Source organism: Urocitellus parryii, unplaced genomic scaffold, assembly GCF_045843805.1.
Source record: "Urocitellus parryii isolate mUroPar1 unplaced genomic scaffold, mUroPar1.hap1 Scaffold_67, whole genome shotgun sequence".
Lineage (NCBI taxonomy): Eukaryota > Metazoa > Chordata > Mammalia > Rodentia > Sciuridae > Urocitellus > Urocitellus parryii.
Window position 1 is genome coordinate 1,793,805 of NW_027554122.1, and position 72,089 is coordinate 1,865,893.

At 36.4% G+C, this 72,089-nt stretch overlaps 2 pseudogenes; one reads left to right on the forward strand and one right to left on the reverse strand.

Moving 5' to 3' along the window:
- Positions 1–15,244: 15,244 nt before the first annotated feature.
- Positions 15,245–51,534, reverse strand: LOC144252916 (tRNA (32-2'-O)-methyltransferase regulator THADA-like; annotated as a pseudogene).
- LOC144252915 (ATP synthase F(0) complex subunit C2, mitochondrial pseudogene) lies at positions 38,622–38,847 on the forward strand (annotated as a pseudogene).
- Positions 51,535–72,089: the final 20,555 nt, after the last annotated feature.

A 72,089-nucleotide genomic window follows, 5' to 3' on the forward strand; every position in this document is an offset into this window, starting at 1 on the left:
ACATCAATTTCATATAAAAATTTGGCAGTTTCATCTTATTCAAGTGTGTTGGTCTAACGTTCCAGGCTGCTGTGCAAGCAGCACACCCCCATACACATGGAGAGATGCTGGATGCCTATATCCAGTGTCTGTTCTAACCAGTTGGTGCCCACGGCACACCTTTTTTTAAACATTGTGTACTTCATCCCTGCTTATTTCCCAAATGAAACCATAAATTCTTAACAGAAACCATGTCTTATAAATAAGTAGTATATTCTCCAAAATAAACACAATACCAAGCACACAGCTAACATTCAATATGTATTGGTCAGATGATTTGAAGGAATGGAAAATGTTGCATTGTGAGAAAAAATATTCATAAGTCTTATCTACACTGGAAACAAAAGTTTAAAAGATAACAAAATATTTTCAAGATCAGCAGTTTAATGTCAGGGACATTTTAAAAGGATTATTTAAAGATATTCTGTGCAGTCCATAACTGCCAAGATGTTTTATAAATGTTTTCACCAGGAGTGTGAAAGAAAAGTTTTAAAAATATTCAAGTAGTAGATGTCTTAACAGCCCAAAATAAAATGTTTGCTGAAGCTACAAGGCTGGCAGAACTCTGCTTCATTTCAAAAAGTTTCTAGGCAAAAGAAATGTTTTCCTGGAAATTACTACCTTTTATTTAGAGAACACTTGCCATGAACCCTTAGTCATTAAGTAATTTAAGGTTTCCTCACAAGCTCTTTGGAGGAAATCTATAATATGAATGAATGAAACTACCAACACCTATGTCAAAAATACACATTTGGTTAAACATATGAAACATGCCAAAGTATTTTTCTAGGTAATGTGAAATAATCTTATCTTCTTTTTGCTCCTTTTAATTTTCTATAAAACAAAATTATGAAGAAAAATACCAAATCCTTAAGTGTTTTTCTCTGTCTGTAATACATACAAATGCAAAAACTCCAGGGCTTATTTTATTCCAAATGCCAAGCAATTTTCAAACAGACAAAACATTCATTTTGTTCAATGAAAAGAAATAGTAATTTCAAAGCTATTTTTAGCAAAAACTTTTGAGTTGACTTCAAATCACCTTTCAATGAGAGAGCAACTTGGTATGGACATTTCACTCAATCATCTGCAGTAAATCACACAATGAGACCTAAGAAAACCATTCCTTCCAAGAGTTTTGTAGCAAACTAAGTCTTTATTCTTTTCAACAACAAAAGACAAAACTAAATTATACTCCAAGCACATGGTTTATACGTTTAGTCTTTTAAAAACCTACACAAAAGGATATTTGTTTTACCTGTTTAGTATTTCAGTTACTTTCAAAAAACCAGTGTAAGCCAGTTCAAATGCTCCTCTGTGCCTGGACTGTAAAAGGTGTTGTTTAAAGTAATCTCCTATTTCTTTTACCTTTAAAAAAAATTTTAAAAAATATTCAATTTATGCTTACATTTATATGTATATAAGTAATATAACTTAGAACCTACCCCTAGATGTCCATCCACTTAACACTTACTGTGTGACAGATGATGTTTTAAGCATTTTTTATTATTATCTCATTTAATCCTCATATTCCATGAAATAAGTACATTTTATAAAATATTTTTTTTTAGTTGTTAGTGGACACAATGCCTTTATTTCTATTTATTTAGTTTTATATGATGCTGAGGATTGAACCCAGTGCCTCACCCACACTAGGTGAGCATTCTACCACTGAGCCACAACCCCAGCCCCAGTACAATTATTATCTCTACTCCACAATGGGGAAACTGAAGTCCAGAAAAGGTAAGTAGCTTCCCAAGGTCACATGGCAAGTAAGTGGTGGAGCCAGGACACACAACCAGGCAGTCTGACTCCAGAGTCAGCCATCTTTAAGTGCCACACTAGAACTGCCTTCCTATGCCAGAGTCACAAACTTCACAGTGTGCTCCTGTCATTCAACACCAATATAAAATACACCAAACAACAGCACTCACATACGTAGGCCTGGATAAAATAATCATGCTTTGTATAAAAGTTTTTTTTTCCCTCTCTTACATCCATAACAAAACTTACCATTTTAACCATTTTAATTGTTAATTAAATTATTAATTAGTTATTAATTTCAATTACAATTCAGTGGCATTAAGTACATTAAGTACATTAAGTACATGTCAGAAACATGTTGTATAACCAAACATGTTGTATAACCAAACCCTCAAAATCATCCAACTATAGAATTTTTTCACCTTCCCAAACTGAAACAATACACTCAGTAAACAATAACCCCCAATAACTGCCTTCTAGTGATACACTGTTAATGGCAACATAAGATTTAGTACAAAGGATATCCTAAAAAAATCAACAGTTATCACTGTGATTCAGAATCATGGGATATGCTAGAATGCCAGCCAATCACTTTCCAACACACTTATTCCCCATGAAAAATCAAACAAATTTTAAACTGATTATTTAAAGAAAACACAACTAACGATTAGTTGTGATTGTGGCTTTGGTTCTTATCATGTTAAACTGGTTAGTTTGATTGGGCTTTATACCATTATATCTGGTGGCTACTGGATTTAGAAAATCCAGGTTTTGCAAAAAACTCAGAACCAAAGCTGTTATCAGCTATCTCTTGATCCACATCTCCACAGATCTCAGTAGAGTGGAAAGGCAAGTCATCCCAGGATGTTTTGATCTGCTTACCCTGAAACAGCCTTCATGTCAGCAGAGTGACTAGATTAGTGTTCTGCATGTATCAGAGGTGATAGGAGGCACAAGGATTAAAAAGTGACCACAGGTAGCGTCTCACTTTCCTCATCTTCACTTTAGGGATTGTAACAGAACTTACCTCATAAGTTGTTCTGTTAGAATGAATAAATTGCCAAGTTCTGAACCAGCCCATAACCTATAATCTAATTTGATTTGACATAAGCCTTCTGGGGTTCTAAACACAGGGAAAGTATCCACGCTCATAGTGTTACCTGATTATGATGACCTAAGAAGTGATGTCATTAGAGAAAGAAGACTCAGAAACGAGGCCGACAAAGATCCAGAAAAGCAGTATAAAGTTAAATTTTTAAAATTCTAACACTTTCATATCCCAAAGATTAATATATCATGTTCTTCAGTTAAAGCTTTCCTATAAACATCTAATGATTCACCTCATATCTCAATGTTACTCCTTTAATATTTTTAAAGGTCACATTATATGAGGCTAAAGGTCACAAAATAGGTCTTATTTCATCTTCAAAACAGTAATTGCAGAATATATTTTGAACAAAATTATCAAGACTTAAATCTAAATTCCATCCTCAAAATAGATCTGAAGCTCAATATCTAATCCTACAAAATGGGGACCAGAAGAAACACCAGTTAGCTAACTCATCACATCCACCATTTCTATTATTAGAGAAATAAAAGATTTCTATGGTGTTTCAAATCAGAGAAAATTAAAACAGGAAATCATAGTTTCTTTCTTTATTAGTTAATTCTGTTTCCCAAAATGTCACAGATATCAAAACATACTTCAGGAAAACATAATATTATGAAAAAATTGCTTCTTTGTGGACTCAGTAATGATTTGCAATCTCCTTAAGCAGTAATTCCACTTTCATTGCTTCCTTTATCCTAACTTCCTCCAAAGGGACCTAAACCAAAAGGCATATAATAAAGACCTTAATAGGGTTACCAGTCTTCTTAAGATTGGACATCTGCCTTAGTTAATCCTGGCCTCAGAAATCAGAATGACATTTTAAAGAAAAAGGTGAAATAGAGTCTTTCCTCATTTTATTCTGCTCTTCATCTCCCAAGAAACACACACAGATAATAACCAAGCTTATTATGAATTTTTTGCTTTTGTAGGATATATAAAACTATTGTTAATCAGAAAAAAAGTACTTCTTTGGAACCCTGCAAAATGCTTAGCAGCTTAATGGCTGGGGTAGATAAAGAAGATAAAAACAAATGTCTGTCTTTAGTAGGCTTTCAGTTTGGATTGGCAGAGGAAAAATCAATATGCAGAGAAGTACCCAGTTCTAAGAAATCAAAGATCCTTCTGCAGTAGAATTAGAAAAGGCTTCATGTCCAGACCTTGAACAGGATATACACACTTGGGTGGACCAAAATGGAAAGGCATAATTGACATGAGAAGAGGCTGGGAGGCTAGAATGAATGAATAGACATTTTTAAGCACCTGTTAGACACTGAGCTAGGTCTTTTTATCTAAATGGATGCAACATAAACAAAGCTAAGGCTAGCAGACCTGAATGAATGACCTAGAGGTTTCATGCTACAAAACAGTGGATGATGGGGATGCAAGGAAGAGATGAACCCAACTACTGGGATGGAGTAGTGAGTAATGTAGTCTATGAGCAGACATAGAAGGGCCCTCCAGACATCTCCCAGCAGATACTCAGACTGGAGAACAAATTTTATTCAAACCACTTAAAAAGTAAGAATAGAGGAAGAAAAAAAATTTTAATTAATTCTTAATTAAAAAGTTCTCTGAAAACTCCAACTCAATTGCCTTTCATTAGGTGCCACTGAGTTCCTATTTAAAGTTCATAAAAGCCTGTAATGGCACACACCTCTCATCACAGCCACTCGGGAGGCTAAGGCAGGAGGGTCTCTCAAGTTTGAGAATAGCCTCAGAAACTTAGGAAGACCTTGTCTCAAAATACAAGAAAAAAAGTGGGGAGGAGAATAGTTCAGTGGTAGAGCACACCTGGCTTAAAAAAAATCCATAAATGCCTTCTTTCTGAATGATGTATTTGCAAAATATTTTTATATAAATAGCATACATCTCAGGATTTTTAAAAAAAGAATTACGCTAAAAATGCAGAACAAATGGCAATGATTTCTTTTTTTATTATTAAATTCAAGGGGCTGGGGCTGGTGCTCAGCAGTAGAGCGCTCGCCTCACATGTGTGGGGCCCTGGGTTCGATCCTCAGCACCACATAAATTTAAAAAAAAGGTATTGTGTCCACCTACAACTAAAATAAAACTTTAAATTTTTTTTAAAAAATAAAATCAAATCAAATCAAATTCAAGTGACTGTCTTTTAATTTAGCATATCCTGCTTCTAACTTTTTTATAAACTTATTTCTGCAGGCAAATTAATATGCTTTTTGTATTTATAGCATGTAAATTGCCATAGGGAAAGACAGCTACATGCTATGTCTCCAGATATCTACAATTTATCACCAGACAAATCAGGGATGCTAAATGTTCATCTAGAATATAACACCAACAAAAGTCAAATGTAAACTCACTTTTTAAAACTTACTATTTACCTATACAATAAATATAGTAGACAAATCAAGACTCATTCCATTCATAAATACATAAACCCAAGAAGATTTAAGTACAGATGGGACACTTCTATCAAGGGAACATACAGTGGTTAAGATCTGAGACTTTGAAGCCAGGAGGGTGGTGAACTAAAGCCTACTTCACAGGATGATTGTGAGAAATAAATGAGATTAAGCATATAAGCGTTTAGTAGAGTACCTGGCACAGCAGCAATCAAGAAATGTCCATTTGGGGCTTTATTTGTATTTTAAAAAATAAGACTCAATTCAAGACAAAGTCACTTCTTATAACTTTGAGAATGTCAACAGTTGAGTTTCAAATTCCACCTTGGTTAAATGAGATGTTTTACAAAAGTTTATCCTCCAGTAAGATAATTAATGTTTTCAACTTTACATTCTCTACTACAGTGATTTCTTCAAAGCTGAAACATTGTTTTCCTGGATAACAACAAGAAAGGCCATAGTTTTCTGGAGTGCACCTATATCTTACCAGAATGTTTATTCTTTGCTTTCTAGCAAATTCTTAATCTTGAGCCATTTTAACCATTGCCCATTAGTCTGAATTTTTTTAATGAACTTGTCTTATGCCCCTTATTATCCTTCTAAGCTCTCTGAGGTCAGAAAAACCACAAATTATTATTTTTTATGTCCCCACCATACCCATATAGTAAGGTAGCCAATAAATAGGTGACTAAAAGATGTGGTTTCATGCTCAACTTCATTTCAAAACTTAAAAATGATAACTTCCAGCTAGGCAAGATGCCACATACCTATAATCCCAGCAAACTGAGTGGCTGAGGCAGGAAGATTGCAAGTTCAAGGCTAGCCTCAACAACTTTGCGAGGCCCGATGCAACTTAGTGAGACCCTGTCTCAAAATTTTAAAAATAAATTAAAAAAAGGTAACTTCCATGCAACACAATTCAAATTCTAAAAACTAATCAATCTTGGGCAAAATAAAATACAAAGGCAATTACTTTTAAATTTACAAATGCTAATAAACATATACTTCATTTGTAGTCCATTTCAAAAAATCTAAAACCATAATGAAAAACCTAGAGGGAATATATCAACCCAGTTAGCCCTGTGCATTATGCAAGTTATAACCAAATCTAAAGTAGAAGTTCTTCTGGGCTGGGGATGTGGCTCAAGTGGTAGCGTGCTCGCCTAGCATGCATGAAGCACTGGGTTTGATTCTCAGCACCACATAAAAATAAATTAAAGATATTGTATCCGTCTAAAACTAAAAAATAAATATTAAAAAATAAAATAAAAATAAAGTAGAAGTTCTTCTAATAGTTGGCAATTATTTTTATTCATATGATTTCTGTGCCAACAATTACGAGTAGAGGGAAGAGGAATGAAAAATTTCCACAAAAGCTTCTTTTTAGGAATATCAGAAAAGATATGTAAATGTATTGCTACTCCAGGTAGAGGAAGTTGTTTAAAAAAATCAGTAGGCAACAGGTATCAGATATCCCATGGAAAGAGGACCAAGAAAATGTATCAAGCAAAAGTCTGTATCAGCAAAACATCAAGCTAGAAACCTAGACACACACCAACTATCCAGGAAGCTGTGCGATAAGGCTGTGTGCACTGCCCACTCTGGAAGGGTCTCCACTTACATTCCTCAAATCTGGTTTTATCTCTGCCTCTTATACAGGGACATTATGAAAGAACCTTTCATTACATGGTTACAGTGCAGGAGGAAAGTCAGACATGCCACTGAATGAACACATTTGCCTCGTGGAACAGCGGGTGAGAGCATACTGCTTCATAAAAAGTGATCTAAGGAAAAGATCATGTGTTAAAAAGTTCAGTAGGGAATTGTCTTACTGCCTTGCTGCTTGCAAATATTTGCTTGAGTATTAGAAATAAAAAAATCAACTTAAAGAAAAATTAAATGAGCAGTTCAGAACAAAGGCAGCACTGCACCATGTGAACATGTCTATGAAGGAGAAGAATCAGGTTCCTATCCAGAGCTGCCACAAACCAGCTTTGTGATATTGGGAGAACCAGATAGCATCCAGGGGTTTCAGCTTCCTCCTGTCCAAAGGAGCTGGAGAATATCATCTCTGTGACCCTTTCCGCTCCAATAGTTTGTGACTACAACACTGAAAACTCGTAATTATAAACAAGCCTCAGTTTTTCTCTTCAAACAGCAACAAAAGCCCTCAAATTGTAATGTTACTTCCTGTTAGCCTTATTATAAGATATACTCACATATGTGGAATTTAAGTGGCCACCCCCTTAACAAAGGGCCATAAAATCAGGATGGTCTTAAGAAAACTGGGCTACAAAAAAAATCTTCCCTGTCTTCTAGCCTCAAGCCATGAAATTTCAAATTATGATAGAATTATATTACTTTTTCAAAAGTGGAGGGAATAATCAGTATGCTAGTCTATATGGAACAGCGTCCTCTATTCATTGATGTAAAAGCCGCCATAGTTGTTATTGCTGGTACTATAAAACCTAGGTTTCACATTCTCCACCATGAGGCTGGAATTCTGCCTGCAAGTCACATCACTGCCTCAATGTGTCCAGGTCTGTTGGAGTCACATTCACCTAAGGTGTTGACTCTTAAACTGGTAGTTTTGCCATCAGGCACAGCAGATCTAGCTGCAACAGGGCAACCATGCCCTTGGCAAGGTATACCTGAGGTGTGGCCAGCCATTCCAATGTAAATTACATTCTTCTCTGTCATTTATATTTTTAACTCTTAAGGTATTAAGGACATGAGAGTATTTTTAAAGAAGGAAATTTTTTTGTTTAAAAACAGTCATATAACTAATTTCTTGATGACTTTGGATTTTGATGGACCAAATACTCCTAAACTGAGACATTTCTTTAAAGTCAGCAAGATCAAGAATAAAGTTTTCCATAGAGAGAAGTATTTCAATGTTAGAACACAATTATCACGTATATTTTTGATCCCTTGTTAAGCCATTAGTTTCTTCTCAAAACTACAGTTATCACAGAACAACGCACTGGAAAAATGACTGCAGGGCATTAGAATGGAAACTAAGGTTTAACAAAAAAAAAAAGTCAGAATTCTATTTTTATTCAAGTAAATCACCATTGGAAGTACTCTATGATTTTTAAGAGCCCGTCTTTTTATTATTGTTATTGTTAGTCTGTGAGTTTTTTTACAAACATCTCTTTCATCTTAATTCAGAATTTTTACATAGTTATCCCACATAAATTCACTTACATTGCATAAAACTTTGGATGCATCAGAAAAGGTGTCAAGGCAAAATAATTTTCATAGGAAGCTCTCAGGTCTGCCTCAGTTATAGTGGAAACAAAATGTTTCCCTTAATTTATTTTTAATACACTCCAACAACCCCCCAAAAACTATATGTTTTAACTTGTCCTTGTAAAGAGAAGATGAGAAATCAAGGCACATGTTTATTTCATAGCAATATGGTAAACATCAGTGAAGTAATCATTAATCATAACTGATTCCTAAGCAAAGATGTTGGCATTGGCGCTACAGCCAGTTACCAGCAACCACTCCAAGTAACTCTAGAACATTAACACCTATTTGATTTGGAGGAGAATAAGGAACATAATGCTGCCCACAGTGTACTGTTCGCCTTTGCCTCTCTCCTTCCTGGGGCCTTGCAACATCACAGGCCATCTGTTAACCAGATGCAAGCACATGAGCCACAGAGTGTGAGAATAAAATTATTAGCATTATTTCCATGGAATGAGTCACGTGGTGATGATAGAAATAATCAGCATTAGCATACTACAATGTTTGTTTTGTTCTTGAATGTTGTAATACCCTAGGGGAAAAAAATTATCTTTATTTGAAAAAGGTTAAAAATGAAAGTATGTGTTATATATCTTTGCTGGAAAACTGTGGGAAATGGATTTGTTGAAACCATATGGAAAGGAAGAGCGAATCAATTAAAAACATAAATCTAATAAATCTAAAATATTTCCAAATGAAATGCTTGTGGTAAACTAATTTCTTGTAAACACTGCACTCAAGTCCCTTGAACAGTCCCAGATGGTGAACTAACTTTGTGGTCTTAAAATAAAAGTCAGCCAAAAAAACCAAAGTGACTACAACTTTATTATTGAAGTAGTGGGAAACATAAGATCCATAATCAACCAATATGTTACTTTGTATTCCTCTGCAAAATTTAAGAGAGTTGGAGAGTTTTACTAGAGAGTTTCAACTAAAATTTAAGTTTATGTATGTTAAATGGAGAAAGAGAATTAAAATAATAATATTGCAGTAAAAAGTGAGGTTAAAAACTATGCTTATATAAAAATATTCCTAAAATGCCATAGTTTTGAAATGTACTACAGGTCTAAAATCCTAAGTTATTGTGAACTATTTTTCAGTTGACAGCTGTAAAATTTTCTTCAAGAAAAATTCAAAAATTTTTTTAAAGTTGGATCATAAATAGAAGCTTGTGATTTACATCTTGACCAAAAATGCTACCTGCTGGAGCCTTACCTGATCCTCTGTTAATTATCCATCAGAAGATTCTGGCATAGACTGCATAGGTAGAAGCTGGCACAGTGTGCCTAAAAGTAAAGCAACTTCCTTCATACTTCTCCAACAACACACCAGCACCATCTGAGCAGTTACATCACATGTTTTTCCTTCTTTACCTTAAGGGAAAAAAAAAAACTATTGCAACACTAGACACTCGATTACTCACACCCTAGGTTTCTTAGAACAAGCTTGTTCATAATTTCCCCAAGAATAATCCATTTAAACAAACCAATTTGTTATATGTTCTATTTATTCAGGAGAAAAAAAATCTAATATTTGTCAAGCATGTGCCATGAGGAGAAATCATGCTAAGTATTTTTTAATTTGTTGTTTTCAAAATCAATTTTTTAAAAAACAAAATATTCCTTCAAAACTTAAGTCTAACTTTTGGAAATTAATGAAACAAATTCTCTTTGCCTCTTTAATATCCATAAAGTATTATATGAATGACAAATAACTACACTTCTTATTTATTTTGGCAAATATGGCTGTTTTATCAGTTGAGTAGAAAAGAACTTTATTTTCTATTTTTACATATTTATTTTTTCTTTCCTTTTGTTTTTTATTTATTAGTTCTAATCAGCTCTTTGATTCATTGTACACAAATGGAGCAGAAATTTTGCTTCTCTAGTTGTATATGCAGTAGAGTTACACCATTTATGCAATCATACATGTACCTAGGGTAATGATGTCTATCTCATTCCACTGTCTTTCCAACCCCTTTGCCCTCTCCCCTCTCCCCTTTGTCCTATCCAAAGGAAAATTCAAAGGAAAAAGCTAGGTGCATTGGTGCACACCTGTAATCCCAGAAATTTGGAAGGCTGAGGCAGGAGGCTCATAAGTTCAAGGCTCAGTAACTTAGCAAGACCATGTCTCAAATAAAAATAAAAAAGGTTGGAGTTGTAGCACAATGGTAGGGCACCCCTGGGTTTGATACCTCTAGTACTGAAGAAAAATAAATTAAAGAAAAACACAAAATCTCCTTCAAGATATATTTAAATCCCATGGTCAATAAGCTACAATTACCCTGATTGACTACCTTATTCTTGCTTTAGGAGTATTTTAGGAGTGTTTTTTGTTGTTGTTGTTGTTTTTTTTTAATAGAGAGAGAGAGAGAGAGAGAGAGAGAGAGAGAGAGAGAGAGAAAGAGAGAATTTCAATATTTATTTTTCAGTTTTCGGCGGACACAACATCTTTGTTTGTATGTAGTGCTAAGGATCGAACCCAGGCCACACGCATGCCATGCGAGCACACTACCACTTGAGCCACATCCCCAGCCCCTTTAGGAGTGTTGTAGTACTGACATTTTTAAAATCCAAAATAAACTTGTAAATTAAAAATACAAATTAACAAAATAATATTTATACTGTAATCCCATGTTTTTTTTTAAAAAAAAGTCCACTAAACTTAAATGATAAATATATATAAATAACATACTATAGGTATAAAAGAACATATACTAAACAGGAAAGTGAAAAAGGAAGTAATAACAGCTTTAATTTATTTTTAATTTGTATTTATCTCTATGTTGTATGAAACTATTACAATAAGAACATAATAATAGTTTTTGTAATTCTAAAAATATAATTGCAAAGACAATTTTGTAAAACCATATCGCCACCTACTGGAAAATGCAGAATATGTAATAAATCAAGAAACTACTGCTTCACAGTATCACAGAAAATTCAATAGTAACAACTAATGATAAAAACAAGCCGTAGAGACTGAAATTCTGGTGGCCTAGTAAAACAGAGCACCTCACATTTTGATGAATACTAAAGTTTTTTTTCCATTAAGGGCTGTTCTACTTTAAGAACTTGCACAGCAGATGAACCCCATTGCAAGGAAATGATTGCTGCCCCACTCAGATTCAAGGAGCAACACTGCTTGTACAGCACCTGGCCTGTCAAGAGTATTTTAGCACTTAAAAGCCTTCTGCTATACCACCTTGTATGCTGAACTGGAACACATCACTTTCTGGTTTTAAAAGTCTATAAAATTTATTCCTAAAACCAGATAATTTCCAAAACCATTTTTTTTAAAGAAAGACTTCATTTATTATATAAAAAAACATTCCATATATTTTACTATTACTTAATCACCTGGGGCTGCAACTAAAACTAAAAGATAAAGCTGTTACTCGGCATGCATGAGGACCTAGGTTCAATCCCCAGTACCATACAAAAAAAAAAAAAAAACAATGATTACATATCAACTTTACATATGTTACCTTTGATTTCTGCAGAAGTATCAATATTTGACACATTGATATTCAAGTCCTCCAAATCAAAACTATCACATTCTTTCAGTATTTTGGCTTGGTTGAAGTAATCGTTAGTATCTCGTGGCTGAATCTCTTTGAGAATTATTTGTAAGCGGCTTGCTGACTCTGCAAGAAAGACCTGAAACTCCAGTTCCACATCCCATGCAGATTCACTTGGGGGTACCTGCACTAAAAATTGTGTAATTTTCAGCACCTGATAATAACCTCTATTAGAAGAGACAGAGTAGGTAATGTGAAAATTATTTGTATAGAGTCTTCATGATATTTAAGTAGACTTTTTTTTTAACGGGGGTGCAGTGTTGGGTATTGAATCTGAGGCCTTGTGCATGCTAGGCAAATGCTCTACCACTGAGCCACATCCCCAGCCCCCTTTAAGTGTACTTTTAAAACATGGCAATTTGGGCTGAAGATATGATAAAAAATACAACCATAACCATCCACAAAACAAAGGCTGCCATTTCATTTACATTGCTTCTTTGTTGTCTTAAGAATCTCAAACATGGGGCTGAGGTTGTAGCTTAGCAGTAGAGCACTTGCCTAGCATGCAAGAGGTGCTGGGTTCAATACTCAGCAAAATAAAGGGAAGGTGTGCTGGGGTGTGGCTCAGTGGTAAAGCGCTTGCCTGCCCTGTGTGAGGCACTGGGTTCTATCCTCAGCACCACATAAAAGTAAATAAACAAAATAAAGATACTGTGTCCATGTACAACTAAAAATATTTTTTTAAATAATTAAATAAATGAAGGTTAAAAAAAAGAATCTCAAACATGATGCTTATCATGTGAAAGAAGTCCAATAAATTTCAATTAATTTTAAGAGGTTGTTTCCCTATCTGCAATATAATTTAAAAATATAAATGTTAAAAAAATTCTTTAAAATTAACAACCAAACAGTCTTTCATAAAAATATCATGAAGACTCCATATTTGGCTTTAAATACATCATATAATATACTGCTTTCTCAGTGTGGTTTACAGTCCTAGTATTACATTAAATTTCATTTTTACTCAATGAGCACTCACTAGATTAGAAGTAAGTTCCATGAATGCAACACTTTGTACACTGCGGAGTACCAGTGCCTAGAACAGAAACTGGTTCATGGCCAACGTTCAATAACATGGGCTGAACGAATAAATGAATGGCTAGGTAATAAGAAGTTAGCCAAGCTCTGACTTTTTTTTTAATATACACATTTTAGTTGTTGATTAACCTTTATTTTATTTATCTATTTATTTATATGTGGTGCTGAGAATCCAACCCAGGACTTCACACATATTAGGCAAGCACTCCACCACTGAGCCACAACCTCAGCCCCCAAGCTCTGACTTTTTAAAAATACCAACAGGTAATCATGCAGAATAGATGAACAAATCAAAGAACAGGTATTAGCCATACATCTATTATTTATACTTATATTTTAGGTACTGTTGGAAATATAAAGATTCAAATTGCTATCATGAAAATACAACCAATGTGTTATGCTCATTTGTCTCTTCACTGAAATTTTGTCCCAAACTTCAATAGCCATGTAAAAGTAACAGTAGCTCAAAAGATACTATACAAAGATGAGGAAAAATCAGAATAAAATTTCAAGGATCCTGTTCATTTATTCTATGGTTCTTGGGAGGTTTTTTTCCAAGAAATTCAGAATGCATGACAGATAACATGGGGAAGAAGGGAGAAAAATAAAGACAATCAAAAGATGAGACAGAATTTTTTAAAAGTCTGTGAGCCAAAGATATTTTAAAACTCCCTACACAAAGAATTTTAGCATACCCTATAGGCTCTTTCTACAATAGGTAACTGAAATATTCAAGACCTTTGATCCAGAATAATCTGGTATTTACCTGATCCAAATATCAGCTATAAGACTACATGTTTTGGGCTGGGGCTATAGCTCAGTGGCAGAATGCTTACCTAGCATGTGTGAGGCACTGGGTTCAATCCCCAGCACCACATAAAAATAAATAATTTTCAAAAGTTAAAAAACAAAGACTACTTTATTTTCATGTACAAAGAAAGAAAGCTAAAACATTAACCTAAATAAATGTGTCTTAGCATCATGAACCAACACATTATCCAACTTATTATTATTCTTTAAAAAAGCCAACATTTTCCATGTAAAACACACTGCTCCAGGCCACTTTAAATATCATCCCAAGGTATTTCATTGTATGGACAGCATGTGTTCATAATATACTCAGACTCTTCCTAATAAAAGGCTCTCATCTGCATTACAAAATGCATTCACAAACTTTAACCTGAAATATAAATTTACTTCATTTTAAATGTACACTTTATGTTTGTGCACATCTTTAATAGCCAATCTTTTTGGACTTGTTCAAGTACCCATGCATGCCACAGTAGGACCTCCCAGACACTAAGCTTGGCTCCTATCCTTTCAGTAATTGTTCATTCACTGATATATTCATAATCAATAAATATTTACTATTTTCCTTCTTCTACAGGCCTTTCTTATTTTCTCAACTTAGCTTTTATATCTCTCCAAAGGTATGATTACCAAAGAAGAGAGAAAGATGATATAATAATCAAACAACAGCACTATAGCTCTCTTTGTCTGCTGACCTGAATCAGTGTCCATGGGGATGAAGTCCTCAGGGGAGGAACTCTGAATGACCGGAGACACCACAGCAGAAAGCCTGTAGGACATGGACAGGAGTTTCTCCACCAAAAGTCTCCACTCACTCACCAACTGCAGGCTGCAGCAACAAGGACATTAGGGACACTTATATCAAAAGCAAAAAACAAATATTAATAATGGAAATTGATACATAAAAGGAGTTGAGCTTGGGATGTGGCTCAAGCGGTAGCACGCTCGCCTGGCATGTGTGCGGCCCGGGTTCGATCCTCAGCACCACATACCAACAAAGATGTTGTGTCCGCCGAGAACTAAGAAATAAATATTAAAAAAATTCTCTCTCTCTCTCTCTCTCTCTCACTCTAAAAAAAAAAGAATGTGTTTCAAAATTGTGTAATACATGAAATACTTGAAACACAAAAAAGTATAAACAGATTTATAAGTCTAATTTTCTATTCTCTTTAAGGCAGCAGACTATATTCCATTCCCAGGACACACTGATAAGAGGCGAAAGCTGGGGCCTAAGTGTGCTTCTGAGAGGAGAGGCGGCTGTGGATGTTCTTACTTTAGTGGTAACTTCTGCAGGGCTCCTGTTATACAGTGAACTCGCCCATACATTGGAAACGATGCCACTGCCTGAAGCAAGGAATTTTCAGCTTGAGCTACCTTTTCCTCAAGATTTTCCATCAAGCACTTGATAACTAGAAAAAGCAAAGAGAAAACAATACCCATTTTAAAACACATTTATAAATTTATGGATAGCAAAACAGTACCCATGAAAAAAACTCAACCTAACTTCATACTTGAACCAGAAAGAGATTTTTCAAGGTTATCTGGCTCACTGCCCATTTCTAGTTAAAGATACTAGTTAAAGAACTGAGTGTCTTCCCTAATTGCCTGGATTCATTATGCATTCACTCTGAACCTCCTCTAGCTGGGGTATCAAAGCCCAGGTCCGTGTGGCATGTGCTAATTGGTCAAGAGATAACTTTTAAAAACAGCTTTCGTGACACATATTTCACACACCATGCAATTCACACATTTAATGCATACAAGTCAATGTTTTTTAGTATATTCAGAGATATAGGCATATACCACATTCTAGAACATTTTTTTTTATCCACCCAAAGACCTTTACCTATTTGCAGTTTCTTCCTCTCTGCACCTCTATCCTTCCACTGCCCTCAGCAATCATAACCTACCTTTTGTCCCTTTAGATTTTGCTATTCTGGACATTCCACATAAGTGGAATTACACAATAAAAGGTCTTCCATAATTGGCATCTTTCACTTAGCATAACATTTTCCATGTTCACGCTGCCACATATACAAATGCTTCATTCTTTATTTCATATGGATGCATAATAGTTCACTGTATGACCATACATTTTTATTTATCCATTTATCAGTTGATAGACATGTGAATTATTTCTACTTTTTGGCTACTATAAATGATTCTGCTATGAAAATTCTTGTACAATTTTTATTTGGGCATGTTTTCATTTCTCTAGGTAAATGTCTGTTAAGGAATAAATGTTTGTGTCCCTACTCCTAACCCCCAACATACATATAGTATTTCTACTTTTATTTTAGGTACTATGGAAAATATGAAGACTTAGATTGCTATCATGATGATTCAACCAAGTGTGTTATGCTTATTTGTTGCTTCTCTGAAACAGGACAATAGATTAATAAATTGTGGTAAATCTGTATAACATATACAATGCTTTCAAAATTATGTGAAACCAAATTTATGACAATACATTGGTGGTAAATTAAAAAGAAAAACAAAATGAAAGATTAAGTAGAATAAAGAAGAGGCTTCTTCTTCTTTTTTTTTTTTTTTTTTTTTTTTAGGAGATGGGTGTCTCCCTGTGTTGCTCAAGGCAGGGATCCTCTTGCCTCAGCCTCCAGAGAAGCTGGGATCCCAGGTATGGGCCACTGCATCCAGCTAATAAACTGAGGAGTTGTTTTTTTGTTTGTTTTGGGAGGTTTTTTACTATTGTTATTTTGTTTTGTTTTGTTATTCTGAGATCAAACCTGGCCTTAGGCAGGCTAAGCACATTCTCTACCACTGAGCTCTACCTCTACCCCTCTTCTACTTCTTAAGCTGTCATCACCTAACTAGTGAACAAAATTTATGAAGCTTTTCTATTTCTATTACTTAAACCTTATTTACTCAAGTGTTCTTTGCATGTCTGAAATGAAGTTCTAATATATCTTAGGCTGGGGTTGTGGCTCAGCGGTAGAACGCTTGCCTAGCACATGCAGGGCCCTGGGTTCGATTCTCAGCACCACATAAAAATAAGCAAAACAAAACAAAATAAAGGTATCGTGTCCAACTACAACTAAAAAATAAATATTTTAAAAAATAAAAAAATAAAAAATAAAATATCTTAAAAGGCTTTCTGTGACGCATGCGCTCCCCAGCACACCCCAATTGCAGTCCTCTTCCAGGGTCTCCTTTTGGACCTAGCCTTGAAGCAACTAAAGTGGGCAAATGTCGTCTTCTATGATTCTGTCATCTCTCTGCGGACTTAAAGGCCACGTTCCCACCAGAACTACCTATACCTCCTACTTTTCTCCCACTACAGGTTTCATCATGGCCTTTTTTATCATCTTGAAAAAATAATTTGCAACTTTCTTTCTATATCTGACCTATATATGAGTTGCAAAATTTGTATCTAGCCAGGCACTGTGGCCCATGCCTATAATCCCAGCAGCTCAGCAGGCCGAGACAGGAGGGATGGCGAGCTCAAACCCAGCCTCAGAAACTCAGTAAAAATCCTGTCTCTAATGAAATATAAAAGGGGACTCAGTGGTTAAAGTGCTTAACCTGGTTCAATCCCTGGTACTAATATATATATATATATATATATATATATATATATATATATATATATATATATATATTTGTATCTATTCATATACCCACTACAATTCCAAAATAAAGATTTACTAGCATAAAATTAAGACTATAAATCCCAAACAAATATTTGCTGAAAACCACTAGATCTAACCCATTTCTGAGCCAAGATTTTAGAATAGGCTATATAAAAATATAAAAGGGAAGGGAGCATGACAGTCAATCAGAACATAAACTCCAACAGATAAGGGAACTCTGCTCTGTATAGAAATAATGAAGTTGATCTGTCTATAATGTGGTAAAATTTCTGCAGAATAAAAGAGTAGACATTCAATAGAGAAATCGGTCCTCTTTTAAAAAGTACTTTATTAGGGCTGGGATTGTGGCTCAGAGGCAGAGTGCAAAACAAAAAGAAAGACAAAAAGAGCAGGGGCTTGAGCTAGGCGGAGGCTAGGGCTGAGGCCAGAGTCAGAGCAGAACACTTAGGAGAGAATAGTTGCTAACCTCAAGTACTCTTCATTATAGAAATAATGAAGCTGATCTGTCTATAATGTGGTAAAATTTCTGCAGAATAAAAGAGCAGACATTCGATAGAGAAACAGGTCCTCTTTTAAAAAGTACTTTATTAGGGCTGGGGTTGTGGCTCAGAGGCAGAGTGCTTGCCTAGCATGTGTGAGGCACTGGGTTCGATTCTCAGCACTGCATATATATAAATGAATAAAATAAAGGTTCATCAACATATAAAAAATATTTTTTTAAATAGTACTTTATTAATGGACATTTGTATATCAATTTATTTAACAAAAATTCTCTGTTTAGAAACAAATATTATAGCTGAGTTCACTGTTTATTAACAAAAAAGGAACTGCAGGCATTTATATGCTGGTAAACTCTTAAATAAAAAAACCACAAGTAAGGCTGGGGTTGTGGCTCAGAGGCAGAGCACTTGCCTAGTATGCGTGAGGCACTGGGTTCGAGCCTTAGCAATACATAAAAATAAAATAAAGGTATTATGTCCACCTACATCTAAAAAATAAATGTTTAAAAAATTATAAAAAAAACAACATGAGTAAATGTTTAACCATGAGATAATCTAACCAATGAATGGTGAGAGAATAAGATATGGTTTTGATTAACAACAACAAAAAAGGAGCAAAAGGTCATTTCCTCAATACAAACCCATCAGTGTGTTCCTTTCCACCACGGCAGCAGATTTTTCCATCACCACATGCGTTCTGCTGGGGTGTAGCCACAGAAAGGAACCAGGGCAGAGCATCCTGCCAGATTAAAAATCTCAGCAGGTAGGAGGCTGTTATGCAGTCATAGGGTTTCATGCTTCTGCTGAGCTCCAGAGCTGCCTGGAATAAGCCTTGAAGTTTCTCAGAATCCTAGAATGAAGTACAGTCTCAGTCACTGCCATGGAAGAGTTCCAAGATTTGATGGAATAACACATAATAAAAACCACAGCCTACCATATAACTAACTCAGTATGAAGATTAATTTATTTTCTCCCTGAATGTGTTAGTTTTTCTTATAGCAATTGATGATAATTATTATTAGTTCAGAGATGAAGATGCTTAAAATGCTTTCAATTGGAAAATTCAACACTACAAGCTATCATTTATTCATTCATTTATTTATTTAGGTACAAGGGATTGAAATAAAAGGCACTCAACCACTGAGGCACATACCCAGCCCTATTTTGTATTTTATTTAGAGACAGGGTCTCATTGAGTTGCTTAGCACCTCACTTTTGCTGAGGCTGGCTTTGAACTTGTGATCCTCCTGCCTCAGCCTCTTGAGCAGCTAGGATTACAAGCATGTGCCACCATGCCCAGCAGCTATCATTTTTTAAAAACTGAAGTCTTTCTTCAGCAAAAGTGTACTTTTTCCTATAGAAATTCACTATGGCTACAGTCAAATCACCTTCGTTGTTTCTATAGAATGTAATCTTTTTCCTCACAGTTTATGTTTTACCTGGCCAAATTATATGTCTGCCCTTCTTCTCCGTCCCCTTTCCCATACACGTAGTTCAATGCAGAAAATTACAAAGCCACAGGGAGGTTATTCATTGTGAAATTCCACATATATAAGTGGGAAATGAAGTAATCAGATCAGCCTCAGAAATCTGCATCTGAACTCCCACACCTAGATCTCCTATAAATATCCACTCACATAGCCTAAAGAAGCCAAAACAAAGAGGGTTCACTGCAATAGTCATGGAAGGCCCTGGATGGACAACAGGAGTCATGGGTCCCAGTTCTAATTCAACAGCTGACAGGCCATGTGCTCACCACTCTGGAAATCAGGGGTTGAATTCTCAATACTATTCTGATTCTACTAGGATTATTCCATAATTGTCTAGTACATGGGGAAATATTTTAGAACCTCAATTTTTAGGCTTATTATAGATATTTAAAGATGTCTTATAATTTCAAAATAGTAGATATCTAATGTGCTGATTTGATTATCAGTTTAAGTTCTTTGTCATTTGATATGTTTAATTTTCTATGACCTAAACTTAAAAATAGTGGCCAGCCAGGTGTAGTAGTGCACGCCTGTAATTCTAGAAACTCAGGAAGCTGAGGCAGGAGGAGCACAGGTTTGAAGCCAGCCTGGGCAACTCAATAAAACCCTGTCTCTGAATAAATAAAAGGGCTAGGGATTAGCTCAGTGGTAGAGCACCCCTGGGTTCAGTCACCAGTACTTCCTAAAAAAAACCAACTCAAATTTAAATATATATAAAAAGTAACAATTAAGCACCTAAAACATTTTGACAACTGATAGTGTCCTTGAATGGTATTATTAGGCAATTAGTTAAAATAAACGAATAAATAGACTTTGAAATCTAAATATCTTTGCTCTACCATCTTAGATCAATCAAAATACAACATGAAGACCTAAGCTCCACAGAAAGAAGGGCAGTAAACCAAGTGAGTGGTAAAGACATATTTAGAAAGTTATGTCATCACAAATATGTATTAAATATAGGGTACTTAGTTAACATTTTTAAAAATTTTGAACACCTATTCAAATGACCAGTTTACCAACAGGCAAGCCAGACCAGAGAGAATAAGCAAAAGCCTACAGCAAGCCACATGTGGCACCAAATTTTCTGAATTTTACATTAGTGTCTTTATAACCAAGTGCGTTTTTACCAAATTAGAGATGTAGAGGCTCCCTAAAGGCCCTGCATAGCTTATCTAAGAATCAGGTCTTTTACAGATGTGCTACAATATACCTTCTTCACTCCAAGAACTCTCAAAATTTTTGCCAGAAAAGAAGCATAGCCTTATATGTGATACAAGGCTACAAGTAATGAATGGTAAGGGAGTAGGAGCTAAGAGAGGAAGAGTCTCTTATATTAAAACTCTATTGGGTACAAGAGTTAGCAAACTAAGCACCAAAGAACCTTCTGCTCACCAGGGCACCTGGAAGATCACAGGCACAGGTAGAAACTGGAGAGCAATTCCCAATTTGGATCCAAATCAGGAAAGATACCCTGAGATCTTGCAATGTCATAAAAGCCACAGAAACAAACACTGTGCTCTCTGGTATGTGCCCCTACAGAATACCACTACACCTACAAGCTGGCAAGCCCTAAATACAGCCTAAGGCCCTGACCATTCAGAGCTCAGCAACAGGCAACCTTGATCTCTACAGCACTCTAACAGAGAGCTATAGCAAAACTCTAGAGCCAGTACTCTGCTGATAACCCCAGCAGACAGCCCCAGAATGCACCTCAAGTACAAAGTAAAAAGCCTAGTGAGGGGATTCCTGAAGACCCACCCCATGCTGTACCTTCACTGCCTTCACTCTGAAGCCCATATTTGGCTCCTACTCCAAGACAGGAAGAGCAGGGGCTTGAGCTAAGCGGAGGTTAGGGCTGGGGCCAGAGTCAGAGCAGAACACTTGGGAGAGAATAGTTGCTAACCTCAAATACTCTTTTTGAGTTTCAGTCTCTGTTTAGCTATTGCTTATTGGAAGACCAGAAGCATGTTCTCTACCCTATGTACATTCAGCTTCCCAGGAACATGAAGATTAACTTAGAAAACTCAAGTTACTGTAAATGATATGTTTTGATCAAATATTACGTGGCCACGTGAACTGGGGAGACTATCATTAACTGAAATCTACTAGTAATCTTATAAATAATAAAACCTACTGCTTCCTATGCTACTCATTTGAACAAAGCAATTTAAAAAGAAAAAGAAGAAGAAGAAACCAGGCTCACTGATTTGGACTTTCTCTTTTGCAACATTTCTACCCCACAATAACAGAGACATTAATGACTGAAAGAAACAGTCAAAAGACATAAGAGGACAGACACAAAGAATCAAGATAATTCTCAGACTGTGTTATCTATGCTAAAATAGTAGATTTTCATGCCTATATCATATTTACATTTCCATAGGAAAAGTCCAAATACCTGAAATTGTACAACTGCTATTGATAATTTCATCAGAAGATCAATGCTAAAGTTTTCATGTCTTCAAAAGTACTGGTAAAACATTCTTTTAGTATTTGGAAACAATCAACATCAATATCATCGCTCAGCTGATACACTGTTTGGCCTCTATCTGAAAAAAATAGTTAAAATGAATTTAAAATTTAAATTTAAAAAAAAATTTAAAAAGTTAAAATGAATTTAAGAAAAAGGAAAACAACCTTCTGAAGTTATCAAATTTATAGAAAATTATTTCAAAAATCCACACTTCATACTTCACTCACAATACTACTTTATTTCATACTTTGCCACACTAGCATGAAGACACTTTTCCATTAATTTATTTTTTCATATGACAAAATTTAAAAAAAGTGGTTTTCCATTTAGGAAATAAGCTTTATAAAGAAATTCAAAACAATTTCATTCTTTTTCAAAAGGTATCATATAAAAGATTCCTAAGTAATTTTTAAAAAATAAATAAAACCAAAAAAATTTAGGAACATATCTTTTGAAAAATCTTCATAAAACTTCTTGATCTAGTATGCCACAATGAAATCCTTCATTCTGTATAAATAATATGCACCAATAAAACATTTTTTAAATTTTTAAAAACTTGACCTAGAATCCAAAGTCCTACTGTATTTTAGAATGAAATGACACAGAATAATGTTATTTTTATGTTTATCTTTATTTGAGGTTTATTTTAATAGGGCATATTCTACATCTTATTATTTTTATATTCACCCCCCATATTCCTGGGATAAATTCCACTTGGTCATAGTATACAATATTTTTAATACACTGTTGTGTTTAGTAGTGTTTTGCTGAGAATTTTCCTTCTGTATTCACAGGGATATTGGTCTGCAGTTTTCTTTCAGTATCTTTGTTTGGCTTTGGTATCAGGGTAAGGAGAGCCTCACAGAATAAGTTAGGAGGTGATCACTCTCTAATTTTGTGAGAGGTTAGGAGGGACTGGTGTTATAAATGTTTGGTAGAATTCACCAGGGAAGCCCCTTGGCTTGGACTTTTCTTTGCTGGCAGGGTTTTTGTTGTTGTTGTTCTTTTTAGTTACACATGACAGTAGCGTGTATTTTGACATATCATACATACATGGAGTATATCTTCCCATTCTTGTGGTTGTACATGATGTGGTCTTACTCTAGTCATGGGCTGGTAGGCTTCTGATTAACTATTTCAATCTCTTGTCATAGGTTTGTTCAAATTACTATTTCTTCCCAAGTCAGAATTTTTTATGTTTCTAGTGACCTGCTCATTCCAGGAGATTGTTCATTGTATTGACTTATTATCCTTTAATTGCTGTAAGTGTAGAAATGACCCTACTTTCTTTCTTTTCTTTTCTTTCTATTTTTTTTTTTTTTTTTGTGGTGCTGGGGATTGAGCGCAGGGCTTTGTGTATACAAGGCAAGCACTCTACTAACTGAGCTATATCCCCAGTCCAAAATGTCTCTACTTTCATTGCTGATTTTAGTTATTTGCAACTTTTTTGTTTTTTCTTAGTCCAGCCTAGCTAAAAATTTTGTCAATTTTGTTGATCTTTAAAAAAAAAAAAAAAAAAAAACAAGCTAACTTCTGGTTTTGTTGATTCTCTATTGTTTTTCTATTCTGCATTTTATCTATCTCTGTTCTAATCTTTATTATTTCCTTCCTTCTCCTTGTTTGAGGTTAAGTTTGTTCTTGTAATTTCTTGAGGCATTAGTTAGGTTACTGACTTGAGACCTTTCTTACTTTTTAATGTAGGAATTTACAGGTACATATTTCCTTATGAGCACGGCTTTTGCTGTATTCCATAAGTTTGGGTATGTCATGTTTTCGCTTTCATTGATCTCAAGGCATTTTCTAACTTGCTTCATGATTTTTTTTCTTTGACCAACTGGGTAAGAGACATTCAAATCTGAAGTTTTCTCTTACACTACTGTATGGAAGTGCTAGCATTCCCCACTGTCCCTGGCACTCTCTATCTCCCATTTGTCTTCCTGAAATGCTTTTTTCATAGAACTCATCTCCATCTGAATTTCTACATATTGTTAACTACTCTCCATCTCACTTCACTAACATACAAACTCCAAAAAAGGAAACACTTGCTTTCATACACTCCATTATCCTTAGCTGTTTGACATATAATAAGCACTAAATTAATACTTCCAGAACAAATCCTCTTAATCTAATTGTAGAATTCAATTTCTCACCTTGAATATTGGGACATTTAATTCTACTTAATGCATGTGAACTATTCTTCATGGTCTAGAATACAATTGAGGAAAGGCAGAAATCATTTTGACTATTACCAAATCATAGTTCTTCTATAAAATAATGTAAAATCCCCACATTAAAGCTCTTATGATGAATATGAATGATGAATTTGCATTTTGCATCCTATATTTCAAAGTCATGGCTCTTCAGCCTTCTTTAAAAGTTATGGATGTAGTATGGCTTGCTACATTTGCATTATCCCCACATTGTTTAATTAATATAAGTACTTATGACATCAGAAACAGCATAATTATATATATTATATATAAGTATATAATAAGATACATATTAGGATGGGGTTGTAGCTCAGTGGTAGAGTGCTTGCCTTGCACTTGCAAGGCACTGGATTCAATCCTCAGCACCACATAAAAATAAATAAAGGTATTGTGTCCATCTACAACTAAAACAAAAAATATTTTTAAAAATTAAGATACATATAGATATAAAATAAAGTTTCCATATAAGAAACTTTCCATCTTCCATTAGGAAGATGACTTAAGTTGTTCATTTTCAAAGTATACTTAAATATATTAAATTTTTCTCCTGACAGAAAAATACATATCTAATACAGTCTAGTATTTTCCTCATACACTTAGATTTAGTATAAATACATGAAACATGCAAAAAAAATTTTGTTGAATGTGTAAAGTAATTGATCACTCTCAGATAAACCTGAAATTCAGTTGTAGCACCGCTGAAATTCCCTGAACTAATGGGTACCCTGGTATTCACTTTCTGTGGATACTGTAACAAATTTAGTAGTTTAAAAACAACAGAAATCCATTCTCATAGGAGCCAGAAGTCCAAAGCCAAAGAGTCAACAGGGCCGCGCTCAATCCACAGGCTCTAAAGGAGCCTCCTCTAGACTGTGGTAACTGCCTGCATTCTATGGTTTGTAGCTACCTCACCACAACCTCCACCTCCACTGTTACCCTGCCTGCTCTTCAGTGTGCCATATCTTTCTCTGCATCTTTCTTAAGAGAAAACTTTTGATGGCATGTGCAGCCCACCCAGATAATAAATTATCACAATATCCTTAACTTAATCACATCTGTGCAAAAGCCCCTTTTCCATGTAAGGTTCACATTCACTGGTTCTAAGGATTTGACATAGATGCTTTGGGGGACCTTTTCTCAGCCTATCATCCCTACCTAAGTGAGGTGTTTATCACTGTGAATAATGGGATGAGCCAATTTCACATTATCTCCTGCTAGGATGCCCTGAGAACATTGTATCAACTATGTAATATTCCTGCCCAAAATGCATAACTTGAATCAAAACATCAGGAAACAATGAGACAACACTCAACTAAGACATGATCTTCCAATATGTCAATGGCATTAGATAAGAAACTTTACAGATCAGAGGAAGGTAAAAAGAAGCTTAAGACTAAAACACAATGTGTGAGCTAGGGCTGCTTCCCAGTTCATGGGAAATTTGTTTTTCCTATAATAGACCATTTGTTGAGACAAGTGGCAAAACTTGAACATGGACTACATATTAGATAATAGCACTTATCAACATTAAATTTCCTGAATTTGATCATTATGTGATGGTTATAAAACTAATAAGAGATAACAGATAAAGTAAACATGATAAAATATTAAAAACAAACGAATTTAGGGTAGAAGGTACATGGCTATCCATTAAACTACTACTAAAACTTTGCTGCTGGGATGATTTTTTTTTAATAAAAACTGAAAATTTATGTCCTTCAAATGAAGCAAACAGGTATTAACAGCAAATAACTTACATTCCCATTTTAAAAAAATACTTTATCTAATAATTTTTTAGAAAAAGAGAAAAAAAAACAGATAAAATGTGACATTCTCCAGTCTTCTGGCCATACCCTGCTAAAGAGCAGCTGAGAAGGGTATTTTCCTACTTGACCAGAGTCAAGGAAAGCTCAGAGCAGACAAGAAATCCACATTAAGCCGGGCATGTGGCGCATGCCTATAATCCTAGCAACTTGGAACCCTGATGCAGGAGGATTACAAGTTCATAGCCAGCCTCAGCAACTTAGCAAAGCCCTAAAAAACTGAGGAAGACCCTGCCTCTAAATAAAATATAAAAAGGTGGGTGGGAATGTGGCTCAGTGTTCAAGCACCTATGGGTTCAATTCCCGGTACCAAAAAAAAAAAAAAAAGAAACCCATATTAAATTATACATTACACTCATGTACAGGGACAAAGAATCATTTCTTGTCAAAAAGGAAATAAAATGATTCAAAGAGGGAAGCTAAGTGCTTATCCTTTTGAGTACCCCACAGAAGGAAAACAGAATATCACTAAACCAGAATGCCTGGCAATGACATTCTCATAATGTCTTTCCGAAACCAGATTGAGGCATATGAAACAGAGAGCATATAGGGGAAACCACATTTCAACCACAAAGACTCACTAAGGAATATTAAATACAAAAGGAAAATTATTATTCTAATTTTTAAAACAGAAAGAACAATGTGAGGCCCCAGGTTCAATTACCAATACTGAGGTGGGAGGAATCGATTGGGGCCCTTTCTTAAAAAAAATGAGGGAGGTAAAACACTTCCCTCTTCTCATAATAAGCACAGAAAATTGTAGTGTGAAGTTGGCCAACAATGATCAATGGAAAGGAGACATAGTTTCTTTCCCTTCTGTCCTTTACTGGCAAATTTGATCTTATACATGTAAGAACTATATAGTACAAAGGAATCTAAAGACAAGACAATAAACTGAAACTTTAAGAAAAAAAATGTTGAAAAGTATGGGTCTTAAAAGAAAACCTTTCCCAAATATAACTGAAAACTTACCTTCTGAGACAGGAAAAACTTCAGCTATTGAACCTAAAATGGTTAAAGCTGAAAATCTAGTTGAGTAGGATGATCCAGGAAATAATGCTTCAAAAAGACTGTTGCAAATGGATGATATGAAATTCTAAAAAAAAAAAAAAAATTACAGTAAGCATAACTGAGTTAACTCACAATAAGTTAACTTTAAAGTATCACCTTCAAGAGTGGGTGTTTCTTTCATTTTTAATTAAAAGATTTCTAAAACTAATACTGGTTGTTCACGTCTCTTAATAATTCAGCTTGGCACAGACTATGGTTTGGATACAGCTTGTCACCCAAAGGTTCATGTGCTTCAAGCAAAGCCCCCAATGTGGTGATGTTGAGATGGCAGTACCCTCAAGAGGCAAGGCCTACTCAGGGCTCCACCCTGCTGAATGGATTAAAGCTCTCTCCCAAGAATGAGTCAAGTCTTATAGGACTAAATTAGTTTCTATGAGAATGAGTTTGTTATATACAAATTCAACTTTCTTGGCTTGCTCTCTTGCTTTCACTCTTTCACACATGTGTTGCTTCTACTCTGTGCAAGCTTTCTGCCATATTGTGACACAGCCAAAGAGTCCTTGCCGGATGTCATTACTGTGATGTTTGAACCTTCCAGCCACCAACCTCTTTTCTTTCTCAAGTATCCAGCCACAAGTAGTATGTTATAGCAAAACAAAACAGACTGAGACAATACCTATGATCATAAGCTATAATATGATTTAATGAACCTATCTTAGCAGAGTCAACAAGAAATATAATTCCTATTATAGCTCAGACAAGTAAAAACATACTTTTTGGTGAAAGCAAGATCTATTGAGCTCTTGATTTGTGACAGAGCTGTATGAATATTGATTTTCCTAACCAGAGGCATTCAGGTGTCGAAGGTATGAATACTTTTTAATGTTTTAAAATAAACAAAGAAATACCCAATATAGACTACTTGATAAGTTTGGCTATAATATAATTCATTCAAAGATCCAACTATTCCATTGTCTTCTTCTGCCTGGCCCTTTGAGACTCCTGCTCTACTATTCTGTTTATACAAATGATTAAAAATGAAAGCTTATAATAAAATGCAATTTTGAAAAAGCAAAGTGGGATATACTTAGTCCAGGATAAACTATTTTTCTCTAATTAAAATAATAATGATAATAGTTTCTACATAAGATAAAGAGAAAAAATTATAAAGAATGACTATGAGTCTCAAGCATCCTGTTACTACGGCACCCTAAGCAGCACACAGGCAGCCCTGGTTCCAAATGGCTCAAGACAAGAGTCAAGAATGCAAAACTCCCTGCATTTTCTGGTGGGCATACAACCTCAAGAATTTATCCTTTAGGCCCTCATGAGCCCTGTTTACTCGCCTATTAATTATTCTGGGTTTCAAAGGAGTAGGGTGCTTACCAAAAAAATATCCTAGTTAAACTAACTTTAAGTAATACAGCCTTCACATTAAAGAACCACAAACTCGTCTTTTAAGAGTTATCTTACCCTAAATGTATTGTCATTTGCATTTTTAGATACAGTTCTTTCCCTCAATCATACTGTAACCATAATGAAGACAGAGACCACATATATACACTAGGATCCCTAGTCCTGAGCACAGCATCCTACATTTCAGGTGGAGCTCAATATATGCCCTAGTCTCTTTTAATGCTTCCAAGTGAGGCTTCCAAACACCTTGGCCTTCCATGGAAAACTCTCTACACTCAACTTGATTTTATAAACTCTTTCCCCATTACTCAACTCCTCCATTCCTCTAAATCTTAAGTCATTTACACCAGAGAATTCACCATTCCCCAAGTTCTCCCTCTTTTTTTCACCGCCATACATTCACTTAAGCTAGTCTCATGGAAAAAAAAAACTACTGAGATGTTTCAGTCAAAAGCAGATCTGAGGGGCTGGGGTTGTGGCTCAGTGGTAGAGTGCTTGCCTAGCATGCACAAGGCATTGGGTTCAATCCTCAGCACCACATAAGTGTTAAATAATGATATTGTGTCCACCTAAAACTTAAGAATAAATATTTTTTTTTTAAAAAAGCAGATCTGGTTTGGGCCCTAGCTCTACTCACTCACTGGTTGAGGGATGTTGGGCAGGTTACTGAACTTCACTGAGTTTCAGTTTTCTCACTTCTTAAATGGGGATAATGCTTACCCCACAGCCTTTGTTATTAAAGATGAAATGAGAAAATGGATATAAAGCATTTTATAAAAATAAAAGTACTCTAGGGCTGGAGTTGTAGCTCAGTGGTAAAGTGCTTGCCTGGCACGTGTGAGGCACTAGGTTCAATTCTAAGCACTGCACATAAATAAATAAATATAAAGGTCCATCAACATTGAAAATATATTTAAAATTTTGTTATTAATACTAATTATTAAGGTATGAAATCATCTCCATTAGCCTAGAAGGCATTTTTTCAACTAATAGCTTCCTGTCCTCCCCAGCACTTTGTGTACAACAGCCATTGTTATGAGGATGATGACAACATAGTGCCATGGCCACAGCCTCTAGAAGCCACAGGAGACTACCAGTCAGGAGAAAAGATCATAACCACAAGATTGACTCAGATTAAGTCTCTAAGAACCAATGTTCAGAAAATACATATCCTTAAGCTCAAACCAAGAAACCGTGAATACATTAAATTTCAGAACCTCAATCCAAAAAAGAAGTTGTATGTTTTACATACTTGAGATTTCACAAATGTCATTTTAACCCTTGTGGAAAGAAGCAAAAGAGTTGTGTTTTCTTAAATCTAGCAGTTCTGAGAAGCTAACCAAAAACTGTCACACACACACGGCAGGGCTCCACATATACTCTAAGTCATTTTAATGACTACCACTGAGGCTTTTTAGAGTGATTTATAGTTTAAAAAGGGCTTTCTCACTTAGTCCTCAAAACCAACCTTTCCAGAGGAGTTACTAATCCCAATTACAGTGGAAGGGACTCAAGGCACTCAGCTAGTAAAAGCAGAAGTGGGACTCATCTTACATCCTTAATGTTAAGGCTATGATTTTCTAATCTTTACTGTTGGGATTGTAAGATGATGAAGCTGATTTCAGCCTTTATATGAGGAAAGCCTTCATTGAATGGGTTTTTATCTTTTAAATGTAAAATTAAAAACCAAGACCATCCATACTAATGCTTAGAGTAGGTAGAGGGTATGCCATAGTTCAAATGTATCATTAATTTATTACACCTGTTCCCCTAAACAAACTAAAACAGAAACAGATGAGGTCTACCTTCTCTCCCACCACCATTGTTTTTTCTTATTATCTCTGTCTTTGATTTTAACCTTAGGAGAAAATAAGGGTCTGCTTCTGAAAGGCAAGATTTTCAGTAGAACAGAATATTCTGCTGAAAATAAATTGAAGATTGTCAAATTGAGCCCTGGTCCAGACCAGAGCTGTTGTACTTGGGACTCCATCCTTCCCATTAACGCTATGCCCTGAACTAGCTCTACTCTCCAAGCTCACTGGAACAAATAGACACAACCTCCTTCCACTGCTGAAGTATGGGAAAGGGGTCAGTAACGTCAAGCTACTGAATGTCATGTCAGCCTCAAGAGGAAGAAGGCTCAGCCACAGTAGCCTCCTACCCTGGGGAGGCCTGGAGAAGTCCAGAGCCAGCAATTACCTGCTAGTTAAAGTACTAATTTCACCTGGCCCACATAAGCTATAAGGTGAGCCTTACTGAGGTGAACCCATGTCATCCTCTAGCAGTCCTCATGTGCAGCCTGGTTCCCGAGTCATGTGCTACCTTTCCTGGAGTACCCAAGCACCAGAAGAAATATGTAACTCCCAGCTTGAAGGAAAAAGCATAGGAACACAATTCACCAAGAGAATTCCATCTGTTTCCCTCTAATGCTTATGTACAATTATTTTAGGTTTCTTAAAACTCTAGATCTGGAAAGATATCACCTACCTTATACAATTGTAAGGAAACAGAAGGCTCTTCTTTGGCTAACTCATTCTCTGGTTCATGTTTGGATTTACTTTGCTGCAATTTGTAAAGAACTTGGGAACTTTCCTGTATCCTACAAAACAACTTTGGAGACAAAAAATAAAAATAAAAAGCATCTGTGAACCTCACATTAAACTAAACTGTCAGACCTGGAAGGGAACATCTAAGGCAAACAGAGTACTGGTTTTCAAACTCTCAAAATCTACAGTATTTCTTTTTGACAAAAAATTAACATTTACATTTTAAAACCAAAATCAGTATTAATGCAACTAGAATACAGCCATTAAACCACAGTTCTTACATTTTTCTTTAAGTCAACATGAATCTAAATACTATATATTCATTTCTATACCAATTCTTCACCCCATGGATGTGTTGTGTGATGAATTCAAATTCAATTATTCAAAAATGGCCATTTTGTGAGGTGCTTAGAGAACTATAAAAATGCAAATGCTTCCTTCCTCCATTTACCAAAGTTTTCATAAAACTACCTTACATTCCAAGAGCCCAAACACTATATTTTTTTCTATCAAAAAAAGAGGACAAGGGGTTGGGGTTGTAGCTCAGTGGTATAGCACTTGCCTAGACGTGTGAGGCATTTAGTTCAATCCTCAGCACCACATAAAAGTAAATAAAAGGCTTAAAAAAAAAAACATCCAGTTTTGCTACCCCAAAATGAATGGTCTTTTTACTCTAGATTTTAATACCACATGTAAGCTTTACAATATCACAGAGCAAGTCACAGAAAGACCAAGAAGAGGTACCCCAATCCCTTGATCATTCCCGCACTCTGCCAAATCTGGGCTCTTCCTCAAAACAATATCCAGAGCAAAGTTCACCACTTTCTAATGCTCAATTCTACCTTTTTAAGAAGAGAACAAATCTGCTGCCGCACTCCTGGAGACTGGCTGTTAAGATTGTATGTGATAAAGAATTGAATCCACTCCATTTCTTCTGTGGAAACAATTTCTGTGCTCCGATTACTTTCACAAAGCAAGCCTAATGTATCTATCTGTACCTAAAATACCAAGTAATGAAATGTTAATTTTTCATTGAGATAAGGAAAGCCTAAACCACTTGAAATGTCTAATTATTTGCACAGGCCATCAACAAAAATAAAACTAAATTTAACCATATGTAACTTGCAAAAATCCTGTAGCTCTTTTCTATTAATTTATCTTATTGTATGAATTGAAGATACATAAAAATCAACAATCTCCAGTTTTATTCCATGGCAATGCTCAGCTTCATACTTTCTGTCTCAGTGACCACTTTGCCCTAGGATCGCCTTACCTCACACTCACACTACTGTTATGCACTTCTAACTAGTCTCCTGGTTTGTTTTTGCTCTCACTCTGGAAACTCATCTCTGTTTCCATTAATGCCACTTCCTTGCTGAAGACAGAGTGGCTGTGGCTGAAAGACTTCATTTAACTGGTGACTGGGAAGTAATGAAGTCATCAGCCTGGCATTGGAGCTGTCTATAAAACAGACAAAACAGTCTCCTTCTGCCAGACAACATCCTTAATTCGCCTCCAGGTCTTGTCTATCTGTCGTTCTGCTCCAATATTTCACTTTTCTTATCAGCCACCTCTGATTAGTCTCTTCTGAGCCTCCTAGATAAGTCCTCATGCATAAGGCATATTTGAATCTATGTTATTTTCTCAGATTTCACAAGGCTTTCTTGTCTCTCAACTAGATAGCTGGAGTACAAGGATGACACTTTTCACTTTCTGTTCATCCTCATTATAGACTCCCAAAAACAGTGCTACGCTCAATGTAGGAGCCTCTATATTGGGACTGAAAGAATCAGGGTCCTGTACAAATCCCCAGGTATTTTGTTTCCTTACTTGGCAGTGCTGATGAACTAAACCTTGCTTCACTCTTGCACTAGACACAAGGTTCTTCCAGGCATCAGTAGCAGACTGCAGATGTCCATGAGCTCTAGCTGTTCGCAAGCATGCCATCAAAGCTCCCAAAGCCCCTCTGCTATCACAAGACCCTAAGGATGGAAGAGATTGTCCCAAAAGCGCACTAACAAAGACTACGACAGTGTTATGCAATGACTACTGCAATTTTCAGTTGTTAATGTTCATGTTTCCAATTAAAGTTATGTTTTCAGAAATGAAAATCAAATTTTACATAAATTCTAACATGAATTAAAGTTCCTAAAGTAATCCTTATTTTAAAATTATTTAATTTATCTTGTGTCAATAATTTCAAAGTAAGCATAATTTTCATACTGTTAACATAAAGAAATCGTAACTTTTTTTGCTAATATTTTTAATTTTTCCTTGATACTTAGAAAGCGAACCAGGAAATAAGTCAGGGGAAAAAAGTGAAATACAATAACAAACTAAAACAATTTTCTGCCAAAAATAGGAAAAACCTTCAGTGACTAAAGGTCATTGTGTCTTTAAACACTGACCTTCTCTGCACATTTCAGATTTACTGTTTCTCACTAATAAAGATAAAAGGAAAATCACAAAGAACCTATTGGTATCAGGGGTTAAGACACTAGCCATTACTAAGGGGACAGCAAGTTCTGGCATACCTTGATATCAAAATAAAGACAACCTTGTTTCAGAACAGATTCAGAGGGTTTTTTCTCAAAAAGGCAAGGAAAACTGTTGTTAAAAATTATAAACAAATGCACAAGGCCCTGGGTTTGATCCCCAGTACCAAAAAGGAAAAAAAAAAAAAGCTTAGACCTAAAGGAAGCAAGCCACAGTGGCACACACCTAGGGGCCCAGCTATTTGGGAAGATTGAGGAAGCATGATTTCTGGCTTGAGCCTAGGAGATCAAGGCCAGCCTGAGCAACATTCCAAAAAAAATTTTAAATTACAAATAATGGCTTATTTTTATATGCAGAAATCAAAAGTCTTTAACTTTTAGTTGAAAATACTTTTTAAATTATGCAGGATATGCTGTTAGAGTATTATAATTTTAAGATTTGTATAATGAACCATGATCATCATTTTCCATATTATTTACTGAAATATGCTTTATTGCAGTATTTCCTTCAGTGTCTGAGTTTTGATGGAATATTTACCCCTATTTTAAAGGACTACAAATAGTTCTTTCTTTAGGTTATGACTCCAAATATTGTCTCTCTCCCAGAGACAAAAACTGCTTCTACCAACGTACCTGTCTTTCAACTTGCCTAAAACAATTTTTAATTACTGTCTCAATCACTTAAATAAGCAAATTATATAAAGTACACATATTTTTATTCCAATAACAAGAAAAAAAACTTGGTAAAATAAATTAAAACCTTATAATTAAGGAAACTTATCCAATTTCTGTAACTATAATAACTCCTTAATTTGTACAAATGACTTAAGTCAAAAACTGCATTCAGCATTGTACAGCAATACTCATCTCAACCTAAAATAGCTCTCCTATAGTTCATAAAGTGGTAATATTTAAATTGGAATATGGTCAACATCTGCCAAGGTGCCTCTATTTAAGCATCATAATAAAAATAACTAAGACAAAAACATTTTTTCTTACCAGTTTTGGCATCAATAGAAGTCTGAAGAATCTTTACCATGTACTTTAAGCTTTCAGGGCTGTAATTCAATAATTTTGGCAAATAATAATCAATCACATAAGATTTTTGATCCAGGCTTCCTTCACATAATATAGAAAGGAGAGGAGAAACCCAAGTCTCATGCCACTGGCCAATCCAAGTGCTGTCAACAGTATGGGATTTCAAATGACTTCTATGATTTTTAAACATTGTTTCCAAGAGGTCACTTGCATAAGGTACCAATGATTGGTCCCCCATGACCTCTAAGATTTGAGATGGAATAGTTTTGTCTATTGCCAAAATATGTTTAATTCCTATGCACTCTACCAAACACCCCAGGCATATGTACTTTCCTTTAATATGCCATTCCAATAGCAGAACACTCTTAGTGAATTCCAAAAAGAAAGGATCAGTGACTGAGTCTGCCCCTTCCAAAGTTAGTTGGTGTATTTGGAGAAGATTTCTGAATATGATTTTGGTTTGGTGTCTTAGAGCATCCAATGGATGTTCCCAGTGTGTATAGACATATTCCAAAAGTCTCCCAACTATGCTTGAATTCCCATTCAGACGGTCCTTCAGGCTTGGGGAACTTGATTCAAGGATATGTATGGCTGAATTTGTCCAAGATGCAAAGTTTCTAGATAGAAACATTTCCAGTTTTGATTCCTTTATCCTGAAGAAAAATGAAACATGAACCATATTATTGTAAAATGGCACATAAAAGTCATTTCATTTTATAAGCATTTAACCATTTAAAGTTTTAAATATAAAGAATAAACAGAAAAAATAGTTATTATTAAATTTACAATTTAAAAAAGTTACAAAGCCAAAACAGATCTCAAATTTGTGTATGAATCTTTTCACCTTCTAAAAAATAATCCAAAATGAATTATTGGAAACTACTGGAGGTGAATGAATCACTGGCTATCTTCATAGCGATGACAGTTTTAAAAGTCTTTTAAAATATAAGGGCCTCAGACTGGGGAAAGTTAAGGTAAATGGGGTTTAGGGCAATGAAAATATTCTAAACTTGGCTGCACTGATGGTTGCACAAATCTAAATATACTAAAAGTCACACACTTTAAATGTGTGACTTGTATAATATGTAGATTATAGCTATGTAAGCAGTTATTTTAAAACATGATCATTTTCTTCTGCTATCCACATGCTCATTATTATCAAGCCATATCTATAGTTTTGACATTTTAAGCACATGAGCACTTTCAGCCATTATGGCAAAAACACACATGAAAGAAAAACACAGAGTGTATCACTGTGAAGTCAGAAGACCTTATACAGTTGTTGGCTTGGGTGTCTTATTAGCAACATACTTAAGAAAGCATTACTCTTCTAAGCTTTACTTTAACCAATCAACAAATTAGATTTCTTATTCTTTCTATCAAACATATGAAAGTCACATTAGATTATCCATGCTGAAATTCTTCATCAATTCTCTAGCACTGTACATATAAAAATTTTTAGTTTTTTGGTTTTTGTAGGCATTTTAGTGCTGGAAATTAAACCCACACATGATAAGTGCTGTACCACTGAGCTGCAGTCTCACAGTCCCAAATTTTTATAGTTTTTAGAAAATGAGAGCGTAGCCAGGCATGGTGGCACACATATATAATTCCACCAACTTGGGAGTCTAATGCAGGAGGATCACAAGTTCAAGACCAGTCTCAGCAACTTAGCAAGACACTGTCTCAAAATAAAAATAAAAAGGACTGGGGATGTAGGTCAGTGGTGGAGTGACTGGGCTCAATATCCAGTACTATCATCACCCCCCCCACCAAAAATGGTAACAGAGAAACTGAATGTTAAAATTAATTTTAGAAATTAATTACAGGTTAACTGGTACCAATACTCCCTATAAATCTTTCCCTTCACCCCATCTTCTCTTTCATGTCCATTTCATTCCCTACACATATTCTACTTTTAATTTAGAATTTATCCTGAGCACTTTTCATGTAATTACTAAGTATACTGGTACAGTTGCAACTTTTAAATGTCTTATAAGCAAAACAAAATATGAAACAGCAGCATGAAAACTCACTGTGAACTCAAGGTGAACAAAACATGCACAGTGTCCAAAAGCAGGGCCTCTCCACTCAGGCCCATGCTCCCATCCTGCCAGTCCAACATGGCAAGTGTCCCCTGACACAGGAATAAGAGAGCTGACACAGAGATGTCAGCACAACAGAGGCTCCTGCAGCTGTTCAGGAACCACTCAGGGATGCTGGTACAGTCTACTGAATGGAGAAGCAAACTGCTAATCTGGAAGAAAAAAAAAAAAACTAATATATATATAAAGGTTTAAAACTTTCCAAGAGATACTTCAAAATACAAATCAAAAAATGCTTTCTCCTGAAATATCCCTGGAAAAGTAACTAAACCTAAAATAGCCATAGATATTAAATTATATTAGTATTAAAAGGAAAAATATTAAAACTAGGTATATGAATCATTTTACTGATTTGAATGTACTGGTATAGCACACTACATCACCACCACCTACAGGTGATGAGTTTAACACTTTGAGAGGTGATGTGAGAAAAACAAATTTTCAATTTTATCTAATGATAATTCCTATGTGATCTCATAGAATAGTATGTGTATATGTATGTATATTGTTTTATGCACACATAATAAATATAGCAAAAAGTTAAGTAAAACGACAAAATGAGTTTCTAGATACAGCAAGAAAAAGAACTGCAAGCAGTAAATGTAAGTACTGTGGTCTAAATTATTATGCTTTCCATATAGGTGCAGGGGATGTAGCCCAGTGGTAGATCCTATGATTAGAAATCAAAAGACCCTAGGTTAGTCTCCAGCATAACACAATAAAAATATATGTGTGTGTGTGTGTGTGCGCACGCACGTGCGTGCGCACAAATATATTTATGCACACACACACATGCACACTCTTTTCCAAATGGATCAAACTCACTTAACAACTTATTGTAGTATGACCCCTACCTAAAGTTCATGATTTAGAGTTATTTCTAGTAAAAAGAATGTTTATTTATCATAAGGTTGTACTGTGTATGTATCTAAACATTAATTTTCTGCATAATTTTGATATTAAGAGTATTTTTTATGATACTGAGGAGATATATAACTGAACAAACAGCACCAAAGAAATTAAAAGGTTATATTCCAAAAATGTTGATGATTGTAAAATAGATTTATAAGAATTGTTACTTTTTTAGTATAGATGAATTTTTCAAGTTCTCTTATTATAAAACAAAAAAGTCATCAGAAAGATAGTCTATGCAAAAGAATTTTTTATTTCACTCTATTTATTTTTTATTTTAGTACAGGTGATTTAACTCAGGGGCGCTTTTATATTGAGGTATATGCCCAGTTCTCTTTATGTTTTTGTTTTCTTTATTTTTTAAAAATAATTTTAACTTCTAATAATATGGTGATTATTCAACCCAGGATAAGAAGTATGAGAGACACTACAAATTATCTACTAAACATTCATTCTGTCCTTTATTGTTGATAGCAAATCTACCATGTCCAGCCAAAGGCAGGATACTCACTTACCCAATTTTTTTTTTTTACACCTAAATGCAGCCAGATGAGAGCGCTCAGACTAATAGGATACAAGCAGAAGTTCTTCATCTATCTTTGTTTTTCCTAATTAAAGGTGCAGATGTAGTGGGCTCTCTTTCTATCTACCACAATCCTAACGTCATTATGGTAGATAGACACATGACTTTATTTTGTTTATTTATTTTTATATAGTGCTGAGAATCGAACCCAGTGCCTCACACACGCTAGGCAAGTGCTCTGCCACTGAGCCACAACCCCAGCCCTTTATGTTTATTTTGAGACAGGGTCTCGATAATTTGCTCAGGATCTCATAAGTTGCAAAGGCTGGCATCAAATTTGCAATCCTCTTATCTCAGCTTCCCAAGTCCCTGGGATAACAGGCATGTGCCACCACACATGGCATTTTTTATTTCACCTTAAAAATATGTTTAGGAAGGTCTTCTCTGTACTGGCAGCAGCTCTCTTGCCATGTCTCATGACCCCATGAAAATGTATGCCTGTTCCAAAATCCTCTCCACCTACTCCTTGGTCAGGAGCATCTCTTTGCTGCTGAGCCAATCACTATCTGCAGTGATGCTGAACAGACCAGAGACGGTGACATCTGAGAAACCCTTCTCTAAAGCTTTTCTCCTACCCCATTCTGGGCTTTGCCCTTTCAGGGGCCATAGGGCTCTTTTGCCAGATAGTGGCCTTTCTCATTCTCTTTGCCATGTGAAAGAGCAGTATCCATCTTGCTTTCTTCCTATCTGCCCTATATGTTCCTTTTCCTATATCTCCAAAGGCACCCTGGGAAAGTGGTTGGCTCAGGGTATGACAGAAGAAAAACAAATAAATACTGTATAAATAAGAAAATATTAGGAAGCCAAAGGCAGTAGCACATGCCTGTAATTTCAAAACCTGGGAAGCTGTGGCAGAAGGATCACAAATTTAAGGCCAGCTTCCACAACTTAGCAAGATCCTGACTCAAAATAAAAAAAGAGCTGGGGCTATAGCTCAGCACGAAGGCACCCCTGGGGTCAATCACTAATACCAAAAAAAAAAAAAGAAAAAAGAAAGAAACTAAGTTTTGTTTTGGGGCTAGGAATATACATCATTAGCAAAGCATTTGCTTAGCATACACAGGCCCTGAGTTCAATTACCAGCACTGCAAAAAAATAAAATTCTAATTCTCAGTAGAGTCAAATTCTTCTCTTTTTTTCTTTTTGGCAGTGTTGGGAATTGAAAAGGTGACAGAGTCTAGTGCATTCGAAGCAAGTGCTCCACCACTGAGCCACAGTCCCACTCTCTCAATACAACACAATGAATTCTAAAAAGGAGAGGATGCACTTACCAATTCAGGAGTCTTTTCAGATGGATGAAACATTGTCTTAATAAAAAGAATAACAGCTAATCCTGATGTACTCTGAATAGTCTGTAATAGGTCATCTATTTGGCAAAAGAAAAGGCAACATGTTTTAAATGACAGAATTTCCAGTGCCATGCAAAAAGCAAACACTGTAGAACCAATCCTGGGTAAAGCTTCTAGTTTGACCACTTCTTAGATGAGTAAGTCTTAGACAAGTTATTGAACCTCCCAGGAACTCAGCCTTCTCTTCTGTAAAATGGGAAAATATAACCTCTGACACGTTTTCATAAGGTTTAAAAAGATAAATGAAGAGGGTTTATTTACTCAATAAATGTTGATTCCTTTCTCTCTAGAACATCTACTCTTTCTCTCCACCTACAGGCTCCCAGCATGCCTCATAGAGGTACCACCTGTCCCCTCACATCCACCAATGCCTCTGAATCCCAACCCACATGCATACACTATTTCTCAAAGAAATTTCAGGGCTTGTGCAAAAATATCTATATCCATGCTAATCACAAACTTTACTATGACTGGTATTGTACCCTAAGCAACCAAACAATTTTAACTGGATATCTTCTTGTTATTTTATCTTTATTAACTTCTAACAATATGGTGATTATTCGACCAAGGGTAAGAAGTATGAGAGACACTACAAATTATCTACTAAACATTCATTCTGTCCTTTATTGTTGATAGCAAATCTAACATGTCCAGCCAAAGGTAGGATACTCACCCAATTTTTTTTTTTTTACAACTAAATGCAGCCAGATGAGAGGGCTCAGACTAATAGGATACAAGCAGAAGTTCTTCAGCTATCTTTGTTTTTCCTAATTAAAGGTACAGATGTAGGGGCTCTCTTTCTTCCTGCCTTGAACACAGACATGATGGCTGGAGCTACAGTAGTCACAGCAAACATAAGGCAACAAACAACATGGGTGAAAGCCGACATGCCAGAGAAGGAAGATAGAAAACATTTGCGTCCTACTGTGCCTAGCACAGTTCTGGATCAATTGCTACTGAACTTCTTGTTATAAGGGAAGGAAGAGGAGGCACATTTGCTTAAGTTTCTTAAGTTCAGTTTCCATTACTTGCTGCTAAACACTGTATATCAACATGAAGCTTTAAAATCCTGGAAAATAGCTTCTTTCCTTAATAGCCTCTTACAGCCTGGTTTTTGGTTTCTGTAATGTTAGCAATTGTTGATGCTTAATAATGCCTACATCAAATCACTGGGAGTTTCAAACTGATGATATTCAATCACTTCATTTCTTTTTTTAATTTATTAGATGAATCTTTTTTTTAAAATGGGAATTAAACCCAAGAGCATTCTGCCTCTGTGCTACATCCCTAGCCTTTTGTTATTTCTTGAAATAGGGTCTTGCTAAGTTGCCTAGTCTGGCCTTGAACTTGCAATCCTGCTGACTCAGCCTCTTGAGCAGCTGGAATTACAGACCTGCACCACCAGTCCCAGCTGTTAAAGGACTTTTATAAAAAGAAATTTACAGGTCTGGGGATGTAGCTCAGTGGTAGAACACTAACCAAGCATGCATGAGGACCTAGGTTCAATCCCCAGCACCATAAGCAAATAAATAGAAATTTCCTCTCATCTATTTGGTATCCTAGTAGCATAGTTCCTATGGACAGAAGTAACATGTAAGATACACGAAGGAGTACTGATGAGGCCCACAATCAACAACAACTGTCACCATCTGAAAATAGCTCTTGCTGCTAAAGAGAAATGTAAGTGTTGTTCTCATCTTTATAAACTTCCCTCAAAATTTGGAAATTTCTTCTATAAAAAATTTTCTTTTGCTACTTAAAGTCTATAGTTTTTCAACACTAAGATTGTTAGGTTTTCTTCTTTGTATACAATACACACACACTTATAAAAGTCCTTCAACATTAACCCTTGCTGAATTGGTACATTTGATAGAAAAAGTCATTAAAAACATATAATCCAGGACTTTTCTCCCACTTTGAGAGGGTGGAAAAGAAGTTCCACATCTCAGTAAAATGTATTGCAGACCATTTTTAGGAAGAATGGACTGACACTCAATTAGAACCATAATTTGTTTGCTGTAACACTTACCATCACTTAAGAACTTGGTGAAAATATTCAGCAAGTCACACATACTTTGCCATATGGGAGAACTGGAAGCCTTCCAGAGATTACCCTGGAAAGTCTGTGCTTTCTGTATTAACATCATTGAAGCTCTAATGCCTACCAACAAGTCATTCATCAACTGTGTTTGAACAATATGATTTCCAGCAAATTTTCTACAAAGAAGAAAAGACATTATTTAAAAAGGAAATTCAAATATGTGTTACCATTTTTATACCTCTCCAAAATAAACACTCCTCAAAGGGCCAAAATTAATTTTAGATTATGCTAGATAAGCCTCTATCTTCCAAACATTCCAATTTTGTAAACTTTCAACACTCTTACATCAACAGGCACCTCTTTCTTAGCCAATGACTAACCTCACTTCCTATTTTAGGGAAAAGGTAAGAAATCAAGAAAAAAATTCAATAATGAATAACACAACTTAAACTTGAATACTCCTTCAACCTTGATACCCTTTTTTGAACTGGCTTCCAACATGCTAGGCTCTCTTAGATTTCCTACATCGCTTCTTAAACACTAGAACCAGTCTACCTTTTTCTCTCTATTTGTTTTTGGGGGTTTATTTGGTTTGTTTTGCTTTGATGGTGCTGGGGATTAAACCCAGGATTTCATGCCTGCTAAATAGGCACTCTACAACTTAGCAATGTTCTCAGCCTCTCCCTCTCTTTCTATGCCAAAGTTTGGGTATCTACTAACAATACCCAGACTTTCATTGATTTAGATCTCTTTAATTCCAGATTCATTCACTAACTTCCTATTCAATATCTTCACTTGACTATCTCAAAATATGTGAACTTATCTTTAACTCCTGCTCCATCTGCTGGAATCTCTATCTACAAACACACTGCAATCATTTTCCCTTCCTCCCTTCATTCCATCTATCAGAAAATTCTGTTGGTTCTACCTTCAAAAAATATCTAGAATCTGATGGCCTCCACTGTTACCAACTTGGCATAAAATTGCTCCTCCTCCCCCCTAAGATTCCTGCAATAGCTTCCAGTCAATCTCTCAATTTCTGTTCTTGCCCTTCCCAGGCTTTTTTTTTCCTGGTAGTACTGAGGATTGACCCAGGGCCTTGCACATGCTAGGCAACAGCGGTACCTCTGAGCTATACCCTATCCCCCAGTCTATTTTCAACACAGAAGAACATAGAGTAATCCTATTAAATAATAAGGCAGGCTGGGGTTGTGGCTCAGTGGTAGAACACACACCTAGCATGTGTGAGGCCCTGGGTTTGATCCTCAGCATCACATAAAAATAAATAAATAAAATAAAGCTATTGTGCCCAAGTATAACTAAAAAATAAATATTTTAAAAAAATCATAAGACAAGCTAGGCATGGTGGCACATGCCTACAATGTTTTGTAGTCCCAGCCACTCAGAAGCCTGAGGCAGGAGGAACACAAATTCAAGGCTAGCCTCAGCAACTCAGTAAAGCCCTAAGCAACTTAGCAAGAACCTGTCCCAAAATAACACATAAAAAGAGGTAGGGATATAGCTGAATGATAAAGCCCCCCTGGATTCAATCCCCATTATCAAATAAGAAAGAAAAAAAAAGTAAGTAAGTAAAAAAAAAAAAAAAAACACTTGGGGGCCAGGGTTGTGGCTAAGTGGTAGAGTGCTTGCTTAGCATGTGTGAGGCACTGAGTTTGATCCCTGGCACCACATAAAAATAAAAAAAAATAAAATAAAAGGTATTGTGTCCATCTACAACTAAAATTTTAAAAAACTGACCATTCCTCAAAACATTAAACACAGAATTATCATATGATCCAGCTATTCTACAGAGACTCAAACATGAACACCAGTGTTTAGAGCAGCATTATTCACAATAGCCAAAAGGAGGAGAAAGTCCAAATGTCCATCATGATACGGATGAATAAACAAAATGTGGCATATAGATAGAGAGACTATTTGTAAATAGGAATAAATTTCAGATACATACTACTGCAGAGATGACTCTTAACAACATTTTTAAGTAAAATAAGCATATTACAAAAAGACAAATATGATTCTCTTTATATGAGTACCTAAAACAGGTAAATTCAAAAAGCTACAAAAAGTAGAATAGAAGCTACTAGTTACTAGGGGCGGTGGAGAAGGAACTCTCTTTTGGATACATTGAATTTGAGGTACCTGTAAAATATCCAACTTGAGATGTCCAGAAATAAGCCTACCACCCAGAGAAGAGAACTTAGAGTGATAATTTGGGAATCCTGAATATATAGATGGTAGATAATACCAAAAAAATAAAAGAATGATTCTAAGCAGTCAGAACAAATAAAATAAAAAGAACTGAACCCATATTTAAGAGAAGAGCTGATGAAGAAGAGTCTAAAAAGAGACAGAGAAGGAGCTTCTAGTGTGGCAGAAGGAGACATCAAGTTGAAGATGGCATACAGGTATTACTTCTGTTCCCTTCCAGAACCTTCCTAAAGCAATAGTCACAGGCTTTAAGACATGAAGACATAAATACATAAGGGCAGCAAACAAGACAATCACCATACTTTAAAAGTATGGTGATTCTGAGCCTAAAAGGCTCAGATTGTGGACACTAAGCATTCCTTGAATTGGAGATAAATGCAAAGCTGAAAACAGGAAGACTGGCTACAAGCCTACTTGAGAACTCTGCATCACATTCCCTTGCCAACAGACAACTGGTTTACCTTTAGAGAATATAAACTGTCAAGTGTCTGGGAAAAAAAACAGCACACACAATGTCATATTGCAGACAGGAAAATTGTGTAAATGCATGCACAATAGATGCCTACAGCCAAGACCTCAACTTTCTGCCCTCATTCAGCAACCAGAATATTAAGACAGTGATCTGATAATTCTTTTATAGTGAATCTACCACTAGATCAAAAAAAGACCTAAAGATAGTGACATAAAGGGTTCCATCAAGATACAGCCCAGCCAGACCAGCCTAGAATAAAACTTGCAATCAACTCCATTCATATGCACAGAGATGCAAATCAATTTTCAGTGCCCTATTTTTAAATATGAATACCCAAAAGATCACTAGACTTCTGACAGGAAAGTTCCTAGCAGGAAATATAGTGACCAAACCCAGCAAACAGAAAAAAAGCAACTTACAAAAAATAAAAGCATGTAAATATAAGAATACTTGAAGCAAACAAACAAAAAACAACCATCATTAATATCATCAGAGAAATAACATAGGAAACTTCGCCCCATGAAATAAGAACAGTAAATTATGAAAAAGGATCAAAGGTAGGAGAAGGGCTCTTCTCTTTCACATTTATTCTCATAATAATTTGACTTTTAAAATTAAATATCAATGGGCTGGGGATGTGGCTCAAGCGGTAGCGCGCTCACCTGTCATGCATGAGGCCCAGGTTCCATCCTCAGCACCACATACAAACAAAGATGTTGTGTCCGCCGAAAACTAAAAAATAAATATTAAAAATTCTCTCTCTCTCTCTCTCTCTCTCTCTCTCTCTCTCTCTCTCTCTTTCTAAAACAAAATAAATAAAATTTTTTAAAAATTAAATATCGGGCTGGGGATGTGGCTCAAGCGGTAGCGAGCTCGCCTGGCATGCGTGCGGCCTGGGTTCGATCCTCAGCACCACATACCAACAAAGATGTTGTGTCCGCCGAGAACTAAAAAATAAATATTAAAAATTCTCTCTCTCTCTATCTCTCTCTCCTCTCTCACTCTCTCTTTAAAAAAATAAATAAATAAATAAATAAAAATTAAATATCAAATCTCTATAGAATAAATTTAAATAATCAGGTCTAACATTAAGGGAGAAGGACACATTCTGAGAACTTTTGAAAATTTTCTTTGTACAGAGAGAATGTACAACTATAACCATGCACGCATACACACCACAAGCATGTAAATACATTGCACTTGCCTATTTTCTTCTAGGATTTCAATTAAACTCTTCCGCAGGAAATGAAGTACTGAAACAAAAAGAATATAATGACAATACAGAACTTAAAATTGGGAATTTTAACTTCAGTACAAGAACATATTTTAAATCGGTTTTCTAAAATATCATAATAGAGAAGCAAAGATTTTAAAAAGAGCATGATGTACTTTAGTGATTTTTTCCTATTGCCAAAAAACTTAAAAGCACCAGTTCCAAAATGATACATAAGCAACAAAATACCCTAAGAACAAAATAAAATAATAGTACTTACCATTTTTAAGAAGATTATTAATACTTGCTTTACCTATCAGGGGAAAAAATTAATATTAGTAAGGAATTTCACTAAACTTAACATCATTAAAGAATAATGACATGACAGGTTATTATCCAGAAAAAGTATTAGAAAAGTGCTGGCTTACCCAAATTAAAATTCTCCATACAGGAAGATATATTGTCAATTACTTTCCTATATGAGTATAGATCAGTAGTATTCAATTCTTCTTGAAGACGAGAAGTAAAACTGTGTACAGCCTCAGTTAGAAAAAATTTAGGTAGGCCATTTAGTGAGCTAGAAAAAGAATCAAATATTAAAAATCTGACAACTTCGTACTGCCAATATGTGGGGAAGGAGGATAATCATCCGAATGTAGAAATACTGAACTAAACCCTCAAAGTATAGCCAGAAAATTATAACTTCATATCACCATCACTGGAATTCCCTGGTCTATCATTTCTCTTCTGGTTTCCCTGGCTCCATATTGCTTCTCTCACATCTCCTATACCATTCTCAACAGAAAAGCCAGAGTGATAATTCTAAAATGCCATGTGACAGTCCTCCCTCAGTATCCACAGGGATTTGGTTCCAAGATCCCACACAAATACCAAATGTGAGGATGCTCAAGTCTCTTATATAAAATGGCATAGTATTTACATACAATCTGTGTACATCCTCCCATATACTTACATCATCTCTAGATTTCTTAAATACCCAATATAATGTATATGCTATGTAAATAGTTAGTATTCTGTATTGTTTAGGAATGGTAACAAGGAAAATGTCTATACATGTGTAGCACAAAGCAATTTTTTGAATATTTTGATCTATGGTTGGCTGAATGAAAAACCCACACATATGCAGAGCTGACCTGCCTAAAAGCCTTCAACAACTTCAAAACACATGCATACAAACACAGTTTTCAATGACCTTATACAATCTGCACCATCCACTATTAGCTCTCCAACCTTACCTCCTTGTTCACTTAGCTCTAGTTACATGGCCTTCTGACAACCCTGGCCTCTGACAACCTAACAGTCTTTACTCTTATTATTTCTTCCACCCAGAATATTCTTCTCTCAAATACCCAATAATCAAAAATCACCTTATCACATAGAGCAAAGTTATGTGAAATGGCCACTGTATTTTACACTGAAATTACTACCCCACCTTTGATGTTCTTTCCCCCATCCCTTAGCTCCCATGCCATCTAATATCCTATACGTTGTTTATTTTGTCTATTTTCTATCTTCCCCTTGTAATACAACCCCATTCTAGATTATTTGATTCATTATATCTCCAATTCCTAGAACGTTGTTTAAAACATAGTAGGTAGTTGATAAAACTTTACTGAATGGATAAATTAAACTTATGTCAATTTTACCTCAATTAATCTAAATCAAGGTGTTGGGGCTGGGGCTTAGCAGTAGTGCGCTCGCCTGGCATGTGTAAGGCACTGAGTTCAATTCTCAGCACCACATATAAATAAATAAAATAAAGGTCTATCAACAACTATATTTTAAAAAAAAATCTAAATCAAAACCAATAGGCTTTTTTTTGATTGATTGAATAGCTTTTCTGGAAGAAAAAAATTCAAAAATTGGAATATTCTGAAAAAGAAAGTCAGTAGAGAGGTAACATACAATTACATAACTAAACCACATTATAGAACTACAATAAATAAGACTATGATGTGCTATATCAATGAACATGTCCAAGTCTAAAATCAATAAAACTCTTGTTTATGTAAGCATATATAACACAACAACGTAGCATCCCTAATATGTGAGGAAAGACAAGAATATTCAAGAGTTTGGTGATTAGTGACTTTTATATGAAAAAGAAATCTAAGTTGAACCTCTACCTCACATTATACTCAGGACTTAATTCCAGATGAATTTTAAAGCTGAACAAAAAAAATAATAATTATAAGACAAGTAAATAATTCTCTAGTAATCTTGTATTAGAAGGCTGGGAATACAGGTCAGTAGAGAGTGCTTGCCTAGGATGATTCATCATCATCATCATCATCATCATCTTAGAGAAAACATATAAGTAAGGCATGAAGCTCAGGAATCTATACAAAGAAAAGTATTAATAATGTTGATAACAAAATATTTCTTTAATTTTCATTAAAAGATAACATTAAGAAAACTTAAAACAAGAAAAAGAAATATATATGGCATATAATCTACTCATAGTTCTTACAAATGAAAAAAATTATAAGATATACAAAAGTTATATAATGATTAAAAAGACAAACTTCACACATTACAAAATGTTCGACTACATGAGCATCTGAGAAATGCAAATTATACAAGAGAGTATTTATCACCCTTAGATTTTAAAGATTTAAAGAATGATATTAACCAGTGCTAGAGAGCTATGAAGAAACAGGCACTCATTCACTGTTGATGGAAGAACAAACTGGCATAACTTTTGGGGAGTACAATTTAATAATAGCTATAAAAATTTCAACATGAATAACTTTTGGTCTTAAAAATTCTATTTCTAGGAATTCTCTCATGTATACACATACATGATTATGAACAAGATTAAAAATATTAGCCAGGCACAGTGGCACAAGCCTGTAATCCCAGAGACTTGGTAGGCTGAGGCAGGAGGATCATGACTTCAAAGCCAGCCTCAGCAACTGAGCAAGGCCCTAAGCAACTCAGACCACATTTCTAAATGAAATACAAAAAAAAGGCTAGTGATGTGGCTCAGTGGTTAAGCATCCCTGGGTTCAACCCCTGGTGCCCACCCACCAAAAAAAATACTATTGCAAAATTGTTGAAATAAGGAAAGCTGAAAATGAACCAAATATCCATCAATGGAAAAGTGATTAAATAAATCAGGAAATACATTTCTAATATATCCATAATATGGAATATATCTGTAGCTCTTAGAATAAAGACTGTTGGTGGGAATGTAAAATGTTGCATTATAGGAAACAAGAGGACAGCTCCTCAAAAACTATAAACAATTACCATATGATCCAGCAAGCCCACTTCTGAGTATATCCAAAAGAACAAAAAGCAAAATTTCAAAGAGATATTTGAGTATTTATGTCCATAGATACATTAAACAGTCACCAAAAGGTAGAAGCAGCCAAACGTCCATCAATGGATGAATGAACAAAATGAGGCATATACATATAAACAAATATATTTAATACATAAGGAAGGAAATTCTATTATATGCTATAACATGGATGAATCTTGAGGACATTATGTTTAGTGAGATAAGTCAGTCACAAAAAGAAAAATACAAATGTTCCATTTACATGAAGTACCTAAAGTAACCAAATTCCTAAGAACATTCAGTAGAATGGTGGTTGCCAGAAGCTGGGGAAGAAATGGGGAGTTGCTTAATGAGCACAAAGTTTCAGTGTTACAAGATGAAAAGGTTCTGGAGATTTGGTGAGCAGTAGCATGGATTCACTTCACAATACTGAACTGTACACTTAGAAATGGTTAAGAAAGTAAATTTTAAGTTATATGCTTTTTAACCGCAGTTAAAAAAAAAAAAAAAAAAAAAAAAAAAAAAAAAACTAACCTAGCTGGGCACAGCAGCACAACATGTAATCCCAGCAACTCAGGAAACTAAATAAAGCAGTTCAATGGCAGCCTGGGCAAATAAGTGAGACCCTATCTCAAAATTTGAAAAAAAAAGGCAGGGAGAGCAAATGAGGATGTAGCTCAGCAATATAGCACACCTGGGCTCAATTCCCATTATTAAAAAATAAAAAGGACTATACTGAGATGGAAATATCTCTAAGATGCTGTTTAGTTAAAATACAAACTCTAGAGCATTATGTAGAATATAACCTCACTTATATAAAAAATAAAAACTAAAACACAACACACATGTGCTAAATATAAAGAAAAAGTCTAGAAAGATGGATACCAAAATGTTAAGTGATAACCCTTTACTAAGGAAAAGGCGATAGGACAGAAATGGTGAAATATAAGCCTAGTTTTTTGTGTATTTCTATACTGCTTGACATTTTTAAATCAAGCATATTGTTCTGCATTGCTGGATTATCCACATTTAAACAGCTGAGACAAATAGAGAAAAAAGTAGCAACAAGTGGACTGAACCAAGAGTCAGCAAACTATCACCCAGACCAAAGCAGCAGTCTGTTCGTTAAGGTCTGTGACCTAAAAAGAAACTGAGATAGAACAAGAGAGAGAGAAGAAAGAGAGATTATATGAATGAAATTTTTAGTGATATTTTTTGTTTTATTAGAACAGGAAAGGAACTTTGGTTACTTTTTTTTAATACTTTTTAGTTGTAGTTGGACACAACTACCTTTATTTATTTATTTTTAAGTGGTGCTGAGGCTCAAATCCAGGACTTCACACATGCTAGGCGAGGGCTCTACCACTGAGCTACAACCCCAGCCCTGGTTACTTTTTATAATACCCAACTTCCCTTCCTTTTTTTCCTTACCTTGCCAATACTTTCTTCAAGGGATTCTTCAGATTCAAAGAAAAATAAATGCCTGCTAAAATATCCAAACAACTTTGAACAGTGGGATCACACAGGCCATTTTTATCTAACTTCTCCAGTAGAGGCACAATCTATAATCCAAAAAAATTCAAAGTCATTTTTTCTAATATCAACTATAACAAAGTAATATGGTTGGTTACAAATACTCTTTTAAATCTCAATTATAGTGATTGTACTGTGGAATGTTTTCCATATTGTACTGATTTAAAATATCTATTTTTAGTATTTATTAACCTTTTCAATATATGCTCCTAAATCCCTTTTCCTACTCCAGACCTACCTCTTTAAGACTTACAGACCTATTAAAGGCTTAAGGTAGAGAAAATTTGCAGCATTCTTAAAATTATGGTAGTATCGGTAATCTATTTAATTTCTTTCCAAAGAAATATTATGTAAGCTCAAGTGGTAAACTCAAATAGTAACTGAAATACTAATGAGGGTAATCTTTATATTTTAACTTTTAAATGTGGCTGCTGAAAAATTTTGAGGATTCAAATCTACAGAAATTGTTTTAATATTACTAAAAAGGTAAGTAATTTCCTATCCTATCTATATAGCTCTAATTATAATAGAAGTCTGAATATGACTTCTATTACTGCTATGAATAAATACTATATAAAAAAACAGAAGAGATTTTTTTAATCCTATTCTTTAGTTGATATTGAATAATTTGATATTATTCAATAAGTTGACATTGAATAATTTAAGCCAAAAGCTGTCAGTTAATTTTAAAAATCTATAATAGCATAACCTTCAGGATACACTCATGAGTAATAATTCGGCCTTACCTGTTTAATATAATGGATTTGTGACACTCCATCTGTGAGTTGCACACAATGTAACAGCAAAGAAGCTAGATTTTTCCCTTCCCCATCAGCAAAAGCTACATAACAAATGCAAAGAAAAGTCAATGATTTAACAATATGTAGATGAGTTTCCCTTTGTTATGAATTCTATAAATCTTTAAAACAAAAAAAGCAAGTAGACCTTAGTATGAAGTCAAAATTCAAGAAAACCATTTTTACATCTAAAACTGGACATAAGAAACATGAAAAATTAAATAGAATTTGAAAATTATGTGCTATGGGGTCGCAAGGATTAAGACACTCTACTTGCAAACTGGTTGAAAAAATGTATTTAGTAAATGAACTTTGAAATCACCTACATCTCAAAATTTCAAGGTCCTGATGACGAACTGTCAATGCAGCAACGTGCATTTCTCTCTTCTTCTTTACACCCATTTTAAATAGAATTAACAGCAGTTACTGTAAGAAAAAAGGAGTGTTAAGGCCGTGTTCACAGGAGGGCTTCTCAATCTCAACACTACTGACATTTTGGGTGGGATAATTCTTCATTGAGGAATGCTGTCCCCTACACTGCAGGATGTTTAGAGTTTCTTTGGCCTCTACCCAGTAGATGCCAGGAGTACCATCCTCTCAACAAGTTGTGATAACCAAGAAGACTCCCAATATTGGCAGCTGTCCCCTGGGGAGCAAAATGCCCAAGCAGAGAAAAACTGATTTACGGGTTTCTTCCTTGAAACCTAAGATTTTTTTAAGCTCAATAAGAGTTTATTATTTCCTAAAGTTACTTTTACCCATTATAAGCCAGTTTCTGTATTTTATTTTTTATTTATTTATTTTTTTTAGAGAGTGAGAGAGGAGAGAGAGAGAGAGAGAGAGAGAGAGAGAGAGAGAGAGAGAGAATTTTTAATATTTATTTTTTAGTTCTCGGCGTACACAACATCTTTGTTGGTATGTGGTGCTGAGGATCGAACCCGGGCCGCACGCATGCCAGGTGAGAACGCTACCACTTGAGCCACATCCCCAGCCCCAGTTTCTGTATTTTAAAATACACCAACTTTCATTATAGTAAAAACTAGAGAAACCAACAGTTTTTCCAAAACAATTAATTGGGCCAAACTAGCCACAAGGTACAGCTATATCTTGTTTTCTGCAAACTATTTTATAAAGAAAATTTTTACATACTATCGTTGTGAGTTTGGTTTTAGCTAACAGATCAAAGGATTCATAATGAGCTACAGAACCCTATTCAAGGGCTGAGGTTGTAGCTCTGTGGTCAAGCGCTTGCCTCACATGCATGAGGCACTAGGTTCCTCAGCACCACATGAAAATAAATAAACAGACAAACAATAAATAAATAAATAAAAAGAAAAAAAAAAGAACCGTACTCAAAGACTACATACTAATAACCTCATGCCATCGGGAAAAAGTCACTAGGGAAATGCCATAAGCCTCTTTTCATGATACAGTTAGCAGTTTTAGCATTGTTTATGAAACAAACACTGGAGGATGTAACACAGTGCCTCTGTAAAAGACAAAAAAAAATGGGAGGACATGTTGAGTGATAGAATCAGATGAATAAACTGCAATGATGAACAACATGGAATTTACTAAGATAAAATAGAAATAAAAGTAAAATGCTGCATTTAAATAAGAAACAAAAAAACACACACCACAGCAATTCAGGATGGGGAGCCAGAGAGAGGTGAAATCTGACTTGAAATAGTGCAATACATGAGTCAACAGCACAATCTGACTGCTAAAAGCCACATTAAAAATTGGCCAGATCAAGAGAGTGCTGATTCCTCAGTCATCCAACCAGGTGAGGTGACATGTATGTACAGGGATGGTAACGTACTTGAAGGAACCACCACAAATAATGGAGCATCCAAGGAAGAAATAGTGGATTTCAGGAAGACAGATTCCACAGAAAGAACTCCATGTTCCAACTAAGGAATGGGCTACCTTTCAACCTTTCAAGCAGAATTTCCCAGCATGGGAATACCCAAACAGAAACTGAACACAAGTTTCCTGAACTCCTAACATGGCCTATTCTAGTCTCCTCTTTATCCTTGCCTCCAAAAAGAGTCCATTTTTAAAAAAAATACTAGTCAAATCTAATTGCTGTTTTTCTTAAACCTTTTTTAAGGGCTTCCAATTACACTTAGGATAAAATCCAAACTTGAGAGGCTCTGGCTATGAAAGCCCTAAATAATCAGGCCCTGGTTTCCTCTGCTATTCATTTCACATCAACTGACTCTTCACCACCTCAAGAGTCTTTGCACTTCCTTTTTCACACCTCAGAAGCTGTGCATTTCCCAATCTGCCTATTAATATTCATTCCACATCTTCGCAACTTCTTGTTATCACTCAGGTTTCTGCTTGAATAACCACATCCTAAGGGAAGCTTTCTGTGACTGTTTTATCTAAAATGACACCATACTTAACATTGCTATGACTTTATTTTCTTCACAGCACTTATTAGCTAACTAAAATTCATTATCTTGTTCGCTTCTATATCGTCTTTCTCCCCTAGTGGTAAACTTCTTGAAGAGAGCAACTTTAATCTATTTTGTTCAGTTTGGGACTTCTCAATTCCTAAAAAGAGTACCTGGCACATAGAAGGTACTCAATAAATATCTGGTGAATTAACAAGCATTTGCAGAGATGTTCTAGAAGGGGTATACACTATTTAATGGCAGAACGGTAGACTACCTGGTATCTATAGCGCATTCGATAACAAAGTGACAGCTAGTCCTGCCACTATAGAAACTATGGTCCATTTGGGAAGTAAAGTATCAGTATTGTAATAGCAGGTGAGGAACCACTTAATCAAAAAGTGTTATAAAAATTGGATGCAGCTAGAGAAGCATTGAAAAGTGAGGAATTTGAAAAGTGCTATAATTAGATTTAGGGAAATAAACAATCAGCAACGCAAAGTGAGAAAGATCTTAAGGTAATTGGGGAGACAATTCCCAGATGAACGGTGAGCAAGTCTATAGCATGATTTGATGCTGGAGCCCTCAGGACTATACAAAAATAGGCTCAGGGATTATGCATGCTCAAGTGATGCCTAAACGTGTATCCTGATGAACTGGACCTCCCCAAAATGGAAAATCCCCGGTTCACCTTAATTACGTAAGTGGCCAAAAAGTCCTCAGCACATTGTACTCAAGGGTCCCACTTACTGCCTCCCTTTTGATCGCTGATTCTCTCCCATCTACAACTTTCTCGATGCCTCCCACCAACATTCTCTGGGCGATTTCCGAACCACGTGGAGTTCGGGGAATGACAGATGAAAAAGTGGTTAAAGGGCTGTCTCCATGGAGATCCAAGAGACCGGAAATGAGTTTTACAGCCGCCAAATTCTGGCGATCCATAAGATGGGAACTGATGTGACTGACTCTCCAGGCAGCCCTAGAAACTGGCCCGGTGGAGCGGTGGAGATTCCCGCACTACCGCGGGTCTGGCAACAGGACGCCTTGGAGCCAAACCTCGTGAGAGACTGAGCCGAGTCGTAGCCGTCTGGACAACTGGTCCAGTACACGACGTGTCAGCGGCACACAACGTGGTCTACAGCGGACTACCGGGCAGGGGAGGAGAGGGGCAGGGCCGGGACCTGGAGGAGTAATCATCTGGAGAGTGGACCAAATGCAGCCCCTCCAATCAAGAGCTCGGAAACCCGTGACGTCACCGCGGGGAGGCGGTGGCAGGAGAATTTGGTTAGACCGCGACTGTACTGTCTGCGCAGTGACCGAGCTACCAGCATTGGCGGGCTCCGAGTCCACTCCATCCCCTTCTGGGCGGCCTGGACTGTGGCCTTCACACTCCTGGGTCTCAACCCCGACTTTGTACCGTTTCCCACAGCTTTTCTCCAGCGCGCAGATACCGGGGCAAAACCACTTTGGGCCGCGGAAACGAGATGCCCAGCGACTCTATAGGGGTAGTGATTGGGACAGAAACTGAACCGAAGCCATAAGAAGAATTTGGCCTAAAATGAGAAGTATGCCAAAGTTCATTTATTTTTTCAGCAACTAGTTAATTTGCTCTACTATTGGAGTGTTGTCAGACTCTAGCCTTGAAAATGGTCCCTAAGGGAAATTGTCACAGGATTCAGTACTTTAAACAAAATCACTGAGTACCAAACACTACTCTTGGAGGCAGGACAGGCCGAAAGCTCAGGAAAAAGATGCTGTGCGATCTCGAGGGGCATTAATGAGGGTTATGCAGAAGTACATTCCAGGAACCTAAGCCTTCATTCAGTTTGAAGACATTGAACTTTTAATCAATTTATCTGAATTTTAAGTCACCTTGCCTTGTTTATCTTTGTAGCTTTGGTGCACGTGTATGATTTTGAGCTTTATTAAATTGTATATGTATTCTCCAGCAATTCAATCTTCAGCATAGTTTTTTGGGATTCACGCACATAAAAAGGTGACTGTAGTTCTTTCCCTCACTGTCATGAGGGGGCAAAATTGCAACATATGCAGTGGAGGGGAGAAATAAAGAATATCCACATGCTTCTGCCCCTTTCAATGTTTTAGCCTCTCAAATTACTCAATACAATTTCACTCTATAGGTTCTTAATCAAGAAAAGGACAATCTTTAATGCTAGGCACTGCAATAGACACAATCAAACAATTCACAGCAAACAATTCTAAGCACTGCAAAACACACTTAATCATGATAGGCTAATGACAGACATTCCCTCTGCATGCTAAGTTCAGAAGTCTTAAGCCTTAGGCTTTGTGTCCAATAGATGCACACTCACTCAGACCAAGATGATCAGGTCTGGAACCAAGGCAGGCTTTTCCTGGCTTAGAGTGGACTATGGGTTGAGGAGAGGGTGGTAGGGAGAAGTTGCAGCTTTCACCAAGGTCCAGACAAGAAGGTAAGTTTGAGAGTGGCGAGGGTCACGCAGGAACGGTGATAAGTGATGGGATGTCAGGTCCTCATCAGGCTCTCCAGCTCCAGTGTATCCTTGTTTCTGCTGGCTGAATCCCTGTTCATTTGCTCTATTATTTATACTAAATTTGCGGGGTTGACCCCCTTTCAGTTCTTATCAGCTACCACTGGATTTCTCAGTGATACCATTTACCCTGGGGTCAGAAACATTTGGTCTGGTGGTCTCCACCCTGATTTTCTTGCCTTTTTCTCTTATCAAGTGCAAGGGGCTTCACTCTGTTTATCAGGGTGAGGTGCAGTAACTTGTTTGTGGCCATACTGGAGGGTTCTGTGGGTGTGCCTGGTGAAACTGCTGGTTTCAAACTGGAGTTTTTAAAATGGAGTTGCTTAGGCTCAGGCCTAAGGCCATCCTAACACTGTTGCATAATATTCCATTGTTTAATGTGCTATACTTCTTTTAAGTATCCATTTTATTATCTCTGGACATTTTTATTATTTCTAGCTTGCACTCTAATAATGCTTCTGTGGACTATTTTATTCATATCAACTCATCAGTAGGTGCACAACTTCATAGTAATTGTTTAAAATGTTTTATTGATGAGGACTGATAGTATGGAGTACCTTGTTGTTTAAAAACAAGTATATTTAAGTACTCACACATAAAACAAACAAAAATTTCTTGAAATATTTGTTACTCTACAAGAGCTCTTAACTTTTCTCTATTTACATTTATGTTTAATTATGATAAAATACACATAACAAAATTTATCATCTGATCCATTTTTAAGGGGGGGTGTGTTTAAAATGTGTTGTTCCAGGCCCACTAAAATAATTATGTAACTCTTAAAGATTTCCAACCCTTTTTTTGTTCTGAACAAACCATTTGAAAATAAGGATCAAAAATTGTGACTCTATCACCCACACAAAGGGAGGTGGGCTAGGAGTCAAACATAATAAACATATATGTTAGGAGGTAGTGACTGGTATGGGGAAAAAAATTGGAGAACAAAAGATGAGCGTGGAGGGGAGATTTGTTGCCATTTTTAATAGGGTGATCAAGTAGGCAACATTGAATAAAGACTCACAAGTGATGTAGACACTTGGGGGAGGAGAAAGCTTTTCATATAGAGGGAAGAGCCAGAGGAAAACTCCTGGGGCAGGAGCTTGCCTGTTGGAAGACCAGCAAGGAAGCTAGGATGGCCAGAGCCAAGTGAGCAAAAGATAAGTAGTACAAAGTGAGACAGGGTGTTCTGATTATGTAAAGCCTTCAGATTACTATAAGGACTTTGATTTTCACCATTAAGTGAAACGAAGAACCATTTTGAGCAGGAAAGTAATAGGATCTAGTTTACATTTCAAAATAATCACTGGGCTGCTTTGCTGAGAAGAGACCTTAGTGGATGGATACAGAAAAACCAGTGATGAAGCTATTCCTGTAAAGCAAGCAGGCAAAGTACTGGTAGCTCAGACCACAGTATTAGCAATGGAAACTGTGAGAAATGGACAGACTCTGGATGTAATTTGGAATTTTATGAAGGATAAAATGAAGAAAAGAAGAGTCAAAGATCATTCCAAGATTCCTGGCTTGAGCAGCTGGAAGGATGAAGTTGGCATCCACAGAGTGGTATGGGCAGATGTTCACTTGGAGCAGGTTTGAATGAGTTTAAAAGAGACTAGGGGAAGAGGAATTAGCAAAATCATTTATAGTTGACCCTCTAACTACAGATTCCACATCCACAGACTGGCAAACTATGGATGGAGAACATTCAAGGGGAAAAAATGTGTCAATATGTACACACAGACTTTTTCCTTGTCCCTCACAGTACAATGTAACAACTATTTACATATCATTTATGTTGTATTGGGTATTATAAGTAATCTAAAGATGATTCAAACTCCACACAAGGATATGCTGAGGTTATATGTAAATACTGTGCTATTTTATATAAGGAACTTGAGCATTCTCAGATTTGGGTATCTTCTTAGCAGGGGAGGAGCCTAGAACCAATTCTCCATGGATACTTAGGGACGACTGTAGAGGCAACTCCCAGTACTTTTAGTATACAAAAGGACAAATAAATGGATGGTAACTCTTAGGGAAGTAGGGTCAAAAGAAGGTTTGTTTTAAAGGTTAAAATATTAACACACTTGGAGAAAAATAAACCTTTTGTTTCTATCGGCACCTGGTGGTAACACCAAGTTGAAACTTTTAAATTCTCTGCTTGAGATTTTGCAGAACACAATAGCATAAATGTGAACCACAAACTTTATAAAAAAAAACTGTTTTGTTTGTAAAAATATTTCAAGGGAATTTTAAAGGACTAGTAATCTTTAGTATATGAAAGTGTAAGTGAAAACACTTAAATGACACAGTTAAAATGGACTAGATAAAATCAAGGAAAGTAATCCATATAGCCATATCTTGTTCAATATAGTTTACCATTATAAATATGCATCTCTTAAAATAGTATTTTCCTTTCAATTAAAAAAGAGAAATTTAAAAAATTTTGAATGACACATTTTCATATATAATTTTATTTCATTTTATCTTATTTTATTTTTGTAGTCTTAGGATTGAGCCCAGGGATTTCCACATGGTAGGCAAGAACTTTGCCACTAGCTACATCCCCAGTCTTCAGATATAACATTGAAATTTTTTTATAATTATGAGGACATTTGAATAATTAAAATCTAGCCTTTTAGGACCACAAAAGACTTTAATTGCATATATATTTGTTGCCTGTTCATTAAGATCTCCATACTAGCCAAAACTTCAGAAGCAATACAACTGAACAAAAATAAGGTTCTCTTGAAATGTTGTTTTCCATACAGAAAGTGTAATAAACTCTCCCATTTCATAGTCAACTTTATATTTCTTAAAATTATAATTTATAGTAATCTGTCAGTAATAAATGGTAATTTATATAAGTAATTCTCATAAAAAGTCTTATTTATAGTTCTATGTTTAAAATGAACTCCAAAAGCATACTAGTGCTATGAATATAAACATTTTGTTATTAATTAATATGATATTTTCTTATTTGTTATTATAAATGTTTCCACATCAGTGAAAGAAATCAATGTACTTCTAAAATCAACATGGGCTGGGGTTGTGGCTCAGTGGTAGAGCACTTGCCTAGCATGTGTTAGGCCCTGGGTTCTATCCTCATCACCATATAAAAATAAATAAATAAAAGAGATTGTGTCCAACTACAACTAAAAAGTAATTAAAAAAATAAAAATAAATAAAATACAACAACATTTATTACCTCTCAGTTTCTTGTCAAATTCAGAGCAACCTTAGTGCTATCACAGAGATTAACACCTAAGTTATTAGTCAAGATTTTGGCTTACATGGGTTGTAATGGTGCACATTTATAATCCTGATGACTTGGGAGGTTGAGGCAGAGAATCACAAATTTGAGGTCAGTATGGACATCTGAGTCCAACCAAGACCAAGACTCCAAAAAAAAAAAAAAAATAGAGAATTTTTAATATTTATTTTTTAGGTGGACACAGCATTTTTATTTTATTTTTTTTTAATGTGGTGCTGAGGATTGAACCCAGAGCCCCGCGCATGCCAGGTGAGCATGTTACCGCTTGAGCCACATCCCCAGCCCCAAATTTTAAAAATCTTTAAAAAATTAAAAAGGGCCAGGGATATAAGTCAGTGGTAAAATGCCTCTAGGTTCAATCCCTAGTAGGGAGTGGGAGGGATATGTTGGTTCACACTGGCATCAGCTAAAGGCTTGGACGGGGTAGAAGGATCTACTTTAAAAGTGACATACTCCTGGGCTTGGGATATACGTCAGTTGGTAGAGTGCTTGTCTTGCATGCACAAAGCCCTTAGTTCAATCCCCAGGACCACACACACACACAAAAAGACACAATCCTTTATGCTAGTCGCTGGTAGGAGGTCTTAGCTCCTCCCTGCCATGGACCTTTCCCCAGGCTGCTTGAGCAACCTTATAACATGGTGGCTGGCCTTCCCCCGAAAGAGCAAGACTTAGCAAAGTAGAAGCTTCAGTGACTTTTATGGCCACAGAAGTGATACCTTGTCATTTTTATTTCTTAATATAAATGTTTCCACATCAGTGAAAGAAATCAAAGTACTTCTATTATTTATCTATATATTTATCTGGCTTAAAATACAACAACATGAGCTGGGGTTGTGGCTCAGCGGTAGAGCACTTGCTTCCAGAAAAAACATCCGTATTCAGTGTAGGAGGGTCTACACAAAAATCATCATTGTAGGGTCATTTAGGAGGCTGATGGTACTATAAAACATCTGCAGACTTTCTTGGTGCTTAAAATGTGCTAACAAAGGGATCATAACCAAATAATAATTTATTAAAGAATTGTCTGAATTTCTCCAGTGTCTCCTAAGGAAATATCAATGCTCATGTTTTCATGTAAAGTTATTTGTCTTTAATGGCATACACTTTCACCAAAGCTAGCACAAAATTTAAACATAAAACTAGGTTGATTATGTGTAATGAACATTTTAGATGGTTTTCAAACTCTCTAAATTCCAATATTATCCTTTCCCCCACTTCAAAAGGCAGCCACTAGGAAGCTGGGGATATAATGCAGTTGGTGGAGTGCTTGCCTCAAGGCCCTGGGTTTGACTCAGCACCACAAAAAGGGGGTCTGGGCATTGTCTATGTAACACTCCTCTCTTTCTTTCCCTTATATCAGTCTCCATGCTATGCTATCTAGCAGGAAGTCTGTTTTATTTCCCCCTGAGAAACCTCCTCACACTTGAGAATCCCTTTCAAACGTTACCTCCTCAATAAAGCTTGATAAGAAGTCCCTCTTTCTCCAGCAAACTTAGATTTTTGTCACGGAACTTTGTTAGTACATATTAGTTAATTTTGTTTTGTCTACTAAGTTAGGAAATTTTCCAAGACAGAAACCATCTTCAGATCCCCAGTACATAGTGCAGTGCCCACTATGGGTAGCAAGGCAAATGTTTATTATTATGCTAGAATAATAGGGCACAGTGCTGCTTTCTTTACCACTATGTACATAGTGCAGTGCCCATTATGGGTAGCAAGGCAAATGTTTATTATTATGCTAGAATTATTATGCTACTTTCTTTACCACTATGTGGCAGCAGACTACAGAATTCTTAAGGAGTTCAGCCCTCATGAGACAATGTTTTTTTCTGGAAGCAGTATTACAGGGGGACCTCACTGTCCATGCTGTGTGGTTCCACATTGTTTGAATAATAACATATTGTTATGTGAAATATAGTATTGATACAGAAAAGTACATAAAACAAATACTGATAAAAAAGTTAGCTTATTAACTTCCCAACCAAAAGTATGTTAGAATAACTTATCAATTCAGTTTAAAGATGTATGTATTATGAAATATAACTATCAAATAGAAAATTACTTTGTTTGTGAAAATTACTCAATATTGATTTTAAAAATTTATCCATGTCATTGCTCTGCTTTTTACATCAAAATAACAAATATTTAAACTTTAAAAAGTAACTTAGCAATAAAGAAAAAAAATAGTTGTAAAATTATATGACCTGAAAATATTAGAACAGAAAATTAAATATACATTAAGTTTATAGCTTCATAAAATACAGGTGCTATGAACAACATTTGGAAGAGAATGTATTTGGAACAGAAGTTTGTCAGGCAGGTAAGATATGTGTGATTGGGTTTTTTTTTTTCCCTTCTTAAACTTTAATGTTTCAGCACTGGTTTAATGGTGTGTGTGTGTGTGTGTGTGTGTGTGTGTGTGTGTGTGTGTGTGTTATTGGTGAATGAACTCATGGGCAGGCTACCTCTGAGTTACATCCTCAGCCCTATCTATTTTTTTTTTTGAAACAAATTCTGGCTAAGTTGCTCAGGCTGGCCTCAAACTTGCTATCTGATCCTCCTGCCTCAGTCTCTTGAGTCACTCACTAGGATTACATGCATGGACCATGGAGCCCAACTATACTTATCTTTTAAAGGCCTGATTTTAGAGATTATAGAGTTGCTAATTGGAATATCCCCGAATTACCAAAAAGTTGCCCTTTTTAACCATTTGAATTATATTACTATTATATTAAAGAAAGGCAGCCATTGTGTTGGGCACAGATAGAAAAACATATACATTTAAAATGCATAGCACCCTCCTTGTTTAAAAATGCTTTTTAAAAAAATTTGTGTTGTGAAAAGCAATCTCATTTCTCTACATTATTCTGCCACTCAAATACATTATTATTCTCGAGCTCATGGTCTGAGAGAGACAAATGGGGAATTTGCATTGCCTTGTTCATGTGTTATCCCAATTCTCAGCCCTCCCTATGGATAGGACTAGGAGATACCTCCTTTCTTTGGGTTATATTTATGAAAGGTACCTAAATAGATCTAAATCCAGATAGATAGCTCAGTGACTAGTTGAGTGTAAGTAATAAGTGAAAGTACAGATGGTAAGCATGGTGGTTACTATCTGAGTTATGATAGTAACTCATCCTCTGGCAGAAGTAGGTGGAGAGCCTGCAGAACAGCTGCTTGGAGTGCTTTTAGGTATCAGTTAACATTGTGAACACTCTTGTCCACTTTAGGCAAAGCCCAGTTCACTTCTGTGGACATTCCCGGAAGAAAGTTCACAAAATGGGGCCATTCAGCTTTATTTTCCCAAAACAGTACCTTCTTTGGGCAACTGAATATTCTGCCCCGTGTCTCCTGGCAGCCCTGTGGCAGCACACTAATTTCAGAGCTCCTAGCTGACATCTGCCTACTTTGGTCAGAACTGGTTTAGAGTTGAGTAGTGCTCTGTCTGCCAAGAAAGGAGGGACTTGAGCCAGGAGGGCCCTGGGAAGGTTGGGGCTGGCAGACAGCAACAATAACAGCTGTCACTAATGGAGCACGTAGCACATGCCACACCCTATTCTCCACCCCTTACAGATGTCTCTGGCTTAATCCTCACACAAACCCATGAGCTAGTTACTATGCCCAATTTGCAATAAGAAAACTCATTTTTCTAGAGATTAAGGGAAAGGAGTTAAAAATACCCTAGTGTGAATCTTTACCACTGACTAGTAAACTTTTTAACCCCTCTGAGCCTCAGTTTTTCATCACTTAAAGAAAAAAAGTACTGTAATAACACCTACTTTTGTGCTTTAATGTGAGAATTAAATAAAGTACACATGTAAAGTGCCTACCATAGTTTCTGACACCTAATACCTGTTTGACAAATGGTCTCTTACTTGACTTTTCTCATTCACTTTTGATCCTAGACCATAAAGGTTCTTTTTTTGGTTGATTGAAGTCTTCTGAAAGATGCCCATGCGATAATCCCAGGACCTATGAACATGTTCTTGAACATGGTAGAAAGACTTTGCAAATCTAAATTAAGGATTTTTGAAATAAGGAGATTAACCTGGATTATCCAGGTGGGTCCAATGTGATCATTTGAGTCTTTATGAAAATGAGGCAGGAGCATCAGAGTCAAAAAGGAGATGGGATGACAGAAGCAAAAGTTGGAGTAGTGTGCTCTGATGCTGGAGGAAGAGGCCAGGCGGCAAGGAATGCAGGCAGCCTGTAGAAAGTAGAAAAGACAAGCAGAGCACTCCCCACCCCAGCATCCAGAAGGAACACAGACCAGCTGGCATCTTCATTTTTAAGATTAATTTTTCTGGCCTCTGACTCCCAGGACAATAAATCTACGATTTTTAAAGCCACTCTCTGTGTAGTAATTTTTATGGCATCAGGAGAAAATTAGCACACCCCCTAAATTAAAAGAGAAGGGGGAAAATCACAACAGACTCCTCAGGCTACAAGCCTCAATATCCAACCGAGACTGGCTCCAGGGTACTCGCCTGACTGTCTGCCCTCAGCCCATTTCATCAGCTCAGACACCTCAGTGCTGATAACTCTTCTGGATTTCCTGCTGCTTAGCCTCTGCCCTCAGCCAGACATTGATGTGGGAATGAGGTGGGGTGGGGATTCAGGCAGTGAGCAGTGTGAAAAACTTGTCCAAACTCTGTTATCAGTCAGGCCCTCAGAGCCCTCACAAGCACAAGGGACACAAGCTGAAGATTCTTGGGAGATAAAAGCCACATTATCTGCACTGCAATGCAGGAAACCACTGTGCTGGTCTAAGAGGGGGAACCAACTTCAGGGGACCTCAAGGAATCCATGTGGGTCCAAGAATCTGGCTTAGGTTGGAGTGCACTATCAGGAGCCGGGGCCTCCTGTCTCCAGTTGCCCACCCTGGGAGCCTTGGGAAGCCCACCCCTCCATTCACAAACTTGATGTTGCTGTCCCTCATACCCAGAGCCTTTCTGGGCTATGGAGGAATTTGATCAGTCTCCTTCCCGCAATCCTAATAATTTTCATTTTCCTTACACAGGCCTGTGAAGCATACAGGCTTGGAATTCTCCTTTTTTTGATGAAGAAACCAGTTCAAAAGGAGCAAGTGGCTGGTATGCAATGATTCTGATGCTCTGTCCGGGGCTCTTTCTGTTATATTCTAAGCTTTTACTTTTTTACATTGCAAAGGAGTCCAATTATGGCAGTGATATTTTCCCACAAAGTGAAACAATGCCATAATTACAAGAGCTTGGGAATTTATGTCCAAGGTAATTTGGGTTTAATGTTAAATACCTGAGAAGGCAACCTAGGGGCAGAAAGAGAGGTTTCCAAATGTTATCTCTGCCAACTGGTGGTCAAATGAGAATATAACTAAATACAACAAATGGGTATTGATACAATCATGTTAAGTCATACATGACCCCAAGGGGCCTGATGAATGATTTTAGTCTGGGCTCTGACTTTTAAGGCCTTAGATGACAAAATAAAATATTAAATATACAAATAAAGGTCAAAGGTTTTCCACAATGTTTCTGCTCAGGATGAAGAACAGCATAGTTTACAATGGAAGAGCTCCTTCATCCATTTTTTTTCATCAAGTATTTATTAAACACTGTCTTAGTTGACTTCCCAGGAAACAGATTCCAGGCGGAGATTTGTGTGAGGGAGGGTGACTGGGGAGTACTCTTGAGGACAACCGGTGTAAGAACATGAGGGAAAGGCAACTGTTCAGAAAGGATTGAACAGGCACGAATTTGCAACGTAGGCCTCAGCCAATCCTGGGAGCTCTGCACTTCTACTTCCACTAGTCACTGGACCAGCTAGGAGCTGCAGCAGCCAACATGAACCTCATCCAGGGGAGTGAGCACTTTAATCCTAAAGGGCAGTGGAATCTGAGAAGCACACCACCAGCATCCACTACAGACACCTATGGTGTTCTGGGCATTGTGCCAAGGCCTAGAGACAACAATATTGAAAGAGATAACATCTCTGCTTTCAAAGGCACCTGGGAGTGCAGTCAGAGAAAATAAATGGGGGTTTTAAAAATCAGGAAGTATAAAGCAATCATAGCCAGACGGTATATTCTGTAAGATCAAACAACAAAGAAAAATCTTTGTCTTTTATTGATGGCAATAAAATGGTAGAAATATTTGGGGTAAAAGCTGAGTTCACTCATTTTTTTTTTGGTTGTCAGTATTTTTTTTTATTGGTTGTTCACAACATTACAAAGCTCTTGACATATCATATTTCATACATTAGATTGAAGTGGGTTATGAACTCCCAATTTTACCCCAAATGCAGATTGCAGAATCACGTCGGTTACACAATTAAAATTGTGGATGTGTAACCGACGTGATTCTGAGTTCACTCTTAGATGATATAAAAATTAAAGAAATCCCAGTGGCTTGGGACGCTGAGGCAGGAGGATCACATGTTCAAAGCCAGCCTCAGCAAAAGGAGAGCTAAACAACTCAGTGAGACCCTGTCTCTAAATAATATACAAAATGGGGCTTGGGATGTGGTTCAGTGATCGATTGCCCCTGAGTTCAATCCCCGCTTACCTTACACACACAAAAGAAGGAAGAGGAGGAGAAGGAGGATGGGAAGGGGGGAGGAGGAGGAGAGCCATTCAGAAATAGCTTACCCAAATCAGTGGGAGATTGATTGCTTTGACATTCATCTGTAATGGAGTGTTTTCCCTTTATTTCTACTCAAAAACAGGTGACAGGGTTTTCACTATGTCCTGTGGTGGCAAGTGTTTGCAGCTTTTGGAAAGGAAGGCTGCCTATAGGCAGATGTCACTACTAGGTGTAGTCCAGCTGCTGATCTTGTGCTGTTCTCCCCTCCCCCTGGTAGCAAAGTGGCATCAATCAGAAAACACAGCACCTTGTTACCTGCTTAGGTAGAGCCAGGGAGGTTTTCATGCCAATCCCGCCCCCATCCATTTGGTATCCCTGACCCAATCCTGTTGTTCCTGCCATACCTTCCTCTGCATCTCTCTGTTCTTCCTCCTTCGGAACCTGTGGAATATTTGTTTCCTCTCAGGGAAAAATACTTGGATCCTTTGTTGTTATCCCCAGCCTGTAACTTATAGCATGACAATGAACTCCGTAATTATAGACACAGGGATTGATTATTTGAAATGTACTATTTCTCCACCACAAGGTTCAAAAACGTCCTTAGGATATTAAATAACCAAAATTGCCTTTCTTGCCCTTGGTCTAGATGTACCTGTGTGTGTGTGTGTGTGTGTGTGTGTTGTACTCTACCACTTAGCCATGTCCCCAGCCCTTTTTTATTTTTTAAATTTCAAGACAGGATTTTGCTAGATCCTAAGGCTGACCTAAAACTTGCAATCTTCCTTCCTCAGTCTTCTGAGTCACTGGGATTATAGGCTCATGCCACTGTGCCTAGCTGTCTCCTCCATTCTTAAGGCAGGAAGTATGAACTGCCCAGAGGTCTTGGTTGGGCAGAAAACCACAACAGAGGAATCTGTTGACAATTCTAAAATCTCTGTCTTCAGAGCTTCAGATGCGTGCCTTTGAACAAACATCTCCATTTGGATGTCCTCTTTTTTGCCTCTAACTAACTAGTTTCTCCTCCTGAATTCTCTATATTAACATGTGCTCTATTAGGAAAAATTTTGGGAGTCCTTCTTTGCCTCAAACTCTACTCCCTCCCAGCTAATTAATCATCAAGTTATAGATTCGTATTTGTTGTCAATGACCCATTTCAAGATATTGTTAACAACTTCCTTGTCCCTAGAGTTTCCTAGCCTCAGCACTATTAACATTTTGGACCAAACAACTTCTTGTTTTGGGATGCTGTTTTGTACATTACAGGATTTTTCGTAGCATCCCTGACCACTTCCCTGTAGATTCTTTTTATTTTTCAGTTGTGACTGGACACAATATCTTTATTTTATTCATTTCTTTTTATGTGGTGCTGAAGATCGAACCCAGGGCCTTGCTCGTGCTAGGCAAGCGCTCAACCACTGAGCCACAATCTGTAGATTCTAATAGCACCTACCTTGGAGCCTGAAACAACAACAACAAAAAGTTAAACCAAAACATCCTCTAATATTTTAAACCACATAGAAAATTTCTGAAAAGTTCTACAATAATGACAAAGAAGACGGAATTCAGTCTAATGCCGATATGAATTTTGAAGAAAAAATAAAAAGACATTCAGAAACAGCTTGAGTGAAACTTTGAGGACCCAGTGCAAAATAAAAATATAAGGCCCCTTCTTTAAAAAGTTATGAAGAATTTCCAGCAGTGGCAGCACATTGAACCAAGTGTGGAGCCCTCCTAAGTATGGGGTCCTCTGTGTAACTGCCTGAGTCTCATGAGTTTCCCCTGAAACCAACATTATCCAATCTTTTCACTTGCTTTTGTCAATCCTCATAAATCTGCCTGATGGGAAATACAACATCCATTTGGGCCCTGGGAACCCTAGACTGTTCAGAAACAACTGCCTTCTTGCACAATAGCAAAGGCGCCTAAAACAAACAACAGCCTGCTTTATTTACAATATTGAGGTCTTGTTCGTAGTGGATTTTTTTGCATTAATTTTAACTTTTAAAAATATTGCAGCTAAGAAAATTACTTCACAAAAGAAGAAATACAAATGGCCAATAAATACATAAAATAATGTTCAACATCATTAGCAATTAGTGAAATGCAAATCAAAACTACATTGAGGGGCTGGGGCTGGGGCGCAGCAGTAGAGCGCTTGCCTAGCACGTGCAAGGCAAGGCGCTGGGTTCGATCCTCAGCACCACATATAAATTTTAAAAAAAGATAAAAAATTATTTAAAAAACTACATTGAGATTTTATTTCACTCCAATCAGACTGGCATCCATCAAGAATACAAACAACAATAAATGCTGGAGAGGATGTGGAGGAAAAGGAACACTCTTACACTGTTGATAGGGTTGTAAATTAATACAAGCACTATTCAAATCAATATGGAGGTTCCTCCAAGCACTAGGAGTGTAACCACCATATGCCCCAGCTATTCCACTACTTGGTATTTATCTTAAAGAATTAAAGTCATCATGCTAATAGTGATACATGCATACCCATGTTTATAGCAGCACAATTCACAATAGCCAAACTATGGAAACATTCTAGGTGTCCATCAACCAATGACTAGATAAAGAAAATGTGGTGTACATACACAATGAAGTTTTATTCCACCATAAAGAAGAATAAAATTTTATCATTTACAGGAAAAGGGCAAGAACTTGAGAACATTATGTGTTTTAGTCAGATTTTTCGCTACTGCAACCAAAAGACCTGACAAGAACAATTTTAGAGAAGTTTATTTGGGGGCTCATGGTTTCAGAGGCCTCAGTCCATAGACAGCCAACTCCATTACTTGGGGCTCAAAGTGAGGCAGAACATTATGGCAGAAGTGTGTGGCAGAAGAAAGCAGCTCAGAACTTGGAACCAGGAAGCAGAGATAGAGAGCTTCACTCAACAAGGACAAAGTATATATCCCAAAGGCACATTCCCAGGGATCCACCTCCTCAGGTCACACCCGACCTCCCTACAGTTACCACCCAGTTAATCACTTGTAGAGGAGTAATGCACTGATTAGGTTAAATTCTCATAACCCATCATTTCACCTCTAAACCTTCTTGTATTGTCTCACACATGAGCTTTTGGGGGATACCTCATATTTAAATCATGACAGGCCTCTTTGCTTAAAACTCTTTATTGGGTCCCAATGATCTATAGAACACAGCAGACACTGCTTGGTAACATTCATTACCTTCACAGGCTACCTTTCCAATCCCCCCTTGTGACATACACATAGAAGTCCTATGACTGACTCTTACACATCTTTTAAGACTCTAAGTTGTCATTGCTTCTAGATACTTTTCTTAAACCCCTAGATTAAGCTAACTATCTGTTCTTTGTCCTCCCACAGCACATTGGGTATGCCTCTATTAGTATTGACAACATAGTCATTGAAAAAAAAAATGTTTATGTGAATGTCTATCCCATCCATTGGCAGGAACCTGGGGGATGATACTATCTTTATTCTCCTAGTCCCTGTTAACAATATCTGGCAAACAACTTCTCTAATAGTGTGCAATGAACCAAGCTGTACTGACCCTTATGCCATTTTGTGAAAATCTGGTAAAAATCCAGAGAGAAAAATACAACCTCAAATAACAGCTAGAGTGTACGTACAGAGGAATATACAGCTGAGTTCCAAATTTCTTGAGGTTCAGGGACTGGCAGACTATTTTTCAATTATCTGTATTAGTTTAATGCTTTTTAAAATGCAGAATTAACCCTTAATATGTTCTAGGTGACCTCTAGAGCCTGTTGGTAGCTATATCCATGTAAGCTGTGAAAGAATAGAGGTAGAAAAGAAAAACTGGAAACATCAGTTAAAGTAAAAATGCAGTCAGAAAGAAAGAACAATACATAGAATAGAATGATCTAAGATGATGTGGGCAGGGTAAAAAGAGGAGAAAAATTTTCTTAGATTCAGGGGAAAACTGTTCTCAAATAAAACATAAATATAAAAGTAAAGTGCTTCTCCGTTTTTTTTTTTGTTGTTGTTGTTGTTTTTTCAAACATGGTCTCACTATGTTGCCCAGGCTGGCATCAAACTCCTGTGTTCAAGTGATCCTCCTGCCCCAGCCTCCTAAGTAATTAGGATTACTCCACTGAGTTACATCTCCAGCTGTAGAAAAATTCTTCAATAATTTCTGTTACAGGGCTGGGGATGTGGCTCAAGCTGTAGTGCGCTCGCCTGGCATGCGTGCAGCCCATGTTCGATCCTCAGAACCACATACAAACAAAGATGTTGTGTCCACCAAAAACTAACTAACTAAATAAATAAATATTTAAAAAATTCTCTCTCTCTCTCTCTCTCTCTCTCTCTCTCTTAAAAAATAATTTTTGTTACATGGAAAGGGTTTCAAGAAATCAGTTGACTTCATTGCATTAAAATAGGTTTGAAGAATCATTTGATATTATAAAAGGAACACACTAAACTTCAAAGTAAAAGGCTACCATATGAATCAGTTTAAGTAAAATTTGTTTGGATAGTCAACTTCTGATGTCATGGAAAAGGGCTGGAAAAAATGAAATTCAGAGGACAGAATGATCTGCAATCTGGCATGGAAAATGTTAGATGTCTTATGGGATGAAGTAAACCAAAATTCTGGCATAAAAGTGTTGTCCATCAAATTTAAAGGAAGCTACATGGCAGTAGTTTTAAATTTCAATATCTCTGAGAAAAAAAATGTATTTGTAGTCTATTTCCAGTATACTGATTTTCATCATACATATTTGATGTTTTCCCACACCTTTTAATCTTATTTTTTTTGTTATTTTCCACACCTTCACAAGTAAACTCCTATTAGAGAAATTTGAACATAACCGACATCATTGAAATTATGACTTACATGTTTATGGAAAAAGACTGGACTAGATACAGAGATCCTGCTTCAGGGAAGGACTTCTGTTCTTGCCTGCGGAGAATGCGGTGACCAGACTGCTTCCACTGTCAATTCCATCAGGGCTTCTCTGAACTGCTGCCACACCCAAGCATATGCCCTTCCTGGAGGCCTAAATCCAACTGCTGATGTACTGATGACATCCTGAGTAAAGGCCCGCCTGCTTCAGGTCACCATGGGACAATTCTGACCTGAGTCATATGTGCTTGTTTGTAATTCTTTACCTCGATTATTAATCAAGCAAGAGCAAGAATACGGATAAATAGAAGTAGATATACCTACACCTACATATATACCCATATGTATATTAGTGTTGACCCTTTTAGGCATGTGGCACTATCTTTCTCTTCTTGACACAGAAAAATTCTAAAATTTTCCAATCCTTACCTGGTAATGGAATCACAAAATTATATTCAGAAGCAGTATTAATTCACTCATTCATTCAGTAAATATTTGGTGAATGTCTACTCTGTGCCAGGCCCCTTGGCTTCCTAAGATCTAAGGATTAAAAGTATATAAGACATACATTCTGTTCTCTAAGGAATCCCACTGACTGTCGAAGAAAAGCATTGCTAAAGGCTGCCATGGAGGAAAACTCTGATTATAGACACTGAAGAAAGTGCTTCCTTTGGCTTTTGCACATAGAGAGAAGCCACATAGCAAAAGGTTTTTCATACTGTAGAAGTGAGTACGTGGTAAACAGGGTGGCACTGCAGCCATTCACCATAGACAGAATTGCACACATGCAAAGACGGGACACAGGAAAGGAATCAGCACATTTGGGGAGGGATAATCTTTAGGTCTGGTAGCCTTCTCTTGATGCCAGCCTTTCTATAGAGTGTTTGAAACATTATTGACCCTGATTTTCACCCAGATTAAGTCCTTATCCTTCATGTCTTTGTTGGACATTGATTCCTCCAGGAATTCCAGTTCCCTTAAGATGGAGCTAGGTGAGTCTGGTACATGGTTCCACAACATCTAGATGTATTTCTGCCTATCACCACATTTATCACATCATGCTATAATTGCCAATTTACTTATCTGTGTTTCCCTCTGACTAAAACATAGCCTCCTCAAAGGCTAGGGTTAGTCACTGTTGATCACGAGGTATCAACACAGTGTTGAAAGATAATAGGTTCTGCTCATTGAATGAATTAATGAATGCTTCCAAATGAAGTGGAGTTAGAAAAGCATGTTTATGTGGGACTGGGGTTGTGGCTCAGTGGTAAAACACTTGCCTAGCCTGTGTGAGGCACTGAGTTCGATTCTCAACACCCCATAA